The 70,979-nt window shown below is 32.6% G+C and overlaps 8 protein-coding genes across 14 annotated transcripts in view; 3 read left to right on the plus strand and 5 right to left on the minus strand.

Annotated features, from left to right (window-relative positions):
• Window positions 1–1,036: 1,036 nt before the first annotated feature.
• On the minus strand, window positions 1,037–4,502 carry LOC11432873 (receptor-like protein 7). Its single transcript, XM_003616951.3, has one exon. The coding sequence runs from the start codon at window positions 4,138–4,140 to the stop codon at window positions 1,114–1,116; it is 3,027 nt and encodes a 1,008-aa protein (XP_003616999.1). The 5' UTR covers window positions 4,141–4,502; the 3' UTR covers window positions 1,037–1,113.
• Window positions 4,503–6,512: 2,010 nt separating this feature from the next.
• On the minus strand, window positions 6,513–7,019 carry LOC11431792 (receptor-like protein 9DC3). The gene has a single exon (XM_003616953.2). It carries the CDS (start codon window positions 7,017–7,019, stop codon window positions 6,531–6,533), a length of 489 nt encoding a protein of 162 aa, XP_003617001.1. The 3' UTR covers window positions 6,513–6,530.
• Window positions 6,938–8,893, plus strand: LOC11431793 (chitin elicitor receptor kinase 1). The gene is made up of 3 exons (XM_039834247.1): window positions 6,938–7,489; window positions 7,796–7,829; window positions 7,933–8,893. The coding sequence occupies exons 1-3, from the start codon at window positions 7,408–7,410 to the stop codon at window positions 8,042–8,044; spliced, it is 228 nt and encodes a 75-aa protein (XP_039690181.1). The 5' UTR covers window positions 6,938–7,407; the 3' UTR covers window positions 8,045–8,893.
• A 675-nt stretch (window positions 8,894–9,568) lies between these two features.
• LOC11431794 (uncharacterized) lies at window positions 9,569–12,355 on the minus strand. The gene is made up of 4 exons (XM_003616955.4): window positions 12,023–12,355; window positions 11,082–11,118; window positions 10,148–10,231; window positions 9,569–9,750 (listed from the first exon to the last, which is right to left on the minus strand). Exons 1-4 carry the CDS (start codon window positions 12,323–12,325, stop codon window positions 9,698–9,700), a joined length of 477 nt encoding a protein of 158 aa, XP_003617003.1. The 5' UTR covers window positions 12,326–12,355; the 3' UTR covers window positions 9,569–9,697.
• Window positions 12,356–16,634: 4,279 nt separating this feature from the next.
• Window positions 16,635–21,914, plus strand: LOC11424526 (disease resistance-like protein DSC1). Its single transcript, XM_003616957.4, has 6 exons — window positions 16,635–17,203; window positions 17,415–18,459; window positions 18,546–18,854; window positions 18,945–20,421; window positions 20,534–20,667; window positions 20,840–21,914. Exons 1-6 carry the CDS (start codon window positions 16,698–16,700, stop codon window positions 21,842–21,844), a joined length of 4,476 nt encoding a protein of 1,491 aa, XP_003617005.1. The 5' UTR covers window positions 16,635–16,697; the 3' UTR covers window positions 21,845–21,914.
• Window positions 21,915–23,809: 1,895 nt separating this feature from the next.
• LOC11432874 (ubiquitin carboxyl-terminal hydrolase 13) lies at window positions 23,810–46,227 on the minus strand. The gene is made up of 32 exons (XM_003616958.4): window positions 46,060–46,227; window positions 45,621–45,711; window positions 43,569–43,713; window positions 43,278–43,435; window positions 42,289–42,554; window positions 41,972–42,190; window positions 41,778–41,886; window positions 41,517–41,632; window positions 38,686–38,784; window positions 37,866–37,975; window positions 37,211–37,285; window positions 35,882–35,960; window positions 35,639–35,785; window positions 34,680–34,760; window positions 34,408–34,527; window positions 33,684–33,806; window positions 33,088–33,165; window positions 32,908–32,996; window positions 32,715–32,823; window positions 32,326–32,394; window positions 32,135–32,245; window positions 31,847–31,902; window positions 31,573–31,750; window positions 31,394–31,495; window positions 26,185–26,256; window positions 25,845–25,910; window positions 25,579–25,644; window positions 25,301–25,387; window positions 25,083–25,199; window positions 24,856–24,930; window positions 24,649–24,735; window positions 23,810–24,495 (listed from the first exon to the last, which is right to left on the minus strand). The coding sequence occupies exons 1-32, from the start codon at window positions 46,087–46,089 to the stop codon at window positions 24,454–24,456; spliced, it is 3,372 nt and encodes a 1,123-aa protein (XP_003617006.1). The 5' UTR covers window positions 46,090–46,227; the 3' UTR covers window positions 23,810–24,453.
• A 7,987-nt stretch (window positions 46,228–54,214) lies between these two features.
• Window positions 54,215–60,345, plus strand: LOC112422218 (zinc finger CCHC domain-containing protein 7). 3 transcript variants are annotated; one of them, XM_024785154.2, is made up of 12 exons: window positions 54,218–54,526; window positions 55,351–55,468; window positions 55,553–55,644; window positions 56,605–56,722; window positions 56,807–56,898; window positions 57,249–57,383; window positions 57,480–57,644; window positions 58,012–58,179; window positions 58,346–58,462; window positions 58,694–58,801; window positions 59,405–59,512; window positions 59,687–60,345. In XM_024785154.2, exons 1-12 carry the CDS (start codon window positions 54,284–54,286, stop codon window positions 60,137–60,139), a joined length of 1,917 nt encoding a protein of 638 aa, XP_024640922.1. In that variant the 5' UTR covers window positions 54,218–54,283; the 3' UTR covers window positions 60,140–60,345. The 3 variants fall into 3 exon arrangements, with proteins under 3 accessions (XP_024640924.1, XP_024640922.1, XP_024640923.1); XM_024785155.2 differs by having other exon boundaries at window positions 55,553–55,638; XM_024785156.2 differs by lacking the exon at window positions 59,405–59,512 and having other exon boundaries at window positions 54,215–54,526.
• Window positions 60,346–68,505: 8,160 nt separating this feature from the next.
• The window catches only part of LOC11435170 (uncharacterized), a 3,597-nt gene continuing 1,123 nt past the window's right edge, over window positions 68,506–70,979 (minus strand). For 2 of the 5 annotated variants that reach the window (XR_005646459.1, XM_039834857.1), the window contains 4 exons: window positions 70,713–70,979; window positions 69,916–70,629; window positions 69,517–69,833; window positions 68,506–69,411 (listed from right to left, as the gene is read on the minus strand). The exon at window positions 70,713–70,979 is cut by the window's right edge. Coding sequence is in view for 4 of the 5 variants with exons in the window: in XM_039834857.1 (XP_039690791.1) it covers window positions 68,815–69,411; window positions 69,517–69,558 (639 nt within the window). In the remaining variant the exon portion in view is untranslated. The remainder of the gene's footprint in view (window positions 69,412–69,516; window positions 69,834–69,915; window positions 70,630–70,712) is intronic. The other 3 variants (XM_039834858.1, XM_024783931.2, XM_039834859.1) reach the window with 3 other exon arrangements.

Below are 70,979 nucleotides of genomic sequence, written 5' to 3' on the forward strand. Positions count from 1 at the left end.
TTCTTAATCTGCTATGTTCACAACTTATATAAATTAAATCATGGTTATTCTATTATATATAATTTTATATAAGTTTCATGGTTGATTTGATTTTGGAATGGGGAAAGTTGAAGAATTAAGTGCTAAGATTACCCTGAAAACCACCGTGCACAAGGAAAGAGATGAAGTGCAGAATACCTTGTCGGTGGTAAAGAAAAAATGGGTTGAATCTTTCTTTTTTTTAATAATTATTTTAACCCTAATTTCTCAATGTTAGATTTGGTTACAGAAGGAGGAGCTGTAGAAGAGGATCCACATCCTATATTATCATATCATGTGTGCACCAAACACATAATAGAGATGGAGAAAAAAGGTGTTGAATGGTTGTTAGAAAATTTAGGTTTCCAAATTATATCATTGTTTTTCTTGAGCTTATATTGAAATAGAAGGCATCACTGTCCAAAGGTAAAAAAAAAACAAGCATTGAGTCTTTGGCATTTGTACACTTTGCTCGCTATCTATCTCTACAAATCACAATAGTCCTGGTTACGCACTTCAATATGGGATCTTTGGCATTTGAAACTTAAATACTATGTTTTGGTAGTTAATTTTCTTTCACATGTGCTTAGATAGTATGATAAAGTATTTGAGACAAGATTTTTAACATGTAGTTGGTTGGTAGAGCTGATGCTTCTTAATGTGAATTAGAGCATCCTTAATTAAATCTCACTTCAAATAGACCTAGGTTTTGGCACATTTTAATACAAGCATTTAGGAACAAAACTACGTTTTCATTCAGCTTGCATAGAGACCAAGCGCAACATATGCTAGTCATTATCCATTTGAAGTACCAACGCCTATCGAATGAATCCATAAAAACTAGTAGACAATTGGATAAAAATGTTCAAAAACGAAACAATAAAGTCTTGAGCACATTTTAGAAAGTATATGTGAGTCTTTTATGAAAATAACATGAAAGCAATTTGATCACTAATTTTCTTATTTGTATAACAACTATTTTTTTGACAAACTATTTGTATAACAACCTTAAATAGGCGACATAATAATTTGAGAAGATATAATACTACATTACTCAAACAGATAGGCACAAATTACAAACAACCTGAAATAGACTCAATTGTTTGTTCTTTTCATTCTTATGTTAAACGTATGCTCAACAAGTCTAAGAAGCCATTGGGGTTTTCCAGTGAAGAAGAATACATTATATCCCAACAGCAACCCAAATATTGCCCCACATCCATATCCGATCACTACCGTTTTCCAGCCAAATCCTGATTCTTCTTCGTCTTCAGATGTTGAATGTGGTGGCAGATCTTTCTCGTTTTTGCATGATTTAGACAATGGGAATCCACATAACATTGTATTTCCTTCATAGGAATCATTTTCAAATGTAGCAAATTGTTGACCCGTAGGTATGACTCCCTCAAGGTGGTTGTTTGAAAGGTTCAAGAATGATAGGAAATTCAAATTTGTCAAAGCCACAGGAATTTCACCCGTCAACTGGTTTTTTGAGAGGTCTAACCACTCCAAATGTCTCAATTTACTCAAAGATTGTGGAATGGTACCTGTGATTCTATTGTTTGAAAGGTTAAGACCTTTGAGAGAATTTAATTCTCCAATGACTAGAGGAATTTTTCCTTCAAACAAGTTATTTGATAAATCAATAGTTGTGAAAGTAGTCAATATCTTTGTTAGCTCCATAGAAAAACCTTTCATTGTGACCACCACAGAATCATTATAGTAATTGTTCTTACCCATGTATTGCAAACCAATCTGGCTATCATTCACATTCATCATTCCTTGAAAGTTCTTGATACATGATGTTGGCAAGGATCCACTAAAATTGTTACCGAAGATGTCAAAAATTCTTAACTTAGAAAAAGGATGGTTGGTGTTAGAACAGGTGATTGAACCATTAAGTTTATTTGATCTTAAACTGAGTACCTGTAACTCTTGTAGAGTTTCTAGCCAATTGGGAAATGTATCCTCTATGTTGTTGTATCCAAGGTCCAAAATTTTGAGTTCTGTACAGTGAGCCAAAGATTGAGGTAATGGTCCTTCTAATTGGTTGCCATTCAACTTTATAGTCTCGAAGGCATTTCCTCTGGAAAAAGTTTTAGGCATGCTTCCATTAAGGTTGTTCATTTGCATATCCAAAACGGAAAGAAAAGGAAATGTTCCCAGGCATTTTGGAATTATGCCTGTCAATTTGTTGTGGGCCAAATTGAGCACGTTCATGGAGCTTGCTTGGCACAATTTTGAAGAAATGTCTCCTGCGAAGTTGTTGTTTGAGAGCAAAAAGTATTCAATGCCATCGGATGGAATTGGAATGTCTCCTTGCAATTTGTTGAAACTGAGGTCAATGTAACTAATTTCATGGGCAATATCATTCAATGTGTTTAAGAGCTTCTTATGAAACCATTTGGGAATTTTCCCATGAATGTTGTTATTGGAGAGATCTAATGTTTGAAGTTTTTGTGCGTGGAATTTAGGAAAACTATTAATATTAGCAGAAGATAAATCTAACATCTCAAGGTTGGGTAAGATGGAGTCAGCACTGCTATTAGTGTTGATAGAAAGAAAACTATTGTGCGAAAGATTGAGGAGAATTAGATTTTTAAGTTTTGAAAATTGGTGAAAATCCACAACACCACTCAAGTTTGTTGATGACAAATCTAATTCAGTAAGATTTTGGAGTTGAAATATTGAATTTGAAAAATGACCTTCTAGGTTGTTATTTGAGAGAGTCAAAGATTGAAAAGAATATGTTGAAAACTCACCAATGAACCCTGTGAGATGGTTGTAATGGAGGTACAACTCTAACAATGAAGGCAAATAATAACACCACTGTGGAATTGTTCCATTTAACATGTTATATTCTAGACCCACATAGCTCAATTTTAAACGTTTTGTAATTTCAATTGGAATTGGGCCAACTAGTTTGTTAAATGATAAATCTAAATGAGAAAGGTGGGGTAGATGAAAAAGTGATGATGGAACTTGGCCTGTTAGGCTGTTGGAGGAAAGTGATAAATATTCCAATTTGGTTAAATTTTGATAAACATTTGGAATGCTACCGCTAAAGTTATTATATCCAAGGTCACAATAAATGAGGTGTGAGGGGTTTGAAAGTAATGGTGAAATCTCACTGTTAAGTTTATTTCTTGAAAGGTCCAAATATGTTAGTTGAGTGAGGTTCCACAAAGATAGAGGAACCATCCCATCAAAATTGCAACCTAAAAGGTCTAATTGAGTAAGAGACTTCAATTGACCTATGGAATAAGGAATTTCACCTGAGAAAGCAGATAAACGGAGGTTCAAGTACCTTAGAGGAGTGCTCCAGTTGGACTTTGGAAGTTGACCACTAAGGTTTTGATTAAATGACAAATCCAATCTTTGAAGATTAGGTAAAGAGAGGATGTCACTTGACAAATTTCCTTGCAACTGAGTGGATGCTAGACTAAGAGAAACCAAAGAAGATGACAAATTCGTTAACAACGACAAAGAGCTCTCTCCAATTGAAGACATTTTCACTCCATTCAGATGAAGCTCCCTTAAATTAGTAGCATTATGAATGAGTTTCTTCCATGCGAATGGATTGAGTTCCAAAGAATCATAATTGTTAAGATCAAGGGATACTAATTTTGACAAATGAGAGATTTTGGAAGGAATATTACCACTGAGGTCACAGTATGATAGGTTTAGATGTGTGAGTTTCACTAAATCACTAATACCAATAGGTATTGAAGACTCAGAAAAATGATTAAAAGCCAAGTTGAGTTGTTGAAGGTGTTTAAGCTGAAAGATGGTGCTATTGGGATGTAATTCACCTTTCAGATTGTTGCAACTGAGGTCCAGACCAATCACGTGATCTGACATGGTGTCGCACGTGACACCATCCCACTCACAACAATCTGTACTGTTTTCCCAAGATTCTGTCTTGAAAGAAAAAGAGAAACAACCAAAGTACGGATTGGGTTGAGATGAAGTGTTGAGAAGAAAAGAGTTTTTGAATTGTAATAAGGCAGAGGTGTCATGATGGTTGCATAATGAGAAAGTGTGGGTAGTAAAGTGAGTAAGCAACAACAACGAGAACAAGTGAAGGGCAAAACAAGGCAAAAGAATAAAAAAGGACCCCATTTAGAGCAACTTACACCGATTCTCTTTTTTTACTTTGATGATTTAGGATATACCAAATGATTAGCCTCTATTTATATAGGAAACATAACTTGAAACTAAGGGGCAAGGACCAAAAAGTCTGACTTATTAGATTGTTTACAAATTCAGTCTAGCTATTCCCTTGTTTTAATGTGGGGTGCTTTTCATAACCGTATAGTGATATGACAATTGGCAACAATATTAATTCAATAACAATCATAGAAAAGTTTGGTGTTCATTAAACTAAATAACATATTGGAAGACCAAGACTTTTCGAACGTAATTAGCAAGTTGGAATCTTATTGCAAGTTGTGATAATAAGATAACAAATTCATTTAAGTAGCAATCAGAATGAGTAATTTGCTTAAAAATACACCTGAAATGAAGAAAATAATAACAACATTAATAATTGTCTTTAGAAGCGGAGACTTCTTCAACTGTATAGACTTTAGCGCTCAAGGTGGATTACTCTTGGCAAGGATACTTTATTTTATGTGTTTTTTTTTTCTATGGTTCTTAACTAAACTACAAAAATTTCTTTAAATTTATAATTTCCTCAAAGCTTATTATAGCACATAAGAAAATGCACTGAGCATATAAAAAGAAAAAGTATTAAGTGTCATATGATATCGATACTCTACTATTGAGTTCTACTGTAAACCACCTTTATAAGCGGTTCATCATGGATCACTAATTAAAATTATTAAATAATTCAATGATGGATGACGTTACTATTCAAAAATAAAAACTCATGATGTTTCCTATATTTGCGACTAAGACGGTGACTTGATTGGTGTATGTTCAGTGCGAGCTAATAATAATTTTACATTCTCCCACATGAGATTTAACATTGTTACATTCCCAGAGTTGGATTCAAACTCACGACATCTGATTAGGCTGGAAGAGGTCACTTTCATCTTACCCAACTAATCTTGGGTTATTTTATGTTGTTTTAATTAAAATAATATGTCCTCCTTCCCAAATCATAAGTTGCTTTACAATACTAATAAGATATGTTAGGCTTAGGTGAGATTGTATTCAAAAGATAAACATATTCATATGTACTACCATCATCCATTTTCTTTGATGGCGGCCGAGATTTGAACATCGAACCTTGTATATTTTTATGCATTGTCTATACCAATTGAACTAAGCTCACGAGGACCTACCAACATCCATTTGAAGAAACAACACATATCCAATCAATTACAGCTAGGAGATAATTGGATAAAAATGTCCAAAAATGAAGCAATAAAGTCTTGAGCATAATTTAGAAAGTATATGCATTATTGCATGTTGTATATGTCTTCAAATTTGTGAAGTTGAGAATGTTGGAATCGTGACATGATTTTGGCATCGTGGTACGATTTTCAAGGCAGTGAGCATGGTTTTCAGAGTGTCCAATCGTGACATGATTTTGGGAAAACGTGACACGATTTTTGGCTTGTTGGGCAAGATTTTCAGGATAAGGTTTGTCGTACCTTGGGTCGTACGCATCAATCGTGACACGATTGGAAAAAAAAACGTGACACAATTTTGATGTTGAAGACTGCTATATAAGTGTTCTTTGCAGATTTTGAAGGAGAGCTTGAAGAGAGAGAAACTTGGAAAATCAAATGAGGTAACTTTAGGGTTGAGGGTCTCTTGGGTTGGGAAACATTGTAAACACTTTGGTGAGTGAAAATCATTGAGTGTCTTATTCATTGGTGAGATTGGGAAGGAAAAATAAAAGGTAGAAATTAGGGTTGTTCTTTGTGAACTTGTCAAAGTTAATTTCTTGTAACTCTTTTGTATCTCTTTGTAAGAACTCATTGATAGTGGATTGGAGAGATCAATCTCTCCTCCAGAGTAGGTCAAGTTTGGACCGAACTGGGTGAACAATCTTTGGTGTGTTTGTTTCTCTCTTCTCTCCCTTTATCTTATGCTTGTGGTTTTGTGCTTTTCATTTTGATTACTAGATTAGACCTAGGTGTTGTTATTATTGTTGTTGCTTGTGTTTACTTTGAAATTGGTTACTACTTCTTTTGCTCCACACATCATAGTTTTTTGTATTGGTGTGATTTTGTCCGGAATTCACAACATTGCATAACAAAGCCATGAAAATAACATGAAAGCAATTGTTCACTAATTTTCTTATTTTGTATAACAACTATTTTTTTGACAAATTATTTGTATAACTTGAAATAGGAAAAATAATAATTTTAAAAGATATAAGACTACATTACTCAAACAGAGAAGTTCAAATTACAAACAACCGTATCTATATTTTTTAAAGACTTGCATCAAATTAATTCATTCTATGTGATTTGCAAGGGATCAATTGTTTGTTCTTTTCAGTCTTATGTTAAATGTATGCCAACAAGTCTAAGAAGTCATTCAGGTTTTCCAGTGAAGAAGAATAGATTATATCCCAATAGCAACCCGAATATTGCCCCACATCCATATCCGATCACCACAGCTTTCCAGCCAAATCCTGATTCCTCTTGATCATCAGTTGTTGAATATGGTGGAAGATCTTCCTCATTTTTGCATGGCTTAGACAATGGATATCCACATAACATTGTATTCCCTTCATAGGAATCATTTCCAAATGTACCAAACTGTTGACCTGCAGGTATGATTCCCTCATGGTGGTTTTGTGAAAGGTTTAAGACAGAGAGGAAATTCAAATTTGTCAAAGTCACGGGAATTTCACCGGTCAATTGGTTTCTTGAGAGGTCCGACCACTCTAAATTTCTCAATTTACTCAAAGATTGTGGAATGGTACTTTTGATTCCATTTTTTAAGAGGTTAAGGCCTTTAAGAGAATGTCGATGTTCGACAATATGCACTCTAACCAATCTTAAATATAGACCACACATTTCTATAATGCTAATGATTTAATGTTGTTGTCATTTGTCATATCACTGATACTCAACTAAGCCTAGATATGCTCTGTGTTTATTTAAGAGTGAATGTTCCATTCCCTTGTGATTGCATCAATGATGAGTTTCTTGGTCACACGTTTCTGTACGAGCTTCAGCCAAGAGATACATATGCTTCCATTGCTGAGTTGACTTTTAGCAATTTGACAAATAAAGGGTGGATGGAGAAGGTCAATAAGCTCTATTCCTGATTCTGTGATGGTTAATGTTACTGTTAACTGTTCCTGTGGAGAAAGACTGGTTTCCAAGGATTATGGTTTGTTCGTAACATATCCTCTTAGTTCTGAGGACACTTAGTTTGGAGTCCATTGCAAAGGATACCAAGATGGATGCTGAGTTGCTGCAGAGGTACAACCCAGGTGTGAATTTCAGCCAAGGAAGTGGTCTGGTTTTTATTCCAGGGAAAGGTAACATATTTTATTTTGCTTTTATTTGAGTTTCGGTATTTTGAATTTCAAAATTTGTCAAAAAAGTATTTCAGACCTGCTTGAATTGACTTATCTGCGTTTATCTGCTTGTGAGACTGTAGAGAGCTTATGAAAAGAACTTACAATAAGTTATTATTATGCCTTTATTTTTTTCTTTTACTATAGAAATTACTTATGTGGTAAGCGCTTCATTGAGTTGTTTATCCAAACAAAGCGTTAATGTTTGACTATATTATCCAATTTAATATTCATTCTGTTATTGATTTTTTCCTTTTAACTTTGCAGATAAAAATGGAGTTTATGTTCCCTTGCCCCACGAGTAAGTTTTAATCGGTTACCCTTCATGCTCAGTGCTCACAACAATGAACATTCATATGTTTTGTTCGATAATCATTATTTCTATTTCCTTTTCTCTCTTGCAGAAAAGCAGGTTTGGCCTTCAAACATATCAGAGAATCAGCCATATTGATTCCTATTTGTTTTTGGCATGTCTCTCTGAGCTTAAATTTCTATCTATATAAGCAGGTCATTTAGCTAGGAGTTTAGCTACTGTTATCGGAGGAATATGCATGGTTCTGTTATTAGCAATTTGTATATATACTAGATACTTTCGAAAAAGAATGCAGAGGAATCTAAATTGCCAAAAATATATCGATACTTTCGAAAGAAGAAAAAGAGGAAAAATTATGCCCCCAAAGTTGAGAAATATCGGGTTTCGATGAAGTGTTGACTGAAAGAGTTTTTGAATTGTAACAAGGCAGAGGTGTCATGTTTGTTTCACAGTGAGAAAGTATAGGAAGTAAAATGAGTAAGCAGCAACAAGAAGAACATGTGAAAGGTAAAATAAGGCAATAAAATAAAAAAGGACCCATTTAGAGATACTTACACTTTCTTCTCAATATTCTTTCTTTTTTACTTGAGGATTATGTATGTACCAATCCATTAAACTGTAGTTATTTATATGGGAAACACAGCCGAACAAGTCTTGGCATGCTCTTGTTTTGTAGTAAGGGACGCTTTTCTTCAACCGTATGAGGCACTCCATTAAGAAGAATTTTTGTGGTTGCAATTTTAGACTTTTAGTGATATGATAATTGATAAAAACATTAATTTATTAGCATCCATAGACATATTTGGTGTAGGTTTAAGAGGGTAACGACTGAAGAAAATGAAAACATGAACTAAATTAAATAACATTTTCTACAAGGGAAGACCAAGACTTTTGAACCATATGTAATACTTAAGTTGCAATCCTAATTTGCAGGTTTTTTTTTTTGAAGAAGCCCTAATTTGCAGGTTTAATAATATGACAATTGACAACAACATTAATTAATTAGCATCCGTTGAAATGTATGGTGTATGTACTATATTTAAGATTTAAGATAGCACTCAAGTTGGAATCTTATTGCAAGGTGTAACTTAATTTATGTGATAACAAATATTTAAATAGAAATCACAATGAGTAGTCTGGTTAAAGAATGACATAGGAAATGAAGAAAATAACAGCATTAATTGTATAGAGAAGCAAAGACTTAGACTTCTTCATCTTTATAGAGCGCTCAAGGTGGATTACTCTTCCGAATGGATACTTATTTACCAAAAATTGGTTAATGTTATGATTTATTCAATGGATGATTGCTCACATTTTCAGAAAAAATGTCCATTGGGATTACGATCCAATCCATTGAGCAATTTGAAGGGCTTATTGAACAATTACCTTATGAGAATTGTTCTTCTCATCTGTTTTTGCTCATTCCCGTCCTACATGAGTTAACTCACGCTGAAAAATACACCTACGTGAGTTAACTCATGTTGAAAATACATCTGCATGAGTTAACTCACGCTCGGCTATTTGACGGGAATGAGCAAAAACAGATGGAAGAAGAGCAATTACCTTACCTTATTCTATGATACTTAGGCCCACTAATGATCGATGATATGAATGATGCATCAAACAACGGTGCTACTACTTCATATGTTCACCGACACAAAAATTTAACACAACATTAAACTTTGATTCATTTTATGCTTATGCATATAGCAATTATCAAGGACACATCAAAGGGAAACAAAGTTATATGATTAAAAATATTCTTAAAAAGATAAAAACTATGAACAATAAGATAGTTACAAGATCTTGCAGATGTCAGGGGAAGAAGATTTAAGCTATAAGGCTGAATTCAAAGCTCATAACCTTCGGGAATAGCCAGAACCTGCACATTTCTTGCAGAGTACCAATCCTACAAAATGTGAATTAGACACGGGTATTAGTAGATTATACCATGAAAATATCTTGTTGGTTTTCACCAGAATCGCAGATCACAGAAAATAACACTTTGTTCAAATTTTGCTAAGCTACAATGCTACAGTGACACTAGAGCCACTATTTAACAAAACTATATCGAATAACGTATCGCAAAACAATAACGATTTATTCAAATTCCAGTATGGCGTACACTATAGCTGCTATTTTACAACACTGGTTTCCTACCAAAAGTAAAAACATTCTACTAAAGACAGTACAGAGAAGCACAACCCAAATTATTCATATTAAATCAAGAATGCAAAATAAATGCAATTTTGCTAGATGTCCAATAACAATTTTTGTATATAAGTGATAATGACATAAAGAGATACCTGAACCCTTGCATACTTTGCAGTCAACCAACCCCATCTCTTTTTTCATCTTGCCGTTGTTGCAAAAAACACATTTTGTTCCACCTGCTTATCAATAATGGCATTTAAAATTGTAGCTTTTATCAACACTCATTAATACGAATACAAGTTGCCCATTTACTTTATATACAAAGCAGGACTCCTCTTGATTAAGGAACAAACAGGTTCACTAGAACAGTTAAAACATTGGGAGTGCAATGGCAATAGAAAATACAATTGTGAATCATAAATATCACTAAAGCATGTATATCACCTTCTTTCCTCATTCCAGTAACCTATGTAGACATGTCCAACTCGGTGTCCAACACTAATGTGTGTAGTTCGATTCAATTACTTTTATTTTCTCAAATTTTTATGCTATGTCAGTGTCAGTTTTGTATTAGGTGTTTGTGTCTCTGTAAGTACTTCATAACGGACGACACATAGCCATGCAATGTATCTCCATCTACAGAGGGATACTTCATTGAAAGGATGAAGCAGATATAGAAAGGGAGGGGTAAGGAAAATAAAAACATTGTAACTAGTGGAATACTATGAAGCACCGTCTACGCGAGGGCATATGGAAGAGCTTACTAAATGAGATAAGCGCTTTTTAGTGTTCAAATACACACATATTGATAGTAAGCTTTCCAAAAATAGCTTATAATTTTGGTTCAAAATTGGTTTCACTCACTCTACCCTCTCTTTTGCACCATCGCTCACTCAATCCTCCTTTTAACAACAGTTACCCTAGCTAAGTCAATGTTTTTAAACAAGTAATTTGTCAAACCCTCACTGCTAATATTAAAAATGTTCCTCACACTCTCAGACCAAAATATAAAGCATTAATAATTTCCATTGAAAAACAACAAAAAAGCACAACAATCTTGAAGTCCAAATGCAGAAAGATAATTACCGTTGCCACCACATCGCTCACAGGACACCGGATCACCCTGCAAAATCCCATCACTCGTTACCAAAAGTCCAAAACAAAGTATCAACATTGACCCACAAGTTTATTGTTACCAAACGAAATAACATATTCTGGAAGTTAAACTGATTGCAGTCATGTATGCAATGCATCTGAATCCTATAATAGATATCTGAAGTTCCATTCAAACCACAAACCCCCACCCCGAAAAAGGTTTTTTGATCAAAACCGACAGAAACTCAGAATTGAATACAAACTTATTATCAATAACTGGTTTAATAAAGTTTCACATATCTTAAAAACCACAAAATCATGAATAAGATTGTCAGATTGATTGACTGTGTAAAAAATTTGCAAAAGACATTGTATATCAAAATCAAACTCATGAATATACAGAATTAGTCCATTTGGACCCACTAAAATAAACACATTTCTGCCTAAGGTTCTTTTTGATTACTATAAACGCCTAAGGTTCTGTTTTGGTACAAAAGTATCGGATGGCATATAAACTAACTTATAACAGATAACTAACAAATTAAATTTGAACTGTTTAATAGAATTAATGGTTGAATAATTGACAATTATAAAATGTAAAAATGACAAAAAATATATATTTTTTAATTATTATTTTTTTAAAAACTAAGATAATTAGATAGAATAAAAATGATACGCTATAAGCTCAACCACTAGAAGTAGCGTCTCAGAAAATGATATAAGATAGTGAAAAAACATTATAACTTCATGAGACAATTCTATTCTGATCATCCGAGCTAGTGGTTTCGAAAAACTCTAACTATATAACACAAGTGTTGCCATTGCATAACTTACATTTAACAAATACTAATTAGCAAGAACAACAAATACATTATTATGGAAACAAAAACAGAAGACAAATAATAGAAGAAATATATATAGTTTGTAGTTACCCTGAAGCCAAGGAAGAGAGAAAGAGCAATGGCAGCCAAAACACTAACAGTAGCAAGAAGTGTTTGCGTATCAATATAGAAAGCACTGCTACCAAAGCCATTAAACATCAAAATGGGGTCCATGATCATCAAGAATCTGGATTTTGTTGGTTTCCGTCTGCATTTGGAGGATTGGAAGTAGAACTTGGATGAAAAAGAAGATTGAGGAAGAGTGGGAGAAGATGTAGAAGAACATGGAGAAAGATGAACCAAGGTTGAAGATGAAGATAGAGGGTGGAGAGTGCAGTAAGAAAGCGTAGCCATTGATAAAAAGAAAAAGAAATATTGTTTTTATTTTTATTTGTATGTGGAGCTAAGTTAAGGTCTCTTCTTTTTTTACGTCATATGTCATAATGCATCCCCTTTTTTCTGTTTCTTTTTTTCTTTTTTTAAATAAAGTTTAAATATGTTTTTTTTATGTAAATATATCAACTTTTTGTTTTAGTACCTTTAAAATTTTCCTTCGACTTTTAATCTCTATAAAATTTTCAATAACTACTTTTTGTCCATATTTTTAAGTAATTTTTTTGTATTTTTTGTATAGATTATTGTAAAAATTACTCCAAAAAAAATTAGAATTTTTTAACAAAACATAAATCAAATATGAATTTTTTATGGCCAAAAATATAAAAATTTATATTTAATTCATGTTTAGGTAAAAAATTATATTTGTTGTTTTGAAGAGATCCTTATAATATTATATATTTTTCTGTAAAAATTTATTCAAAAATATAAATTCTTCATATGAGTTTACTTTAAAGGAGGGATCAAAGGTGAAGATTAAAAAATCTTGGAGGACTAAAAGTTGAAGAAATGCTTTAGAGAAATTAAAACAAAAAGTTGAAATATTTATAGAGATCAAAAACATATTTAACCCTTAAATAAACCGGTAATATTCTCGTGCTTTTGTACGGGTCGAATAGCATTGGTATAGTTATAAAAAATAAAAAATAAAAATAGAGTTAAATACGTTTTTGTTCCTATATTAGCCCCAACTCAATTCAAATATGTTTAATTTATGTTTTAACTCTTAAGTTTTTGGACAGCGCATAATATATGTAAGGTACAGAGTTCAAACCCTGACCACGACAACAACAAAAAAACTCTTAAGTTTTTGAACAATTTTTTACAGACATGTTAAGAACGTTACTAAAAGTTCCTTCGCAAAGTTTTATTGCAAAATTTGATTTCTGCATACAGATTACTTTTATCTTTAACTTTTGTCGTTTTAAAAAATTTATATTTAATTCGTTTCACATTAAAAAAATTCTAAATTTTAGTAAGTGAACCATTTATATGGTTCTAAACTTGTTTTAAAAAATCTTTCAACAATTTAAGAGTTCAAGGATAATTAAACAAACTTTGCTTTAATAGGGACTAAAATTATAATTAAATTTCTTTTAAAAAGACTAAAAAAAACTATTAAAATTAAGTAAGGACTAAACTTAAAAGTTCACAATTTTAAAAGGGTCAAAAACATATTTAACCCTAAAGAATAATTGCATTGTTAATATTGTAAAGTATTTAAAAATATTAAATAAAAATTATCAGTATTAACGTAACGTTTCTATTAAATTTTTTTTTTTTGGTACATATATATTTTTCTTATATATAGAAAAATATGTTAAATATTTGAGTCTCGCTTGTGTATTTTATTTTCTTATATATATGCGTAAACAAATTTTTATGTACATGTATGAAAAAGTCTATAAGATAAAATTTTAAAAATTCATGATTATTTTTTAAATATCAAAATTAATTTAGTGTTTTTATTAAATAATTTTTTTCATATACACGACATTGTTCAATGTTTGCACCGCACCTATTGCAGAGATTTTATGTCATTATATCTACATAAACAAATTTTTATGTAAGGGAAATGCTAACAACTGCTCTCAGGGCATTGTTTAAGTATCTAAAAGTAGTAATATTTAATTGAAAATTATGCAGTTATGAATTTTATATGTGTTTGACTTATATTTTCAAGACAAAGTTTCTTTTTGTAGGTTCCTTAAACAATGTTCTTAGGGCACTTGTTAGCAAGACCCTTTATTTAAATATATGAAAAAGTTGATACGATAAAATTGTGGAAATTCATGACTATTGTCAAGCTATAAACATTAATATAGTGCTTTTATTGAATAAGTTTTTATTTTATATGCAAAACATTGATAGAATTTTGGAAACTCGTCAATATTTTTAAAATAACAACATCAATTTTTTTGAAAGGAAAATATCAACATCAATGTAGTGCTTCTATTCTTCAAAAAAAAATATGTAGCGCTTCTATTAAATAACTTTTTATTTTATATTTAAAACAAATTTAAATATTTGCACCGCATTCGTTGAAGATTTATATGTTTACATGTGCAGAAGAAATCTTTTATGTGACGATATATTATAGTCAATATGATAAAATTTTGAACACTCATGACCATTTTCAAAATATCAACATTAATGTAGTGTTTCTCCAAAATACCATTAAATAACTACACTCCACTCGTTGCAGATTTTATGTGCTTATATCGCCAAAATCAAATTTTATGTATACCGATATAAGAATATTGATATACTTAAATTTGAAAACTAATGATTATTTTAAAAATGTCAACATTAGAAGTCTAACCGATGATATTTTGTGCAATTTAAAAAATAAAATAGAGTGCAAGGTAACAGCTCAGTTTGGGAGAAACCGTGCGATGTGGATGTCGTGTTCCATGACCATAACCATCTTACATCGTTTATATGTTGTGTTAGAGACTCTCGTGGACAATGTATTCGGACTCAAACAAAATGGCAGCGTGCAAACATGACAGTGTTGAAAGGGGAGGCGGTAGCCTTACTCGATGTCATTCACTTTGCTGATGTGAACAGATGGAACCGGGTTGTCTTCGAGTTCAATTCAACTACTCTAGTGCCAAATTTTATTACTCTTATAATTCATTATAATGTTATAAATGAATTATATGAACCAATAATATATGTAGGGTCAAATTGCTTAAATATTAAAATGTTAATTAAAAAATATGATAGGCAAGTGGGGTCAAGTGACCCCATTGCGTCCACCCTCAGTCGGTGGATGAATGGGATGGGTTGGACCGGCATAAAACCGACAGAATTCGAATCGAATTCACTAATATGTTGTCGAATTTTAAGTTTACGTAAGTCTTTCGAAATATGTTAATCATTCTAGTTAACATCTCTAATTGTGGATGCCCTACATACGATTATCATGAATCTCCGGTGGTCGGCCCCCCCGCCGAAAGTTGTTGATCAAGAGCAGGATTTTCCATCTCTCAAAAAGGTAGATGGACACTATCTTATAACTAGTTATCATTAAGCCTCTCAAAAACACTAGTAGTAGTTATCATTATTGTGTTTGTTTGTTAGGTTAAACTTTTTTTTTTTTTTTTTTTGAAAGATTTGTTAGGTTAAACTGTATTCCCCGAATTCATTAAAACAATATTGATACATCTCGCTCACTTTAATTTAGTTGCTAAATTATAAAATTGACGGATTTTTAAAGTATATAAAATACTTTAATATAATATCTGGTTGGTGATTAAATTGAGGGATTTTTATATACTTTAAAAAATGAATTGACAAATTTCATATAGCTAAAATACAATCAGTTATGTTTATATAATTTAGAGATAAAATTGAACCCTTAAAAAAAATGAAAAGAGTGTAATAATTTATGAACTAAATTGATGGTCTAACTCATTTGGATTGCTCATGTGGTTTTGTCTTGGATCTTAGAATGTGCTTTTCTAAAGGTTTGAGGTTTTGATTGGTTTGTTTGACTTCTTAAAAAAAAACTAAATTGATGGTTTATTAAATAAATATTATACCCATTCTGTATATTTTAAAGTATTATTGAAAAATAGTTTTTCTTTTCTTTTCAAACTAACAAAGTCATAAAAGGTCTGTATTATTTGTTTTTAAAGAGGATAACATATGAGTGATGTTACACCGCGTGAGAAAAAAACTCACGAGAACATCATGAATCAAAATTGATTGAATTTAAAGAAGCAAGTGTGATTATAATATGCGACATGTAACGTGAATCAATTTGCTTGTTATTCCTTCGTTTCAAATAGCATTTTTCATAACATATACCCAATTCGCAATTACACCCAAAAAAAAAATTGTAATTACATTAACTAATTGCAATAATTTCGACATTTATAATAAAAAAAAATTAATATTTATTTTGGTCCGTGACAAAAATTCAAATAGTATTTTTAGTCATTTACAAGTATGTATGTATATTTCCTTCAAAAAAAGTATGTATATATATATTATTATTTTCCCATTAGTTAAGATGGTAAAAGGCTTAATTCCTCATTTCTCAACATTGTTTGTTTAATATGAAGATTCCAACAAAGTGAGGTCAACAAAAACATTTGCATAATTTAAGGATTAACTTTCCACGAATCGCGCGCGGCTGCTGGTCCCCCACTGCAAGTTAGTTTTGTTTTCTCTGGACTTCTTTAAAAAAACATATGCATTGTTTTTGTAAATATTTTTTTCTTTTCTTTTTCTTCTTCTTCTTCTTGAAGTGTGTTGGCCCTTAAGCTGCACAGTATATATGTTTTCTAACTAACTAACTATAACATTTGTCATTAAAAAAAAAATGTCGTGTTGGCCGGAATTGAATTCGAACGGTACTTCTCACAGAAAGTACGATGTGTTCATCAGCTTTAGAGGCGAGGACACTAGATTCGGTATCACAGACCATCTTTATGATGCTCTGATTCATAAATCAATAAAAACATACATAGATTACCAGCTCAATAGAGGAGAAGATGTTTGGCCAGCACTTTCCAAAGCAATTGAGGACTCATACATCTCCATCATTGTTTTCTCTGAAAATTTTGCTACATCAAAATGGTGTTTGGAAGAACTCGTCAAAGTGCTCGAATGTAGAAAAGATCATGGTCAAATTGTTATACCTGTTTTTTATAAAGCAGATCCTTCTCACATAAGAAACCAGAAAGCCAGTTATGAGACTGCATTCGCGAAACATGAGCGTGAGCTCGGGACCAAAGACAGCATATCCAACAAATCTAAAGTGCTTAAATGGAAAGCTGCCCTTACTGAAGCAGCCAATATATCTGGATGGGACAGTCACACCTATGAGTAAGCAGTTTTTTATGAATTTGAATCTGCATTTCATTGCATTATGTCTCCGTTTTCTCATTTGACATTGCCTATGAGCCATACTCAACAGTTTTATATGTGTTTTAACTATTACTAGAATTAAGAAATACATCAAAATTAACATATTTATGATAAATTTAATTAATATTTACTTTTTGTGTCATTTGTTCTTTTATTTTTATGATGTTAGGAAAGAATCTATCCTCATTCTCAAAATTGTGAATGATGTATTGGAAAAGCTACAACTGAGGTACCCTAATGAACTAGAAGGCGTGGTGAGAAACGAAAAAAACAGTGAATGCGTAGAATCATTACTGAAAAAATTTCGAATACTTGGAATTTGGAGTATGGGCGGAATGGGAAAGACAACCATTGCCAAAGTCTTTTTTGCCAAACACTTTGCCCAATATGACCATGTTTGCTTTGCTAATGCAAAAGAATATTCACTTAGCAGGCTTCTCTCTGAGCTACTAAAGGAAGAAATTTCTGCATCCGATGTTGTAAAATCTACAATTCATATGAGGAGGCTGAGAAGTAGAAAAGTTTTGATTGTACTTGATAATGTGGAAAGTTCAGATCAATTTGATTATTTATGCAGAGACTACCATGACCTAACTCAGGATAGTAGACTCATTATAACAACAAAAGACAAACAATTGCTGAGAGGAAGAGTTGATTGGATATATGAGGTCAAGCACTGGGAAGATCCAAAATCTCTAGAGCTTTTTTGTCTAGAAGCTTTCGAGCCAAGTAATCCTCGCGAGAAGTATGAGCATCTCTTGCAAAAGGCAATCACTTATGCAGGGGGCGTTCCACTTGCCCTTAAACTTTTGGCTTTACATCTTCGTTCAAGAGAGATTGAATTTTGGGTAAGTTCTTTCAAGAAACTCGATAAGTATCCTGATGGCAGATTGCACAAAGTTTTAAGAGTGAGCTATGATGAATTAGATGCACTGCAGAAGAAGATATTTCTTGACATTGCATTCTTCTTCATAGGAGAAAAGAAAGAGCGTGTGACAAAGATACTAGATGCTTGTGGTTTTGAACCAAACAGTGGAATAGTTGTCCTCAAAGACAAGGCTTTGATAACTGTCTCAAATAACCATACAATACAAATGCATGACTTGCTGCAGAAAATGGGTTCGGACATAATATGTAATGATTGTGGTGAAGACCCTGCAACACATACACGACTGAGTGGAACAGCAGCTTTTGAAGTAATTGAAGAAAACAAGGTAAAATTTACTGTTAAATTTGTACTATCTAATAAATGTACTAGCTAATTAATTAATTGGATTCGTTTCACTTATTGCCTTGCCAGGGGAGTAGCTCAATTGAAGGGATAATGTTGGATTTGTCTCAAAACAATGTTTTACCTTTAACTTCCGATACATTCACCAAGATGAAAGCCTTGAGAATTCTTAAATTCCATGCACCCTCTAGCCTGCAGAAATGTACTATCACGTACCCCTACCTTCCAAAATTTCTTAAGCTATTTTCAAAAAAACTTAGGTATTTTGAGTGGTATGGATACCCTTTTGAGTCTCTTCCGCAGCCTTTTCATGCTAAGTTTCTTGTTGAGATCCGCATGCCGCACAGCAATGTTAAACAACTGTGGCAGGGGATGAAGGTAATATATTATATACACACACTTAATAACATATTTTTTCTCTTCTTCAGAATTTGCATTTTGATCATATCTCCTTTTGAATTGTTATAGGAACTAGGTAAATTAGAAGGAATTGACCTGAGTGAATGCAAGCACTTAATAAAGCTTCCGGATTTTTCTAAGGCGTCAAGTCTTAAATGGGTTAATCTCTCTGGTTGTGAGAGTCTAGTTGATCTTCCTCCATCTGTTTTATGTGCAGATATGCTTGTTACTTTGATACTGCATAGGTGTACAAAGATTACGAGTGTTAGAGGTGAAAAACATTTAAATTGTTTGGAGAAGATCAGTGTGGATGGGTGCAAGAGTCTGAAAATTTTTGCAGTGTCCTCGAATTTAATTGAAAACTTGGATTTAAGCAGTACAGGAATCCAAACACTGGACCTATCAATTGGGAGCCTTGAAAAACTCAAACGACTTAATCTAGATAGTTTAAAACTCAACTGTCTTCCAGAGGGGTTATCTAGTGTGACATCTATTAGTGAGTTGAAAATTTCTGGCAGTGCACTAATAGTTGAGAAACAATTGTTAGAGGAGCTCTTCGATGGATTACAATCCCTACAAATACTACATATGAAGGATTTCATAAACCAGTTTGAACTCCCCAACAACATCCACGTTCTATCAAAGTTAAAGGAATTAAACCTTGATGGGAGCAACATGAAAAGGTTGCCTGAAAGCATTAAGAAACTTGAAGAACTGGAAATTCTTTCTTTGGTGAATTGCAGGGAGCTTGAGTGCATACCAGAGCTTCCACCTCTCGTCACACTGTTAAATGCAGTGAACTGCACATCCCTGGTTTCAGTGTCAAATCTAAAAGGATTAGCAACAATGATGATGGGAAAAACCAAACACATTTCATTCAGTAACAGCTTGAATTTGGATGGACATTCACTCAGCCTTATAATGGAAAATCTCAATTTAACAATGATGAGTGCTGTGTTTCAAAATGTGTCTGTAAGAAGACTCCGTGTGAAAGTTCACAGCTACAACTATAACAGTGTTGATGCTTGTCGACCAGGAACAAGTATCCCGAGGCTGTTCAAATGTCAAACAGCTGCTGACTCCTCCATTACCATTACGTTGCTTCCTGAACGTTCCAACTTGCTTGGATTTATATACTCAGTGGTTCTTTCTCCAGCAGGTGGAAATGGAATGAAGAAGGGTGAAGCTCGAATAAAGTGTCAATGCAGCTTGGGAAAAGAAGGTATAAAGGCTTCCTGGCTAAATACTCATGTCACAGAACTAAACTCAGATCATACTTATGTGTGGTATGATCCATTCCATTGTGACAGCATTCTCAAATTTTATCAACCTAAAATTTGTTTTGAGTTCTATGTTACAAACGATACTACTGGGGAAGTTGATAGTTCAATTCATATTAAAGAGTGTGGGGTACGACAAGTAAGTGTTGCAGAATTGGAGACTGTTTTGCCGGAATTGGAATTGGATTCGCAAAAGAAAAAAGATTTGAAGAAGGCAGTGGAATTAGAATCAGGACGTAGGATAACCTTGAAGCCAATTGTACAAGGTTTGCAACTTCTTAATTACTCCCTTTCCCTGGTATCATCATATTAACAATTCATATTCTCTTTTGCTGAACTTATGTTTCTCCTACTTGTAATTTTTCTTTGTTAAACTAGAATCAATTGAAGAGAATAATGAGAATAAAAGCCACTTCTTTAATGTGGAAGAGAGAATCGAATCTTCCAACAAGGAAATCAATACCAATGCTGGAACCAGTCATGAAGAGAATGTTACAAACACTGCAAAAGTTGTAAGTCACTACAATCATGGAGGAAAGAAAAGTATATAGCAAATGAGAAACTAATTAATCCAGCCAACTAGTATGACTAATGTTGTATCAAATAAAACATAATACGGTTGTAATTGAATTTCTAGAAGACACTCGCTCCACTTGCCTTGACCAATTCTTTTTCATTGTGTAGTTAGAAAGCAAAGGAATTGAAGGAAGACCAACAGAATCTGAAGCTGGATTGCATCTTCCGGTAATGTCAGCGGTCGAAGAAAATGCATCTGATAACAAGTTAAGTGAAAACAATTATGATTGGCAAGACAATATTGATGATGAGACCAAGCAATCAAAAGGAAAAGCAAATATACAAGGAGGACAAGTTATTGTTCCTGACACCAATGGTTCAATAAGCAAAGAAAAGGCACCGGTGGATCTTAGCAAATCCGAAGATGGATCTGACGAGGACATTTTTTCTGAAGTTGAGAGGATCCTGAAGGGAAGTCCAGAGTCCTCGCCAAAAGCAACTTGTTCCACAAGCGATGATGTTGCTGTAAGAGAAGCTTTGCATAACCTTGAATGTCTATTGGAAAAATCACTTGAGTCCATTCTCTGTGATGTAGAGCTACAAAAACAGTTACGCACGTCTTTGGAATGCATAAAACAAGCAACCCATGAAAAAGTTTCTCCAAATGTTGTGAAGCTTGTCCAGAAAATGGCATCCTCTATTCATAACCTTTTCGATGACTTTGTCATGACTAAAAATGCTGTTGAGGATCACATTAATGCTTTGCAAAAAAGAGAAAAGCTTGTGCAACTAATAAGAGATGGTAAGAAACAGAAGAAATCAATGAAGAAAGAAAAGAGTCGGTTTGAGGATGAAGACAAGAGGCTCGCGGAAGAAGGTGAAAAGTTGGACGAAAAGATTAGAATTCTTGTTGAGCAAAAGAAAAGTAATGAGCTGAAAAGAACCAAGTTGAAGGAAAAGATGGAAAGATGTGAAGGTGAAAAGAACAAAGTTGAAGATGAGGCTAAGAATATGCTAGCTGAAAGCAAAGAGCTTATGTCGAGTATTAAGAATTCTAAATCTTCGTATGATACTGCTCTGTCAAGGCAGAATAAATTGGAAGACAAATGGGAAGGCTTTAGGATAGCTTTTGCAGCCAACCTGATTAACAATTCTAATTTTGTTTTTGAATAACAACATTTTGTAACTATATGAACCATGAGTTCATATAAATGTTTTGTTATTTAATCGAATTTACCCTTTATCTCTATTGATTTAGAATATATCTTGCTTAGTATGAGCTTGATCCTTTGCCTCATTATTTATTTTATCTCTTTCTCTCTTGCTTTTCACCCAAAAATCATATAAATATCTGTTACCCTTTTATTTTTATTTTTTTAAAAAGTGCCATTGATTTTAATAAGAGGAATACTTGTAACACTCATTTTTTAACACTCTCTCTAGCACACACTCATTTATTCGATAAAATCAATGTATGTTCCACCATTTTGTGGGGGTTCAATTTTCAAAGTGTAGACTCACAATAATTAAACCAATAAGAGAGTGAGTATTAGAGAGGGAGGGTGTTCAAAAGAGAGTGTTGCTAGCATTACTCTTTATTTTTTTATGTATTTGTAGAAAATAATTGGGGATCAGCGTAACCTAGTTTGGGCAAGTGACCCAACTTAAGGCAAGTCATTCACGTTCGGACATTGTCACTTGCGCTACTTGCCTCCCTCCTCATGGCTCTATCACACAGCTAAAGCTTCCAATGTCTGCAGCCGCAACATATAGTTTTTTAGGCTCTTCTCTACCTACATTACGATCATAATAACATAAGTAAATACTCTTATAATGAAGATTGGCTCTGTTCATAAGTAGTTGGTGCATACCTCACAAGGGTGTGAATTCAACTCCTGCATAACTTCTTTGTGGGTGATCCGTAAGTACATATGTTGTCATTCGTTGAACTTTATAGACTCTGATGAGTCCCAGAACTCTACTGACCTAAACTTTTTAATATTGAAAAAATAATAATATGAATTTGTGACCAAAATAGTGCGACATAGATAGTAGAAATTGAATCGTATGTATAGTTTAGAGAAAGTCTTGTATGGTCACAACCCTAAATAGAAAAGATATGGGCATAAATAAAAATTCAATGATATTAATTGATGTAATTAAATTATTTTTGTTTTAATTTTAACATTGTGAGTGTGCCTAAATCTTTTTTATTTGAAGTTGTGACCGTAGTAGAGTTTCTCGTATAATTTCATCTTTTTGCGGAACCTAGGATAGGTTGGAACTCACTGAGACATCTTGTCTCACCCCAAATCCCCTTTATTTTTTTCAGATATTCAGGTTACTGGATGACATAATTGTTCGTGATGAAGCAGAAGTCACTGGACCATACAAAGTTCACGTCAGTGGACAGAGGTATATGAAGAGAATTTTCTATATCTTACTCAGAGGAAATTTTTATTATTATTATTATTATAATTTTAATGTATCCAATGCCAAGTTTAACTCATGCTAGATATCCCAAGAAATGTCTTGTTGGGGTGTTACAATTTGGTTTCTTGGATAATTACTTTCCAATACCATACCGCAAAAAATGCAGTTCAAGAACTAATATTCAAACGTTTGTTTTAATTTAGCCACATCTAGAGTCTAATTAAACATGAAGAAAAATGCACAAAAGAGAAGTTCACAACAAGAAAAACATTTATGTTCCCCAGAAAGTAGCATACGTCGAACGGCAAAAGTTATGGTGCATGAGCCATTTCCTTATGCACCGTACATAAACACATCACAACCATCAGATTTCTTTCATTTTGAACAAAAATAGTTTTGGCTCACTTTGGGGGTGTAGGAAGCAATTATGTTGGGATTTATGCATGGTGCATAAGGATTTCCTTATGCACCATAACCACTCCCACGTCGAACTATGGCAAAGAAAACTATGGTATATCTAAGTGGCTGATACGATACTTATATATCCATTATTATTAGTTATTTAGGATCAACGCACCCAAAAATTTATTTTAATTGTGATTAAGAAACTTTAAGGTGGTGCTTAAGTTATTTTCTTCGATTGTGATTCTCTTTGCATTGGTTAGTAAAACTTGATATCTTTTTATACTGACCTCAACAAGGGTATGCACAAGAAATGCCTTTCTTTTTCAGATTTAAGAAACAGTCTCGTTGACTGATATTCCTTCCAAGACAATAAAAAGGAAATAGTAAAACAGCCACAAGAGGTGAACCAAATGGTGCTGCAGAATATTTTATGCTAACGAGTATATGGTGGCTGCAAAGTCTCCTTTACAAAACACTACATGAACTTTGTTACACCATTTTGCAGCCCTCACTAGAATTAACACTGCTAAGTGCTAACTGAACAAAATCTGAAAGCGACCAAGAGGACAAAAAGAGCCAACCAACTATACTCTGTATATACTTGCTAATCCAACAAAAAATCTTATGTACTGATACAGCGCAGTGACGATGATCAAGGACCTGGACATGAAGAACAACTTCCATAGACCAACGGAAGTAGCAAAAAGCTCAAGTGGTCGGCAGCAGATACACAAGGTAAGAGAGCAATATCAGTCCATCAAAAAAAGGAATTACATGTCATAATTCTAATATAAAACCTGCACACACCACCTTGGTCACTGATCTCAAAAGTTGGCCTATGCATAATTAGTCTTTCGCTGCTTTCCCTGTTTTTACAATCCCATAGACATAGAAGAACACTGAATTCATCCCATGCAAAATGATAGCTCATCCATGCTGATTTCCTAATTATAAATCTTTACTGGCTTCTCAAATGTGTGACGATTCTGAAAACATAAATGTAGTTTGAAAAGGTGTAACAAACCAAGGTTTGTCAACAACAAACAAAAACCCAGTACTGGTAACAGTGGATAACCACCAAACAATCAAAGACCAAAACCTATGTATAAAATAAAGTTCTTGCCAGCAAAGTTACTAACCTGATTAGCAGCATATGATCTTTTTGGAGCATTATCAGTATGCTCCAAGCCAAGATACTGCTCCCAAGCACCATATACGTCTCTTCTCTGTCAAAGGATATAATAACAGGACAATTTAAGCATAAGTCCAAATATATGAAATTGATATTAAATGTATATTAGTAATATTTTTTAAAGAAAGAAAAAGTTGAAGTGTAAATGAATCACCTGAAAACGATTTGATACAACTTCAGAGTCCTCAAGGTACTCAGGACGCCCTAATGAGAAAAAAGCAAACTTCCACTGGCCAAAAAAAAAAACGTAATTAAAAGAATTAGGTAAACTAAGTATACAAGCCAATCTTTACTCCATGAAGCAGTGATCACTAAAACCAAAATAACTTGTAACAGAAGAAGCCTAATATACCCATAGAACTTGCAAAGATGGAGAAATACCTTGCCAAACTCATCGTCTGGAACTTGAAGCTTCTTCTGTATTCGCAATCTAATTTCAGCCAAAGTCTCACATTCGTGTATGACCAAGAAAAAAGGTTCCCCAAAGTTCTGAATTTGCTGTACATAAAATGCAAAACCAAGTTACAAAAATTTATGCATACAATTAATGTATCACAGCCACCAGTATAAAGCAAACTGAATCAATTAAAACGATATACCATTTGGTTCTGAGTAGTGTCTTTAGTAAAATGATACACGTGGATTAGACGATCATGGGGACCAAGATTTTTCTCTTCTTCTGGTATCTGTAAAAGTAGTATACAAAGAGAAACATTAATTTTTCTACAGAAACCGGAAAATATGTATTCGACATAACATATTCACAAAAGGCCACTGCTGCTGTCATTTGAATAAATAAAAGCAAAAACACTATGAAATGAAAGCTATCCTCCTCCTTTCCCAGCCCCACTCAAAGAAGAAAGAAAGAGATTTCTACCTCCTCGGCTCGTAGTGTCCAGTATTGGTCATTTATGTTTTCAATCTTTTCATTGGGAGGGAAAACCTGCACAGCATAAACAAGACATAGCGAACATATTTTAATTAGAGAAATGACCAAATGTGCAATTGTTAATTGCATTGTCAGTAACATATGTAATTGGAGTGTCCTCATACAACTAATGTTTGTTCCCTCATAAGCTGATCAGAAAATAATCAAGAACGCTAATAAACCTAGGTGCAGATAATTGGAATGTAATGCCACACCTTGTATATCTTGTGATAAAAGACTTCAAGCAACCTAAGTTCAGCATCAGGACGAGACAATTCAACCTGTAAAACCAAGCCAAAATTGAGCGAGCATCAGATATATAATTAGGTAAATGTGAAAAATTATAAATTTAGCAAAGTTATCAACTTCATATCATAGAACTGCTACACATACAATACAACAGTCACAACTGCACAAGGCTGGCAAAAAATGGCTTCTCTTTTTTCTTCTTAGCTCAAGCCATGAAGGCCAGAAGGGTGCAGTTATATTACAATATCCCATAAGTAACATTAAAATACGGGCAAGTTAATGAAGTACAGCAAAAATCAGAGTCACCTTCTTTTTAAGATCCTCAAGGACATCTCCTACAGTGCTTTGCTTTGGGAGTCTGATGGTGTGGATAACCACCTGAATCAACCATTATGAAAAATTCAAAAATAATAATAATAATAATAATAATAATAATAATAATAATAATAATAATAATAATAAATAATAATAATAATAATAATAATAATAATAATCTATATACTCTTAAAATTGATGCCATATGAAATTCCCATTTTGTCCCTGGAATGGGCATTTAAGTAATTTTCTAATTGGTGGGTTTGGTTTGTTGCCACCTCACCTTTTTTATGCCAAATTTCCCATTTTGCCCCTCACCAATTTTTTAAATTATTTTCTAATTTTTAATAACTTTTAACTATTTTCCAATTTTTATGATTTTAACTATTTTTCAATTTTTTCTCCCAAATTCAGTTGCTTCTACATTGCCGTTGTGGGAGATTAAGATATCGTTTGACCCGGCTTTTTTCCAAATTCTCTAAATTTTTAAGGAGAAGTTAGGTCAAACACAATATCAATTATTTTAATTTCAATATTGTTTAATCATCACAACCTCACAGATATTTTTATTCACGTTGTCATTTAATGATATCAAATATTTTTATTTCCTTTCTTCAACCTCGCGAATATACACACACATTAATGTTTAGAGTAATATTTTATGTCCGTTTGTCTATTTTTTTTGTTACGATAATGCATATAATTTTTTTTTGGTGTTGTTTGGTTGGATGCTACCTCACCGATTTTTTTTATTTTTTAGTTTTAACTATTTTCCAATTTTTTCTCCCAAATTCAGTGGCTTCTACCTTACCGTTGTGGGAGATTAAGGTATCGCTTGACCCGAGTTTTTTCCAACTTCTCTAAATTTTTAAGGAGAAGTTGGGTCAAACACAATATTAATTATTTTAATTTCAATATTGTTTAATCATCACAACCTCACAAATATTTTTATTCACGCTGTCATTTAATGATACCAAATATTTTTATTTTCTTTCTTCAACCTCGCGAATATATACACACACATTAACGTTTAGAGTAATATTTTATGTCCGTCTGTCTGTTTTTTTGTTACGCTGATGCATATATTTTTTTTAGTGTTGTTTGGTTAGGTGCTACCTCACCGATTTTTTTTAACTATTTTTCAATTTTTTTATTTTTAACTATTTTCCAATTTTTTTCTCCCAAATTCAGTTGTTTCTACACTGCCGTTGTGGGAAATTAAGATACCGTTTGACTCGGTTTTTTTTTCAACTTCCCTATATTTTTAAGGAGAAGTTAGGTCAAATACAATATCAATTAAGTACTTACTAAAAAATGTACCTTTTTTAATGCATAAAATTGAATGCAATGAACTTTGACCAAAAGTTGTTGAATGCTTCTTCAAAAAACTACTTCTCGACAATTTATTTCACAAGCATCTCTCTTCAATTCACGTTGGGAACCTTTTCTTTTATTTTTTAATATTATACTTCAATATATTTTTTTCTTCCATTTAATTTGAAGCGTTCAATTTAATTTTTTTTAAGGAGGTTTCATTTAATTTTATTACCTTTTTTCAAAGGAATTTTATTATCTTTTTATCACTTATAATTTCAATATCGTTTAATCATCACAACTTCACAAATATTTTTATTCACGATGTCATTTAATGATATCAAATATTTGTATTTTCTTTCTTCAACCTCGCAAATATCTACGCACATACACATTAGCGTTTAGAGTAATTCTTTATGTGTGTCTGTTTTTTTGTTACGCTAATGTGTATAATTTTTTTAGCGTTGCATAATGCGTATGATTATTTTTATAAAATTTAAATTTTAATTAAAAGTAAAATTGTAGATGTCTTTTCTTCAAAAAAAGGTATAGATGCCTAAAAAGGTATATATATATCGTAACAAACTATGCATATCATTTTCATGTTCAAAAAAATTAAACATATCTGTTTCCATGACACCAACAATGTAACAAATATAATATCATATAATATAAATTCTTATCTTTTTGAAAGACACAAAAAATATGGTATTCTTATAACGAAATTTGTTATAGAGTATAATTGAAATAGAAAAAATCAAATATTTTGATATTATTTATATTATTATTCCAGACTCCTTAAATTGTTTCTCCTATTCAAATATTTAGCAAGTTATTTATATAATGATACTAATTTGTATTCATGTTACACAAAATAAACGTTATTGAGTAAATATCGTATTTGTAAAAAAAATATCTTTTATTTTTTTAACATTTTTAGCCTTCATAAATTATTCTAAACATTTTATTTATTTATTATGTTAATTAATAATAAATTCAAAGTTTTGTCCTCATGAGTTTAGCTCAGTTGATAGGAACAATGCATAAATACATGTCAAGTCCGGAGTTCGAACCCCAGACACCATATAAAAAATAATAAATTCAAAGTTTGTACAATATTTTGCCAAACAACATTAAACTTAAATAGCTTTAAAACTAACAAAACAAAAAAACCAAATAACTTTAGTTTCTTTCTTAAAGGCCTTTATTTTTACTTTGTTTTGAAGTAACTTTTAGACTGTAAAAAACCTTGACCAAACGGTATCTAAGTTCAGTCGGGAACACTGTTTCACTTTCTTCTTCATAAGAGGTCATTTTCTTCGTCCTCGTGAGCTTAGCTTAGTTGGTAGGACAATGCATAAAATATGCAAGGTCCGGAGTTCAAACCCCGGCCACCACAAAAAAAAAGAAGGTCATTTTCTATCTTTTTTCATGGTTCTGAGACCATGCATGACTTGAGTTGACTGATTTTTATGGCTTAAGGGCTTCATTTTTCGACACCGTTTTAGTTTTTGCTTCATCGTAGATGGTTTTCTTCCTTTTTTCATGATTATGCATTTTAAGGGTTTTTCTTTTTCTTTTTTCCAATTGTTATTGGATTATGTACCAAAATTTGTTATGTTGCATGGCTGTAGAAAAATCGTCTTTTGTTATATGGAGTATAGTAGAGGTCATGATGACTGAATTTTAACTGATGGTAAGGTTTTGACACAATTGTTATTTTAGTTTCTGGTACAGGAGTTGAAAATAATTGATGCATTTCAATTATTTTAGTTTTTGTGAGTAATCCTAAAGCTGTAACAGTTTTCATATTTTATTTATTCTTTCGTATATCATTGAGCCGTGCAAAAAGTTGATTGGTGTAAATTTGTTTTGATCATATCATTGGGGTCCAGAAAGTTGATGATAGAAATTTGTACATTTAAGATCAGGTTAATTTGATGATACAAAAATTGATCACATAGAAATATGTTAGCTTCTTTCGATATCAGAATGAACAAAGGGAATAAAATTAAATGATGTATTATTGTATTTCTATATATGAATTTCAATGTCAGGGGATTATGACTACATTAAGTATCTCAAAAATGATTTAGACGTTTGGAAAATAGGATTTGGAGTACTGGATTCTTGAATTGTGACTGGTAGTAATGAGAATCAACATATGAAGCTCATTATTTGTGATGCAAAGGTTAGATAAGTTAGTTAAGATTTGTAGTAATTTCTTTTATGATTTATCAATGTTACTTATTAGTATACATTTTGATTTATTTATATTTTTTTATTTCTTTCTCGAATTTAGGGTGATCGAGTTCATGTAATAACTCGATATAGAGATTTAGAGCATTGGGAATATAGTTGATGTAACATTATGGGTAAAATACTTTGTAGCTTTATCATTTACCATTTATTTATCTTGAATTCTTTGCTTCTATTTTGTAGTCAATGACAACGCAAATAGATGTAACAATTGGTCAGGTTCGAGGCTGCTCATCAACCTACATCATCCGGTTGTTGAAAAGTTTAAGACTTAGTAAGTTTGCATTATGATTTCACAATACAGTGTTAGAGTAACTTATTATTTCACAATCTGATTTGATTGTTTATTGACCATGTTTCTTGAATTGTTCTCATGAACTTAACACTTCTCAAGCTCAGATAGATTAAAAAGTAAAGTTTAAAAAGTACTTCGTAGAACGATTTTTCCAATCTGTCTCAAGTTAGGCCAATTGATGAATCTATAAACTTAGTCAAGGTCTGCTTTTTTTTTTTTATGCACAAACATGCTTTGAGTTTTTTTACGCACAAATTAAAAATGCATATTGCACTATTCTTTATTTCACGTGCATAATTTGTGTTAGGATACATACTCCATCACTATTTGGAAAAACAACTAAATTCAATCCTAACCAGTTTGGATGGTATTATGAGAGTTGCACCAAATGTTCGAAGACATCAATGTCAAATGGTGCTAGCTATAGATGCACATGCGGGAGTGATGCTTAATTTTCATTTGTTTCAAAAATGTTAATTGGTCAATGGGGTACATATAATGCACATGCATGCATTTCTCTAGACTTTATAGGAAGATAATAGGAAGATAAATTAGAAGTCATGGTACATTTTCTTTAGCTTAAAATCAGTTATGTTACCTTCATTTCATAAGTTATATATAACTATATTCGCATACATCTTATCCATGTTAATATGCATTAGATTAATATTACAGTTATTTCCCTGTTTAGCATTTCCCAAACTAGGTGTCAAGAACAATTCTGAAAGGAAAGCGCAAAATAATCACTCTCATTGATGAACAAACATAGAAAAAGTATAAGTGTCGCCTCTATGCAATTAGAATCCATTGATTATAGGTATTTAATATGCTTTTTTTTTTTTTTGTTTGCTTGATCACTATAGCCAAATATGATTTCATTTTTGACGATGCTGTTTATTTGTTTATAGTGTTTCTTCAATAATTATTGTGAATTTTGCGGTTTTAAAACTCAGAGTCATAACTTCAAGCCTGATAAAAAAATTATAGAGAAACTCAATGAAGTCCAATATTTTTTTTGGCCTAAATTGTAACAAAAATAAGTTTAAACAAATTGTTAATTCTTTAATAAATTTATTTCTATACCCTTTACTCTTTTTAATTCTTTTATCAATCATCACAAATATTAATGTGTATTAAAGACTTGATAAAGTTTTCATAAATATTTTGATAAAGATTTATAATTTTTGTGCAATATTCATTAATTTGCTCATTTTTCTTTTAATTTTTTTTTATATAAAATACATTATGAAACCCGTGCAACGCACGGGTTTGTAACTAGTAATATTAAAAAAATAGATGAAAACCAAAAGAAAATTAGGTCACTATACTCACTTCATCCTTGGTAGCATGATGAAACGCAACTTTCAGAGTTTTCAAACCTTGTAATTCTGGCAGAGGGATGTCAAGTACTTCATAGTACAATATGTCGGATGTCTAACATGCAAGAAACGAATAAGATATTTTGTTTTTAAGAGACACTAAGAAGGATTGAACGATAAATCAATAGCTACCTGATTGTAGTGAACCAGCATATCAGATAAATGTTCCACCCCTCGGTACTTGATAGGCTGGGGTTTTGGTTGTTGAGAATAGCAGTTGTGTGGGGTGAGCCTGATTTTGGATGGGTCGTCCAAACCAAGTTGTTCAGCTACTCTCTCCACAACATCATCATATGTGAAAAGCCTTGACCTAGATATCAATAACACAAGAGTACCTGTTATCCTAAGCACCATACACGTGTGTGGGGGCACATATACAATGATTAATAAAATCTAATGAGCTTACATCTCCAGGCAGAAGTCATCTTCCTTTGGTTTATCTAGGGACCGAAAGTGAACAACCTACAATACATCAATCAGTGATAAAAAAAAAAAAGTAAGTACATAGCTTACAATACCCAGTGAAACTTGCAAGGCTTGCTGGTTACATACACAAATACATGCATGCATTAGCACAAACGAGGAGGAAATTAGAATAATTCAAACAAAACATGAGAATAAATTCGTAGATTTAATTTTTGGATCACATCAAACGAAACAAATTGCCTTTAATTAATCCTCAAAAGGAAAATACCTGGCGATTGTGCACGTATTCCAAGTAAGAAGGCACATCAGGATAGCGGATATGTTCCTCATTATCCGTAGCAGGAGCCTTCTGAAAGCATATAATATCTCCATCTTCAAGCTGCATTCACGGAAGAACAAATCAATAAGAAAGCAAATCATACAGTAAGCTAACGTGCATTAACTAGGTAGATACCATACCTGGCTTGCTCGAAATGTTAATTTCTTGTCAATAGGCTCACACATCACATTTGGTTCAAACTTAATTTCCTACACAAATATAGGCACAGTTAATTCGCTAACCTCCAATCATTTAAGTCACTCGTAGGGATCAAAACCTGAGGATGGCATTATAAAAAGGCCATTTTCCTTCTGGTAAGTCATGCAAGAAAGATAAATTTTCATAGAACATGATGCACTTTATTTGCCATTAATCAGATAGTTACTAAACAACTGAAACCATGACTAGTGCGTGATCCTAAGTTATGAATCATATGGCTTCTGGCTTCAGAATATGCAAGGATGCACTACGGTTTTAAATTTCTAAGTAGTACAACAGATAAACAATAAAACAGACAACAGAAACCAACCTCATAAAGTCCAATCTCTTCTTCAGGATCATAACCAGCCATTTTATTTAACCTTGCTAAGATTTCTGATGGTTTACCAGTGTTATTCACAAAGAGTCTGCCAACAAAACTGCCATCAAAGGGAAAAACATTTGATGTCAACTCAGGTCCATCTTCTACCCCAATATATGTTAAAAATCAAGACATTAAGTACCGTAGCTCCTCTTTCTCAGGATCATATAACTTGAAAAAAAGTAATATATCATCCTTTGTCTTCTCAGGTGGTGCAATGGGACATAAATCCTAAACAATAACGTAGTTTGTCAACAGGGCTGTGTTCGGATAATGTTTCATTATATAAAAATAGTATACAGCTTCATAATATAAAGATTACCGGTCCACGCTCCACTTCCAAAAACAATTTTAATTCTGCATTGTGAACCTTGTTCGATATCTCTCTCAATTGTCCAACCTGCAATATAAATCAGAATGAGAAAGAAAAAAAATAATAACTTCAGATCAAATAGAAATTGGTGTCACACAGACATGAATCACAAGATTGAACACCCTCGCATAGGATCTTAAACAATCAAATAAGATAACCACTTGCATGGGCTGCATTGTTATTCATTTTAAAATATAAAGAAAAAAAAATAAAAATAAAAAAAAGCTAGTCAAAAAAATGACCAAAAACAAAATAAAATAACGAAGCTAACAGACATAGAAGTAACTGATGGCCTAACATAAAAATGAAATCAAATGAAGCCAGCCATGGCAACCATTACATAAGCAGGTTGATATAAAATGCCATGAAGAATTGAACAAATTCAACTTAAAACATATGAGGGGGGAAAGAAGCTCAAAGTATTTTAATTCAAAACCAACATTTGCCTAAAAGCCAACAGACATGAAAAGGTCGCAAAATAAGAAGCTTGAAAGTATATGAGAAAAATGATATCGATAAACTTTAAGCAAGATCATGGAACTTACAGATTGTGCTTCCTCAATTTGTGTCAATGGACGATTAGGACGATATGTATGGTTTTGACGCTTTGCCCATAGCCAAAAGCGCTGGAATTGAACAGGTATGCCGAACTCTTTAGCAACCTCTTCCTACATATCACAGATTAGCAATCAAACAGAAATACCAAACTCGGAAAAAATAACACAGCTATTGAATAATCACCATGAACTTCGCAAATTATATTATAAATAATTACAAAATCAAAAGCATAAAGACCATAAAGATTCATAAGACCTGTTTTTTCTTCTTCCAAATAAATCTTCATGAATTTTATATTTTAGTACTGTTTTTAAAAATAATAGTTTTCTATGAGAGGATGCAACAAAAATAATAGCTTGCTCCTTAGCAGTTCACAAACTAAACTTTCCCGACTTACATAACTCTTACCCTATGAAGCTACTGTGGTAATAATTCTGCCATTAGCATTGCACGCAGCCAAATGCAACATGATAGAACCAAGTTGGAGATAGACTGACACTTCCTCAAGGAAAAACTAGATAATCAGCTGACAACTACACGTCCCTTTTGGAATTCAATTGGCAAATGTATTCACTAAGGGACTTCTCGTTTTCCTTTATTATAATTTATTAGGCTTAGTGATCACATTAGTGCTCGTACAACAACCTCTAAATAACAAAATTCAGTTTTTCTTTTCATCTACACTGCAAGAGGGGTAACTAATGATGATACCTTGAAAACGTTAAATGGTGTCTGCTTTTGTACACGGAAACTCCGCACTTTGTCATGTTCTACAAGATCAAAATATATATCCTTTCCAATCTGTTCTCCAAGATCTTCATCCCGTGCCACCTAAGTATCATATGTTATCAGTTACATATAAATATTTGTGTGTCAATATATGTGTGTGTCTATATATGCGGGCACAATCTGATAGAGAAATTCACAGCATCTTTATAAAGACACAAACAATACTCAATTCTAGGAAAGGAAGCTAAGAACACCTTTATAATAGTGTAGAGGTGAGCCTCTGCCTTTTCCTTCTTTTTGTGCTCTTTTTCTTCCTGTTCTTTCTTTAACCTCTCCTGCATAATCCCATTGTAGAAATCAGTGTCATTAAATATCGTCCGTGATATAGCACAGTGGAATGTGAAAAAATAAATATTGTTCCACAATACAATATTTGATACAACTGATGCCAGATAGCAGCTATGACAGCACTATAGCATTGTTGCATAGCAGAATTTGAACATACATTATTTTCTGCGATCCGCGATTGATGACATTGGTACTAATTCAATGCAGATTTTCCAGAACAACCAACACTTATAGTACAAAAGAAGATCAAAGGTATGGGTAAACTTTGGTTAGATTTTAGCTTGAAATACTCGTAACAAAATTCTAATGAGAAACAAAAAAAAAATGTTGGTTCATGCAGAGTTCAAATTTGCGACAAAGCGGAGCTTCCCGCGAGAACAATCATACTTGCAGTAGCAGAATATACATACATACATATACACACACACATACATATATGGGATTTGCTAAAACACACCCACTAGTTTTTATGTGGGAGTGTTTTAGCAAGCTACACCTTAGGGTGCATTTAACCACTTTTTAGTGTTATCACTTGCTAAAATACTCCTAAAAAGGGTGTATTCTAGCAAATTCCTATAGGATTTGCTAACATACACCCACTTATTTTTTTAGAAGGTGTGTTATAGAAACATACAACTCAAGGTGTATTTATCAACTTTTTAGTTATAACTTGCTAAAACACTCCCACATAAAAACTAGTGGGTGTGTTTTAGCATATCCCTATATAGATATGGATATAGATATAGATACAAAATAAATTAGTCATCTGAATTTGTTTGGAAGTTACAGTTGCAAGCAGAATACAAATAGGTTCTGATCTGGCTTGACTAATTTTGGGCTCTAAAATATGAGAAAATCTACTAACCCTTAAATGCTCAGCAATATCTTTCTCGTCCACATTGCATATTACTTTTTCCTTGTCAGCTTCACGTATATACACCAGCATATAAGCATTTGAATATTTGGTGAATTTAAAAGGAGTGTTATTGAATCCGGGATTTGTCTGCGGTAACTGTTAAAATACAATATACAAGTGTTTGAATCAGTAACAAGTACTCAGATGCTCATAGGGATCAAATGCCGCAACCATTATAAATAAAATAACTACCTCTTCCTCTCCACCATATTGCTCCTCCATTGCCCGTTTAGGGTCTTCTTTTGTCACCCTCTCATCATCAAATTTGTACCTGAGCAATTCATATATTCAATCAAACCATGCAGTTAAGAGTTCAGTAGTCGGCAATAAAAGCAATACAAAATAACAAATAAAGTTCAATGGCCTTTCAAGACTTGAGTAATTTTCCCGCAATACCAAATTTAATTTACAAATGTTATTGGAATTGCAGAACCCAACTATAACACAGGTACAAAAGGAACATATTTAGTCTTTCAATTGTTAACCAATAGAACAGCCTCATTTCAAAGTATCAGCTATAACACAAATTTTAAATGCCGACATGTGTCGAACATTCGGTCACACCTTCAACATGTAGTGCCAGTGCTACATGGCACTCAGTAGCCACTATGACAAAGCACATGTAAGTTAATAAGTAAGAAAATACACACACACACACACACATATTAAGGATATTCATGTTTGATTTGTCCCACTTAGAAACGAAGCATCCAAGCATAGTACCCAAGCATTCTGCTTGTATTAAATGAGGTGAGGAAGGAAGTGAAGATACCACCATTAGAAAAACACTCCACTTCACCTTATCTTATAAAAATAAGCCTACCAATGTTTGATCTAAACAATTTGTTTTCTTACAAACTTCTGTAGTTTAAAAATTGTTTGATTTTTATAGAGGGGCCAAACACGCGCGCGCACTGGGAAGGGAAGGGGTGGAAACCTGGGATCGAACTCAGCTACCCACTTAAAACATCCTCACAGCCAACCAACCACTAGGTTGTAACAATGGGGACATAATAAGTAAAAGAATAAACTAGAAAACAAAATTTTTATTCTAATAAGTCGGAAAAATGATATGATAACTTAACTTATCAGGCCTGCAGATGATATTCAAAATACTTTGGCATTTTGAACCATAAGCGAATAAAAAAAATGATGAAATTTTTAATTGTTAATTTATTTACAAACAGCTGAATTATACTACTTCCATGATAACCTACCGAACAAGATTTGCAATTGTTGAAATTGATCGTACAGAACAAAATAAACATGATTTACTTCTCACTCCTATCAGCACCTCTTGGCCCTACCTCTCTAACAAATAGATACTTGTAAAATAAATTTGAGATTTGGGCTTTGAAAGCAATGAGACAATGTATATTCCTCAGTATATGATGAATAGTTAGTCATGCATGTTACAATAACATTCGACGAATGCAGTACATGACTCCTGGTTCTCGTCAAATATGTTGACAATAGCATGTAGCTCACAAGCATGTGAACAGTTTAGACATGAGAACATACCACTGATCAGAGAGAGTTGGCCTGATAAAAGCATAGTAATGTCCACCATGCACACCACCACTGTGAACCAGAACGCTGGGAGGGGAAATCAAATCCGTCAAATATAGATCATCATAAATTAAGATATATGCATGCATAAATAATTGCACATCAATCAATAATATCAGCATGGAGAAATAGAAATTACAAGTTGATGAACTTCATTGATTTAAAATTCTAGATAAACAACAGCTTTCAACACATCATTCCAAGGTGTTCCAAAAAGATTAAAAAATACATCTCCGACTTAATTTGGATAAGGCTAGGAGATGGCTTTCCAAAAAATAAGTTGTTATCTACGTTTCTTTTCCATTATCACTTAATTTAATCCTTATTTGACTTGTCCCCTTTATTCTATCTGTTGGTTGTAATAGACATTAAGTATATGGGTTAAAAAAAGTCTGCTATATATACCAAAAACAACTTCAAGAGAAGAAAAAATCGAAGACAAAGTTTGGGCATGAAGCACCAAAATAAAAACCAGCAGACAAAATACCAGAGAGCAAAGCCCAGCTACTAAAGAAATCATGAAACAGATCAGAAAGGTTACTAGTCCCAATGCCAAAACAAACTGTGCAATCGGCAATATAAACCGCTGAAACAAACAATATATTACCTATGAAGTGTGTAAAGATTGCGGACATTCCTATCAGCATCAGGTGATAGATATTTTCCATTGTCACGATCAAGATCAAGTTGCAATGGAAACTCATAACGATCATTAATCTGCAGCAAAAAAGGTAGAAAATTAAATTTCCATGTATAGATAGGATAATTCAATCCCTCCATCAAAAGTAAAGAAATCTGTGACAGATAAGTAGAACTAATGATAATAACAAATGCCCGTGCTTCTAGCAGACCATGTTCTTCATTGTATGTGACTTTTTCAAATGAAGTACGTGAATTTATGTGTCTGTATGTGTGTGTGCCAATGTCAAATATACCTCCTTTGTTAAAAGTATAAAGCAATTTTCAAAGCAGTAAAGGAAAAAGCATTTGTTGAACAAAAAATTTCTTTGAAAAATAAATATTAAGAAAACCCAGAAATCTTTTGTTTTTCAATATCACAAGACGCTATTGTCCCCAAACACTATCATGTCAAATCACTTTCTTGCATTATGTAAAGTACCGTGAATTAATGCATGCTACACAACAAAAATAAGAATATTACTGTACAATTTACATAATCAAGCATAAACAACTAGTCAATTTAAAATAATCTTCAATAACATTTTATAGCAAAGCTGGAATGTTCTGTCTGCATCTTACTCTTGCCAATAGCCAATAAAACTACAGGACCAGATGGTACTTAACTCAGGTGCAAGTAGCCATGGAAGTTCCAAGAAGAAGAAATACTAAATTTCTAACATGCAAGCAAATAAAGCACCAAGAGAATGAAACGTGTTGCGAAGCAGTGTCTCTATTTGACTACTGACCTTTACCATAGTATCCCGCATAAAGTCATATTCAAATCTTTTCAGCTGAAGCTGCAAGACTGGAGGAAAATCGATGAACAGGACACCTTTCTTAGCATCCTGAAAATATGAAAAATTATTAGTTGCACATGAAACTAGACTTCAAAGTTGGTTAGATGATTGCCCTCTGAGAGTGAATATAAGAAACTCAAGGAAATGTCATGAAGTTGTTCCAAGCAAATTACAAAACAAAATAGTAACATGGAATAAAATAAAATAATATATCAACATTTGAGTGCAGAAGGTAGGTAAATTAAATCATTCTGTTGAAAGAGAGCTAAGAGAAGACTGGTGGTGAAGGTACAGAAAGTAATAAATACAAATAATCTTTTACTTCTGAAGTAACTAACTGATATACATATCTAAAACATTGAATGTTAACATCGCTTCTACTACTATAAATCGTATGATTTATTTCTATTTCAATAACTATACTAACAGCAACAAAGTAAAGGTTTAGCTTTTCTAATAATAATAAAGTTTAGATGCTCCATTAAGCATTATATATTTTTGCAGAAGTTCTCTGATACTCAAAAAAAGCTAAGTTTTTTAATAAAGGGACAGGAACTCAAGAAAAAGAAACTATGTCCAACATCGACACGACACATATGATTATATCGAATTATGTCATTTTCTCGAATTATTATCAGTGTCCATGTCTGAGTTTGTGCTTCATAGTGCCTCACTCAAATTTTTATCGTGCCACTACCAAATAAAGTTTCAAATAAAGACATAACAAAAAGAAAAAATGTTGGATATACCACTCCCAAGTAGTCAACTATCACTGTTGCCTCTTGTCAAAAAGAAGTGTCCTATTCCCGTTAAAAAAAAAAAAAAAAAAAAAGAACTACCGAATACCCCATTCGTACAAAAATATATATATATATATAACATGATTTGCGCCTAAATAGCCCAATACCCTCTCTTAAGACAAAAACAACCTGGTTATCCTGGTTCTTTTTTTACCCATCAGCTGCCTACCTCAATCAACAGCAGCACTTCACAGTAGAGAGGTCATGATGGGGACGGAGCAGCAGCAAAAAGATCGAGAGAGGGAAAATAGAGCAGCAGATGAGACAGAGCAAGAGAAGACAAACAGATCAAGAGAGATAGACACTTGGGTGGTCTCGCCTTTTTTGCTCTATTGTGACTTCTCTGCAATCTCAGCAGAATTGTGATCTGGATCACCAGGCATGTGTAAAATCATGAAATCACATGACCTTGATATTTAGATCACAATTTTAACAACATTGCTTAATCAAGAGATCCTTCTTAAATGCAAAATACCTAGAAGTGGATCTAATATCAATAAGGGAATCTGCTGAATCAAACATCTGATTATCCAATAACTCGCGAATGACATCTGTCGTCATAGGTAAGACCTTTTATTGGAACCCCTTACTATATGTTAGATATCTTCTTAGTAATATATTATATTAAGCTGCAGTTGTTCTGTTATTAGGCGATAGCCAGCAGTTATTGCTTTAGGCAGCAGTTATGTTATTAGACTGGCAGTTATTTTACTAGACATGTTTTGAATAAATAGGAAAACTGAAGGAAAAATAAGTAGGCATTATAATTTGGGACTGGATATTGATTGGGAGAGACAGAGCTCTCGAATTCTTGGAAGGGAGAGACCAAGCTCTCGAATTCTTGGACGGAGAGACCCAGGACTCTCGAAGTTCTGGGGAACCCATTGTAATTAAAATGCATTTTCGTTTTTATCATTCTCTGGTTAGTTTACCATATTGTTTTTGGTGTAATCCTACTCTATTATCAATAAAAATCAGTTATTAATATTAATTTGTATTTTGGTACCAGTTTCTAAGACTATGTTTTGGGATATGAATTACCGTGCCAAATGATGACAAAAATATCATTTTGCCTAAGTGATGCGTGATGATTGCTACTTTGTAATGCTAAAGTTGTCATATGAATCAAAAAGAATAGCAATAGAATACTGAGTGGTCATTCTAGATTAATGTCATACCAAACTGTTTTGAACCACAATGCTACATCGGCTAAATCAAATCCTACAGTATTTCTTGATGACATAGATTTGCAAAGAGTTGAAGACAACAAACTATTTCAAAATACTCCGCCTAAGCAGCAAATCCAAGAAGTTATTCCATATAGACTTCTTTAGAGATATCAGCATATACAAAAGAATTCTTGAACACCGATTGAGAAAGGAGCAAATGGAAAATAATATAATATTCATAGAGGTATGCAATCAAGGCCAGACACTTATGCATAACCACTAACCTCCAGAAAAACCTCTGCACAATCAACAAGACCTTCAAGGCCAACCTTAACTATAAAAATCAAATAGAAACCTACAATAGACTTCCATGGAGGAAAAGGGAAAAGGTCTCGAGTTTAATATGGCTATGAAGTACACATATTTCATTGACCACAGCTGTCATCAAACAATATAGGAATAAGGCATTGCCAGCTATCTAGGCATGAGAAAAAAGAAATAAATAAAAACATATTTTTTATATATTTTTGGTTGTCACAATTTGAAAGTCTGTAATCATCACACTGAGACATCCTAGACTTAATTTGGCAAACATCATTTGTTAGTTGTTACTAGATCTAAGGACTACCTCGGTACTCCTTATCTTAAGTTACATGCTGTGACTATCAGGTGTAACAGACAAAGGAAACAAGGGCAAAGGGCACCGAGAGAAAACATGGCCAAGAACTTAAGACATTCAACTTAAAGACAAAGGTTGACTTGACTAAATGATATTTTTACAAATCGACTCAATTCAACAATTGCAACTAACCTGCAAACCATATTGTTCAGCATGGTATTTGTTGTCCCCCTCAAGACGTTCAACTTCAACATACTTGTCAAAGGAAGCATAAACATCAGGACAACCTTTGACATCAAGTTGAAGATCTGCCATACATAAGTTATAAAGACTAAATTAGAATCAACTGGCATGGCACAAGCTTATCAAAAAAAATAAAAATAAAAAGTGGCATGGTACAACTGAAAAAAAAAAAAAAAAAAACAATTAATTTCAGAATGCATATGGAAGTACCATAAAATGACTCCTTTCGTGTTGATTTATAGTCCACATTGATGCACTCGATGTAGTTCATATGGTGCCCTTCAAACAATTTCTGTATAGTTCCCTCAACAACAGTTGCCTGAACACAATGGTTAATTATGCATTTAAGACGGTACTTCACCAGAATGAAATTGTGCAAAAACATCTGATGGTCTTTCTGTTACCTTCATTTTGTCTTCAAGTTTTTCACAAAGGACTCTATTTAGTTCTTGAACATCATGCTGCAAGAAAGAATCATATGTATCCCATCCAAAAGATTTTGTCAGCTCTTTTGTTGCAACACTGGTGTCACTATACTGGAGCTTGTAGAACAAACTTTGCAGAGCCAGGGGGATGCTTCCAGAGGGCATATCATTCTCTGTTGTAGGCATGTGGTATACAGCCTGAAATGCAATATCCAGGACCAAACATCATCGTTACCATCCAGTTAAACAAGTGGGCTAAAGACAAGAAGAACAAAATATGAGAAACAAAGCCTGACCTTTCGGAAATAAGGAATATGATACAGAGTTTGAAGCAGAGAATTCATATAACATGTAGCTCCCTGGTTCTTAAGCCCAACATATCCAGTCTCCTTTTTTGAATCATATGTCCAGTAATCAACAATCCTACGGACAAGGACCTCAGCTTCAATTATAAGAGTATCATTCATAAGATACCCTCTACTAGGATCATACAATTCACCAAGAGGCATGAAGGATGTGAAACCCCAGTCACTTTCCCGTGCATTGAACTGATGCTGCGTATCTACACAGTGCAAAACAAAAAGTTATGAAAATAACACATTGCTATATACCCAAAAATTATGTGCACTTTCACTTTTTCTCCTCTTCCATTTTGTCTAATGGTAAATGCTAAGGGTTTCCCTCAAGACTCGTGGAAAGAGCTCAAGAAAGAGAAGAAAAACATTGCAAGTTCCCAATGCATTATACTTGCATTCAATGCTTGCTGTTTATTATACCTTAACAGGTTCCCGAAGGATACTCATTAGCAAAACCCATGTTTTGTTCGACAAGTCAATACTAACAAGTCCAAGCTTGGAAAAAAAATTGCAACTTATAAGGGAAAGTGTGTGTGTGTGTGTGTGTGTGTGTGTAAGTGAAGTAAATTTTGAAACAGATGCAGACAGCTGATGGAAAGAAACCAATTTGGTTAGGCTCTGAATTTTTTATCAACAAGCAACAACAAAGGCTAGGTGCATAAAATAATGGCTAATCAGAAATGGCATGTGAAAGGAGTATGAAATACATAGAAGCATCATTCTCAGGATTTGACAAAAACAATCAACCAAAATCATGCCGGCTTTTCAGAAAAAATGGCAGCATAACATAGATTTTTCAGTTATAAAGTCCTCTTCTACTAATGGCATCAAACAACACTCCTTGATTTTAAACCCAGAAATGTCTTTTCATAAATCATGCATGGCAGTTCATCTCATAACAATTGTAAAGAACAAACATAATACGTTACCTTTTCTCACGGTGTACTTATTATGGATCTGATTAACAACAGCCAAGCTAAACTGTGCATATCTACTCCAACCGTAGGGCAGACTAGTTGAATCTGCAACATCCAAATACATGGACAAATAGTCCACGTTGTTCCCTTTTGGAAAAATAAGTACACGCCTGTTCAGAGTGGAAAATTAAAATCAGGAGAGGTTGCTGAAGATGAAGACACGTGGGAAAAATATAGAGCATGTCTACTGAAATAGAAAAATGAACGTTGTGAACTTATTTGGAAAATGAGTAAGAATAATACCATTTGTAACTCCCAACAACAAATACATCTGAATAGAGCTTTTTCAAATTCACCCTAGAAAAGTTGTCAATTCTCCATGTGAATCTTGATGGTGAAGGATCCTCGACAGGCTCCACAGTGTTGGCAGTTTCAGGTTGAGCAACCACTAATGTTCATGAATATAAATGAAAAGAGCAATTAAGAATGTGCCTTAAATTAGCTAAAACTAGGAGGCGTAAAAAAAAAAAGTTGTCATAACTGAACTAACTAGAAAAGGAATCGTCATAAGACGAGTAAAACAATTGGAGGGAGAAAAATAAAAACAAAGAAATTGAAAACACATATACTACCAAAATACATAAAACCAATAAAAGGCCCGCTTGATTTGAAGGAGAAAATAAAACTTTCTTTATCTTCTAGTTTCACTTTTACCATAAAATGCCACTTTGTTTACTGCTTTCAAATATCTACAGTTTTTATCTTATTTTTTCACAATTCTATGAAAACTAGAACAAAACGAACAATAAGTAGCATTTGCAACTAAAAAAGAAACCAGGAAATGTTTTCTCAAACCAATCAACCCCTATATAGCACCGACACTTCACACACATTGCAGATATGTCCGGTGTCCGATACCGACCCGTGTGGTTGCATTCAATTAAACATCATCTCAAATTACCACCCATTTCCACGTATCATTGACATGTCTTGGGTGGCATGTCTGGTGTCAGTGCTTCGTGGATCAAAAGAGTTACTTTTTCTCTTGAAAAGGAAAAAAGGACAAACTTAGCAACACCAACACTAGCTTAAATCACTTAGATCATTAAGTCTAACATCAATGCATGAAGTGGTTTCCTTAACTCTAACATCAAATAAATTAAATCATCTATAACAAAGAAAATAGATTAACAAAAACAACATTTTCTCAAATTAGCACCTATTTCCTTATACTATTTCCACGTGTCAGTGTCATGTCAAATAGATTAAAATGGTTCCTTATACCATTTTCTCAAATACCAACACCAGTTTATATCACTTAGTTCTCTAACTCTAACATCAATGCATGAAGTGTTTTCCTTAACTCTAACAAAAAAATAAAGAAACTGAAAACACGCAGACATTACCAAAATGCAAAACACGCATACATTACCATTTGATTAGAAGGGGAAAAAAACTTTTTTTTTTTCTGGTTTCACTTTCAACTATAAAAGTCCCACTTTGTTTACTACTTTCAAATACTTCACATGGTTTTTCTCTATTGTTTTCCACGAATCATTGAGAAATGAAAACAGAGTGAATACTAAGTAGGCAGTAGCATTTTGTCATTAAAAAAGAAACTGGGAAATGTGTTCTCAAAAATGTGTTCTCAAACCAATCAAGCCCTATGTAGCACCGACACTCCACATTGAAGGTGTGTCCAGTGTCCAACACCATCACATGTACTAGTTACATTCAATTATACCTTTTTCTCATATTACTCACACATGTCCATGTGTCAGTGCTTTGTAGATAAAAAGTGTACTTTTTCTCTCGAAAAAGAAAAAACGACAAACTTAGTAAGACCAACACTAGTTTATACCACTTAGTTCCTTGACTCTAACATCAATGCATGAAGCATTTTCCTTAACTCTAACATCAATTTACTTAAATCAGAGAAACTGTGAAATGTGTTCTCAAACCAATCAAGCCCTATGTAGCACCGACACTCCACATTGAAGGTGTGTCCAGTGTCCAACACCATCACATGTACTAGTTACATTCAATTATACCTTTTTCTCATATTACTCACCCATGCCCACGTGTCAGTGCTTTGTAGATAAAAAGTGTTACTTTTTCTCTCGAAAAGGAAAAAACGACAAACTTAGTAACACCAACACTAGTTTATACCACCTAGTTCCTTGACTCTAACATCAATGCATGAAGCATTTTCCTTAACTCTAACATCAATTTACTTAAATCATCTAACTTAACTCTAACATCAATTTCCTTAAATCATCTAAAAAACAATAAATAAAGTAAAAAAAAGAACACTTGATGAACAGATCAAAAAAGTGAAGAAACAATAGACAATACCATCCATTGGTTGATGATTATTGTTCTCAGCCAAATCCGCATGCGGAACCGCGTGCGGCACAAGCATCTCTTCATCTTCCTGCTGTTGTTGCTACAAAACCAGAAAGAAAGAAAAAAATTACCAAAACATAAACAAAATCACCATCACACTACTTCTGATCGACTAAAAACACAATCCCTAACAAAATCCCCAAAATCAAAAACAGAATGCAACAAAATTGAACGAAAATTCAACTAAACAAAATCAAAACCACAATCCCTAACCGAAAACCCCATCACTTCCAGTTCTAACCAGACAACACTCAATTTCAACATCAAACACAATATTTACGCAAAAAATGAAAAAGGAATTAAACAAAAATCATGCAATAACAAGAAATTGAGAAAATTAAAAGCAAAATTGGAAAAAACGAGAGTAGCGAAAGAAGAGTGAGGTTACGTCAATGGGAGCAGGAGTCATGATGGTCATGACGGTTATGGAAATTGACCTCGCGGTGCGGTTGTTGAAGGAAAACAATGGAGGAGAGAGAAAGTGCACTGTGAAAAAAAAAAAAAAAAAAACGAGATCACACCAGAAGAAGGTGTTGCTCGAGACGAGAATGGTGAAATGAGTTTGTGAGTCTTTTTATTTATTTGGGGATTTGGGTGGAGGGTACTCTTGGTATTTCACTGATATTTCTTTTTTTCTTTCATCATTAATTTTGTATATGGATAAAATGAAAATGTATGATCATATGTTATCCTTCAAAAAAAAAAAAAATCATGTTAAGAAATGAACTTCACCTTTTTTATTGTGAGGGAAATGAATTTCACCTTACAACTAAATACAAAACATCCTCCTCAAAAAAAAACTAAATACATGTTAATTAAAAGTAATCATATTTATAATTCTCTAAAAAAAAAAAAAAATTATCGTATTTATACAAACATTTTTTGTTAACAAAGAAAATTTACATTGTTAATTAATTATAACAATACTTTAATTTAACCATACTTCACAACTTAATAAGTACTTTGGCTTTTCTATGTTGTCTGGTAGAGTTAAAAATTTGATTTTCATTATATCCTAGACTGGATAAATGGTAGGTTGGCAGGTTGAAAAAGAAATTTACTAAGTAGATCAAGTCGGGTCGCTTTAGTCAAAGGTGTTGTTACTGCCTGCCTGTTTATATTATGTAAAACTTTTGACTTCCGTCTGCTATTTGTGATAATATTGATGTCATGGTGCATTCCCTTGTTTAGGGAAGAAACTCTTCTCATTAGATGAATTGGAAGAATTAGACTAAGCTCAAATCTCAAGGTGGTTTATGCATTCGTACGGTCAGAAACTCGGGTAGCACTTGAGTGCAATAGTTTTTTGGTGTCATTGGTGCAATAAGTAATTTTGTGTCTATCTCTCTTAACAACTCATTCTCTCTCATCTAAGTAATTTATTTTAATCATTTTCTTTCATCTAAAATGAACTTATGTCACCAATGACACCAAAAAACTATAGCACCCAAGTATTTCCCCAGAAACTCAAACATTTATCTACTTGGCTGACACATAAGGGCCATTTTACACCAACCACATAAGCTCTGGTTCATATGTTGAAGAACAAATTCATGTTGATACATATTTTTCATTTTTCTTTTAAGTCTGGCAATTCTCGCATGCAGCATGCTATTGTGAAGGCAATGGAAATATTAGGGCCAGGTTTTATATGTACAGTCGGAAACTAGTAGGATAAATAGATAGATAATGTCTACCTTTCAATGTTGTGTCATATATTGACATTAGTGACACTAACCTTCGTCTTTGTGATTTGTTTGAAAATGTGGTTTGGAACTTCAACAAACTTTACACTTACATCCTTCATTTTACCAAGATTGTATTTGTAGCATTACCATTGACAATAATGTTGATGATAAACTCATTTGGAGTGGCTCCCCCAATGGTATATATTCAACCAATCATGGTTATAGATGATTGGATCAAAATTTAAATCAACAAGTGGTGCCCAATACTACCTGAAGTTGGATTTGGCCGCTACTAATTACTGAAAATATGTGGCAGTTTTGTTGGTTAGTGATGCACGATAGTCTTTCATTTAGAGTCTCATGTCACCTCACCTCCAATACTTCTTTTCATAGATGTGGTGTTGTTGTTGAGAGTGATTTGCATACTCCGCATGATTGCTATAGCAATGTTTATTTGGATGTATGTTTATCGTAGCAACTTTTATATGTAGGATTGTCATATTTATTTCAAACATCATGCTACAATGGAGACAAGTACTAAGTTCATACTAACTTGTTATGAAATTTGGAGAAATAGAAATGAACAGATTTTCCAAAATATGCAGACAGATACTTGAATTATGTCAACATCATAATCTTTTATCATGCATCTGTGGTTTCCGCTCTTTGTACCACTAGTAACCATCATGTGGCCCGTCAGGTTAGTTGGAATCTCCCTCCTGAATGCTATATTAAGATCAATGTAGACGATTCATCTTGTGGAAATCCCGATAATGCAGGTTTTGGAAGTCTTATGAGAAACGATATGGGAATTTGGATTCAAGGATTTTCTGGTTCTTGTAGTATAGCTTCTAATTTACTAGTTGAACTTTCAACTATTTGGAAATGACTTCAACCCGCATGGGACCTTGGGCATCGATCTATCATCATGAAATTCGACACTCAGACAGTTTTGGATCTTATTGCAGATACTAATCGATGACTTTCATCCTCATGCAAACTTATTTTTTCTCATTATGAAACTCTCTTATCTTTCTTGGATGGTCATCCTTTATAAACTTATTTTCTCTCATTAGGAAACACTTTTGAAATTAACTTTGTTAGGAAATAATTGAATTCATGTTAATTAAGGTGGTTTTGCGACAGAGCATGTCATTATAAACAAGAAACAAATGTAATACTAGCACTTTTGGTATTTTCTTGAATTGTCTTAATGAATTTGATGTGATAGCAGTTTTAGTGGTTAACATGTTTCAAATTTGATGTTAACTATGTTCAATGGATAATTAATGGGTATGACAAAGTGTCGCAACTCATTAATCATTCATTATATACAATTAAGGATAGTTTTGATTATAACACCTATACAATTTTAGATAGATGATAGTTTTTGTTTTTATTTGGTATGGTAACACTAGATGGTATTATATGGATCTAATGTTTTATGCTAAATTATATAGAGACATGTTTATTTGACATTTTAATTATGGGTTAACTTAGTGCAAATGGATTTAACCTGTATAAAGTTTTTTTAAACTTTTAAGTGCAAGATTAATTATCATAAACCATTTATCCGTATCACAAATTTTCCCAAGTAGATTATAACCTCTAATGGATGAGGATCTCCAACCAACAATATCTAAAGTTCTTATAGTGAAAAACTAACTAAAAATATATGCATTGAGAAAATAAAATATAATACGTAGGTAGATGTAGGAAATATGAAGGATATTACCACAAGTTACATTTGCATATACAAACTGACTTTCAAAACTGCATAATGCATACATATACAATTCAAAAGAGTTTCCTTTCAACGATACAAAAAATATTTAAAGGAAACAAACTCTTTGTAAGAAAGTAAATGAAAATGAAATAAACAACAAACGGAATAACTTTCATCAAAGTCTTTAACCATGTGCATAAGCAAGAGATGTGTTCACCCAACGACTCAGTAAGGAAAAGATGTTGACATAGTTTTATTAATTAATTAATGAGCATTAATTTTCTAGAGAAAAGAAATGAGAGAAACAACTGATTAACACATAATAAATGTAAAAACTTAATGATGAAACAAAAGCGTGTAGAAAGAAAACAAGAAAAGCATGATCACTACACTAAACAAAAACTTTGTCGAAAAAACTTTTTAACAAATTGTTCGGACTCAAACATCCATTATTTCGCTACAAAAACAAGAAATGAAATTTACATTGTTGCAATAACATTCGTGACTGGTTTTTTTGCTGATTTTTACATTGTTTGTCGCTTTTTGTTCGAAGTAGCACTAGTATGTAATTTGTTTGTTTGCTTAGTGAGTTTCTTGAGGATGGAGGGGGCTTCCTCTGTTTATCAGTTAGAGTCTTAGATTAGGCTATGATTACGTGTAGATCTTAATGATATTATGGATTTATTATGTGATAGAGATTTAGTCAGATTTTGGAGATTTTATCTATGGATGTATGCTGTTCTTATAACATGTATATTTTTGAGATGTATGACTTATATCCGCTGCGACTGTTGATGAATTTTATATATGCATGTTGTTTGAATTTTGATGTGAAGACGTAGCGTTTATTTATTGAATATTTATATTATTCGCGTGTATTATCGCTTGAATAGAAATAAGGTGTTACATTCATCCTTTATGTTTTTAGCGATGTTGAATGATGTAATCTATCGATTTGAATGAATATCATTTTGTTTTTGTAAAAAAAAAAAAAGATAATTAATGAATACAAGAAATTCAATAGAAAATTATATGATGAATTCAAAATTACATATGTGTAGTATATATATTTTTTACATGAATTATTTTCAAACCTCACCCAAATTACAATAGTTAGCGAATATATTAACACTTTCATTAATCATAATTTTTGTGTATTATATACAATCCTCCTAAAAAAAAACATTCAAACTATGCTAAAGTATACATTTATTATGTTTAAATATACATGATATTCATTAACTATAATTTTTATTCAAATTTACACCTTGTGATAATGGTTACTAGTTCTTTTGTAAAAAAGCAATTGTTATCGATGTTTAAAATTACGGTTAATGGGTATTTAATTAGTGACCAGTGAGTTGAAGAGCATTGTGTTAAGACCAAGCCAAGTATAAACAATAGAAACTCACATTAAATACTCCTAATAAGAAATTATAGTCCTTAATATTTAATTAGATCGTTAGTATAGTTGACAAATTGCTTTACTTGTATTTTTTTTGATCTTCTATTAAATGTGTAGTTTACAACATATTTAAATTGTGTCGACCATTCAAATCAATGTTAAATTTCAATGTCGAGATAACATTGTTCATTTATTTATACAAACTTAACTACTTTTTGCTCACATTTGTTTTTATTTGTGTTTTGTTATATTTAGGTTTCAACCCCACTTCTTTTACTTTTATTGATTATTCCCGGCCAATCCTATATAATTAATCATATAATTTTTAACATCGGTAGTGATTCTCTCAAAAAAAAAAAACATGGGTGGTGATTAATCTAAATCGCCTTTGGTTTGTTCATTATGGAAATCTTTGCAAAAATGTCAAATGTTAATAATGCTACTTCAAACCTTCGTTTGATTTGATTGTTACAATAATTTTACGAATAAAAAAATACAAGTAGCAACACCATCAAATCCGATCACGACACAAATCTCAAATAGATGGCTACTTTAAACCCTCTTTTGATTTAGTCATCACGATATTTTAATAATTACAAGCAGTGATAGCATCAAATTTCACGTTTTGTTTGTTCACAATGCATATCTCAAAGTCGGTGACTACACTAAATCCTCTTATTGTTTGATTATTGTAAATCTCAAAGTCGACAGATGCACAATTTGGTTGTTGCAGAAATGTCAAAGTCGACAAAAGCATCGATCATCTTTTGATTTGATTAATTATCACATAATTCTTAAAGTTGACGATTATGTTGTATCCTTTTTTAATTTGGTCATCACAAAAGTTTTCAAATAAAATATATATATAAATCATAAATATAAATTAGGACCACATCAAAACCACATTTGACTTGGTTACTACGCAAATCGCAAAGTCGATGACCACTCTTAATCCTTTTATGTTTCGTCATTGCAAACTTCAATTAAACAAATTTATCACGATCAACTCACTTGGGTGCATCCGAGTTTTGCGACTTTGATGACTCTATCCCTATCTCTTTCATAACTAATAATTTTCTTTCATCAAAATAATTTATTTTAATCATTCATCTACAAACAAAATATACTAAAGTCACCAAAGTAAAAAAAAAAAAACTCAAAGTTACCCAATTATTTTTCCAATTTCACACACCCTACGTCAATTTTTATCAAATTAGCGATTTTTTTTATTATTTTAATCTTTTTGTCAAACTAATTGCGACACAAAAAACATTTCTTTGAAATCAACCAACACACAAACACTTTATACACACTAACTATGTAGCTTTGAACTCTCCATCACACCAGGAGATACGTAGAATAAGAAGACCACATTTTTTTTGAATGGCAAAAGACCATTCTTGTCAAACTCGATAGTAATAAAACACTTTTTTTCTCCTTTAAAACACAACATTTAAACCAAATCTTGCACAATTAATTAGATATAACCGTTTTCAAACGAATATCTTCTAGTGTTGATATATACATTTCCTATACGTAATCGTCTCACGAAATTAAATAAAAAAATGATTTCAAATATCATTTTTTTCGTTTCCAAAAGTTTCTTTTTCAACGTTTTCTTTATTTTTATAAATTTTGGTGGCAATTTCATCATTTTTTAGCAACCCTCAAATTTTTGAAGGTGCAACATCTATAAATATGATCTAGATTTAAATTAAAAAACACAACAATATTTTTAGTACAAAATAAAATTTCATTGAACCACTGCAACAAGTTTATTTCGTCAAATCCCAATCAAATAATTTATTATTTTTTAATTATTAACTATTGCAATAAATAGAAAAGTAAGACATGCCCTAATTTGTTGGATTCAACGAACGATGCTTCAACCATATAACAAAACCCAACTAAATTATTGAGAGTAAACTTATCCAATAAAAGGTTTGACTATTTATTTTTAAAATAAATAAATAATGATTTACATAAGTTAATTATTTGTTTGATTGAAATATAAGTTTTTTTTTCTTCTTAAATAAAAATATAGGATGTGAGGATGATGATTTACTCCAAACCAAACACCTTACAAAAATTCGTTAAAAGTGAATCGCTAATCACTTTATAGCATCTATCAATGATTTTATAATTTATATCAGCACATTTCAATATTAAAAATTGTGGGTTTTACAAAGAGGGAGATGACTTAGTATTGATAGATATCATTTTATGATGAATATTGCAAAGTAGGATTACGATATGAAACATCTATTCTGCAAGTCAATCTTATTTATGGCGAATCTTGATTCGCCATAAATAAGATTGACTTGCAGAATAGATGTTTCATATCGTAATTCTACTTTCCAATTGGAAAGTAGAATTACGGTATGAAACGATCAATTGATAAGTCAAGCAAGCTTATTAACCTTAATTACATATAAATAGAAGACAAACATACAACAGATTGCACCACTATGTTTTTTAAACGAAAAAACCAATCTTTTAATTAAAATTATCTTCTCCACAATTACATTATTTTCCCTACCCAATGATCATATCTAATCTAATCTAACAAGTACTCATTATTTTTTTTTTTAAGGAAGTACTCATTCTTATAGGGTAAGAACCCGCCATCAAAGATTATCTTAATTTTTTTTTTTTGTTGAGCTTATGTTCTTAAAACATTTATATATTAATCACATCACATCTTTTATATATTTTATACACTTTTTTATATTATTTTTAAAAATATATATTTTTTGCTGTAAATCAAAGCTTTTGGTGTAGTTATATATATATATATATTGGTTACAAGGGATAAAAGAAAACAGAAAAAAAGAAGTAAAAGAAGCAAAAAAAGACTAGCCACGAGGGAAAAAAGTTCCCCAAGAATCATCCCTAAGGAGAGGCAAAAGATCCTCAGGAGGGGTGGCATGGTTAGACAAAGCCGAGTTTATGGAAGCTCTCAACTTAGCAAGGAAATCGGCGCATTTATTACCCTCGCGAAGAGTATGCAAGATAGGAGTGTTCCGAAGCTGAACCAGATCTTTAATGTCTTGAATTAGAGTGGCATAAACATGATACTCCATGACTGGGCCGTTGATGAGGCTGACACAATGAAGGGAGTCTGAGTAGCACATAAAAACAACAATGTTCAAGTTGCTAACCATCTGCAAACCCGTGCAAATGGCATGTAATTCAGCAAGAAGAATGTCATATGAATGGGCAATATGACCTGAAAAACCAGAGATGAATAAGGCAACATTGTTTCTAAGAAGTCCTCAAAAACCGACGCGTTGAGGAGTACCAAGGCAACTCTTGTCCACATTAAGAATGTAGCAAGAATGGTTGAGGCAATTCCACTTGACAACTCGGTCCACCGCAGCAGAAGCAGGGGAGAGCTTGAGAGATGTCTCGATAACATAAACTGAATCATGAATGTTGAAAGAAATGCGATGAAGAGACCAAACCTTATTACTGAAACATTGCGGTGTCTCCAAACCCACCAAAGGTCACAACAAAGAGGAGAGAGTCGGTACTCACGAGACCATCTTTTAGCCAGACACATAAGAAGCAGATTCCACGAAGAAGTCACCAAAGGTGAAGCCAATGTGGATATTTGTAATAAAAAAAAAAAAAAAAGGCCTATGTAGGATACATAATTTAATTTAACTACTGAAAAACAATTTTAATTGTTAATTTTAAACAAAAATAATTGTTAATTAATTACGAGAAAGGAAACAACCGAAAAAAGCGATATTATAATTCGGGTTAGGGTTTGCTCAAATTGAACTTCAAGATGGGAACCAAAAAGAAATCAGCGAAGAAGATAGAGCTCGAAGAAGACGAGCTCAATGCTTCAAATTCTTCAGTCACAGCAATCAGTGATGACGATGAAGAAGCAAACAAGGATCTCAGCCTCGAGATTATTCAAAAAGCGCTTCTCAACCGTGCAATTAATCCCCAAAACGGCGCCGTATTGGATACACAGACAGTAAAGAAGAAGAGGAAGAAGAAAAAGACGAAGATTGAAGTTGTAGATGTTAGTTTCTGTTTAGTTCGTTAATTGAATGTTTACTGTGCAAAAATTTGATTTTTTTTCCCCAATTTTCCAATGGAAATTTGGGGTATTTTTAGTCTGCAATAAAAAGATGATTTTTTTTTTTTCAATGGAATTTTTGGGTTGATTTTTTCGAACTTACTTACTATTAGCATAATCACTTGGGAATTGTTTTAGAGCGGTTTGCATTGGTTTACTTGAGCTTAACTAGTGGCATAAGAACTTGTGAGAGTGATTGGGGAACTTATGACATGTTCATTAGCTGTTTTTACTTTTTAGCTTATTTTCATAAGTTCTCGAGGACAACTTATTAAAGAGCTTATAGCTTATCTGAAAACAATTCGAATTTTTTTTTATTTTTTATTTTTATTTTTTATGGAAGTAGCTTATATTAAGCGCTTAGGCTATAAGCTGCATTACAAATCAAGTTGTTTATCCAAACAAGGCTCTATTGAGCTTACAAAAACATCTTATGGCATTCTATAAGATGTTTTCAGCTTATTTACCCTAGCTTTCAATGGTAGCTTATATGAAAACAACTTGATTTTGTTTAACTTTTGTCATACAGATAATCTATCCACAAACAGTATTATGACAAGTACTTAATTAAGTTGTTTATTCTAACAAGGTCTATTAGGGCATATGATTGATACACACCTAAATTGGTTAGTCAGATTAACATTAAATGTTTCTAAGACAATCATTAGAGTTGCAATGGTATATTATGTATTCAAATATAATTAGTTTAAGAGCATTTGGGATTTTGTTTCGTGTTTTTTGAAACTAAATTGGCTTTGCTTGTGTAGGCTGTTATAGTTGAAGAAAAAGAAAAGGAAGTTGTAGAGACAATCAAAGCACCAGAAAAAGTGGAGCATGCCGAAGTGGAAACAGGCATGGTTGATACGAGTGACAATGTTGTTCTGGGTAAGCCGCTTGCGGGTTGTAATATTTGTTCAGAAATTTAATGTTGAAAATGTCGTGCTAACACTGTATTGGATGCATTGACAGGAAACACCGCTTCCGAATCACATAGTGAGGAGATTAAGACTCGGAAAAAGAAGAAAAAGAAAAAACATGAATCTGAGATTCAAACTGTAAATGTCCGTCTCTATTTGACTTGTTCAATTGAAAATTTATTGTGTAAAAGTTGATTTCCCCTCCTTATATTTTCAATAGAAAATTGGGGATTCTTAGTCTGCAACAAAAGAGTATTTCTATGGAAAACTGTTCTTACTCTCTTAACACCACAAGGGTGCGGTTGAAAGACACCCAAATTGCTCTAATGATTAATTAGTTTCTGTTTAGTTGGATTGGTTTTTTTTGAGCTTATCCAGTGGTATAAGAACTTGTGAGATTGTTTGGCGAACTTATGAAAACAACTTATGACATGTTGATAAGCTGTTTTTACTTTTTAGCTTATTTTCATAAGCACTGTTTTTACTTTTTAGCTTATTTTCACAAGCTCTCCAGGATAACCTGTAAAAACAGTTTATAGCTTATGTCAAAACAATTTAAATTTATCATATCTTTTGTCATGGAAATAGCTTATAATATGCGTTTATGCTATAATCTGCAACAATTAAGTTGTATATCCGAACAGGGCCACATTGAGTTTATGGAATCATCTAATGACATGTCTATAAGCTATATTCAGGTTATTTTCATAAGCTTTCAATGACAGCTTAGATGAAAACAACTTGATTTTGTTTAACTTTTGTTGTAGAGATAACTTATTCATAAACAGTTATATGATAAACACTTAAGCTGTTTATTCAAACAAGGCTTAGTAGGATATATGATTAAAACACACCTAAACTGGGAGATAACTTATTCATAAACAGTTATATGATAAACACTTAATTAAATTGTTCATTCAAACAAGGCCTAGTAGGGTATATGACTGAAACACGCCTAAATTGGTTAGTCAGATTTAACATTAAATGGTATTAAGACAATTATTAGAGTTGCAATTGTGTATTGTTTATCCAAAAGTAGTTTAAGAACATTTTGAGCTGTGTTTTGTGTTCTTTGATATACTTAATTAAGCTTTGCTTATGTAGGCTGTTATAGTTGATGAAAAAGAAAAGGAAGTTGTAAAGACAATCAAAGCACCAGAAAAAGGGGAGAATGCCGTGGTGGAAACAGGCATGGTTGATATGAGCGACAGTGTTGTTCTGGGTAAGCTGCTTGTGAGTTGTAATATTTGTTGAGAAATGTATTGTTGAAAATGCTATGCTAACACTGGATTGGATGCCTTGATAGGAAACACCGCTTCCGAATTGCATAGTGAGGAGATTAAGACTAAGAAAAGGAAGAAAAAGAAAAAGCATGAATCTGAGATACAAACTGTAAATGTAAGTCTCTACTAGACTTGTTCAATTGAATATTTGTTGTGTTAAAGTTGCTTCCCCCCCACCCCTACCCATATTTTCAATGAAAAATTGGCCATTCTTGGTCAACCAAGAAAGTTTTTCTATGTTTGCATTTTTTATGGAAAACTATGCCTACCCTCTTCTTTGAAGAAAACTGTGCCTACTCTCTAGCACTACAAAGCTGTGGTTGAAAGACACCCAGAATGCTCCAATAATTTGAAGACAACTAAAGTTCAAATAACGAATTCTTTCTTATCCAAAATTAGTTTAAGAATTTCGGTTGTGTTTTTTCACTTTTTGGTATTTTTGAAACAATGGATTGTCTTATATAGGCTGTTACAGTTGAAGAAGAAGAAAAAAAGGAAGCTGTAGAGACGATTGAAGACCCAGAGAAAGTGGTACCTGGTGAAGCAGCAGAACCAAGGGTGGTTAATACGAGCAACAACACTGTTCTCCGTAAGCTGCTTGTGAGTTGAAATTTTTGTCCCGAAATGTGATGTTGAAAATAGTATTGTACTGTCTCCAAGGCTTACTTTGGGTACATGTTTATGTTCTATCATCAGCGTGGTCCCAGGTATTTTGATCCTCCATCAGATAATGTTTGGGGAACATGCTATAACTGCGGTGAAGAAGGCCATGCTTCTTTCAACTGTACAGCTGCTAAGCGCAAGAAACCTTGTTTTGTGTGTGGCAGTTTGAGTCATAATAATGGCAAAAAATGCATTATGGTATGTTTGGTTTGCTTCTCCTATTCTTTTTTCTGTTTAAAGGAGCTATGTATACTATAGTTACCGATTATGTATAATAAGTTTGATCGATTTGCGTGGTCGCTTATTTTTATTGATCGGCGGGCTGAGTCTATGGTACAAGGTCTGTTTGACTGCGTTGGTGGCTAGGTGATACTGCTCCTGTTGCAGTGCATGCACCATTAGGCTGAATTGAATGCAACTGTCCATAAAATGAAACTTACCAATTTCAGTGGAATGAATTTCAACCATATAATAGACTGTCATATTGGTTTGTCAGCGCTTAAAAATGTTTATATCATGGTTTATTGTTTATCTAGAATTATAGATTTCCTTTTATTTTCTGTAGGGACGGTATTGCTCTACCTGCAAGCTAGCTGGTCACCGAAGTAGCGACTGTCCAAAGAAGCATACAGGTGGCTCTAATTCTAAAAGCTTAACAGTATGCTTGAGATGCGGGAATTCTGGGCATGATATGTTTTTGTGCAAAAATGATTATTCGCAGGATGATCTCAAGGTAGTTCTTATCCATCTTTTTCGCTTCATTTTCCTCCTTTTCTTTTATGGGAAACTATGCTAAAGGGTTTTGGTTGAGTTCACTTATTTATTAATGGGTAAATCAGATATGGATTATGAAGCGTTCAGTTCATGATTGTTTACTTGATTTCCTTTTGTTTAACTAGGAAATACAATGCTATGTCTGCAAGAAATTTGGCCACTTATGCTGTGTCAATACAACTGAAGCTATACCAAAAGAATTTTCTTGCTACAAATGTGGTCAGATGGGTCATATTGGTTGGGTAAGTCTTTTAAGTTTATTGACCTGTGATTTATTTTTAATCTTGACGTCACGTTATGCATTGCTTTTTCTTTCCAAAAGTAGTTAGGTTTGCTTTTCCATTAATTTCATTTTTTTGCCTACTGGGAGTAAAGCACCTCAATCTGTTTTTAAAAACTATGATTTGACACGTAAATACCTTAGTATTAAAATAAAATTGAGTATGCATGTTTATGAAGATCAATTGGTGCAGGCATGTTCAAGGTTGAAAAATGAGGCCACTGCTGCCACCACACCTAGTTCATGCTATAAATGCGGTGAACAAGGACATTTTGCCCGAGAATGCTCAAGTTCTGTTAAGGTAATTTTCAAAATATATCTATAAGGTTGTTTAATCTTTATATTCTATTTATCTTTTCTGTTATGGGGTTATCCTCGATCTAGACCATCATTTCTGAACGACTCTCTCTTTCCAAGGGTAATTTGATTTGATTTGATTTGCTTTTACTTTAAATTCTCATCTTTTCTCATATTAAGATTAACTTCCAAGGTATACATACACCAAACTATTTTTAAAAATATTGACTTAACACAACAAACAAAATTCTAAATTAATTAATAGGAGATGAATTTAGGGGAGAGTTTGCCGAGGGACCTTTTTTCTTGTCTCAAATTTGGTTTCAGATGGGCGTGGAATAGAATCAAGATAATCCCATTGTTTTTGTATTAATTAGAAGGGGTGCTCTGTTTGTAGTGCCCCGTAGCTGTTTTTCTCTGGTCCCTGTTAAAGGGTGTTTTGGTTACGGCCCTGGGTACCTTTTGGTAACAGGTTTTGGGTGTGAGCCTTTAGAGGTTATTGTAACGTGGTTTGAGTGTTCCTGTTCATTTTGTGCAAGGTGCTTGTGTTTAATAAATATATGCTGATTTAAATAATAAATAAATTAACGAGGATCAATCAATGCAGGCAAGCTCGAGGTGGCAACCTGAGAACACCGATCCAGCTACACCTAGTTCATGTTATAGGTGTGGTGAAGAAGGACATTTTTCCCGAGAATGCTCAAGTTCTGTTAAGGTGCATTTTATGATATTTCTTAAAGTTACTGAAATAATTTTAGCCGTTTGCCATTATTATCTATCTATTATTAGTTTTTATGCTTTCTTACCTCATAATATCTATCTCTTCGCTCAGTTTCTTTTAAAAATAAATGAATAAGTTGTTTTTTGTTTGCTGCGTTCACCTCCTCAGGTAGGCAACAAGAAACATAATTTATCAAGTACAGAAACACCAAGATCCCAGAAAGAGAATGGTCACATGGGATATAGATCTGCACCTTATGATAATGGTAACAATAGTAAAATGACAAGGTCTCATACAGAAGAAAGCATCATTAAAACACTAAAGAAATCAAAACATAGAGGTGATTGGACGGCAGAGCATTCTGGTGATTTCTCTCCCTTCAATTCCAAAAGGGATAATTGGAGGTCTCCAATAACACCATGTACTAATAATAGTGCTAAAAACCATTTTTACAATAGTGGTAGTCACAATTTCAGTTCTAAATCTTTTACGCGGAATGTTCATGATGGAACTCCTAATTCAGAAGGATCAACGAGGACTTTTCATCATGGGTACTCAGCTTCTAGGTTTGGCAACTCGAGTAGTAATGGATTTGAGAGAAGTTACAACAACGGGTGGTAGCTTCTCCAGAAATCTAGTCTAGAATAGATTATATTCTTTTTTGACAACTCATTTGCAAGTTTTGAACTCATTCATGCACCCTTCTCATTTATTCTTTGTATCATTATGTTGTAATAATAAATTTATTTCATTGAACTTGGGGGGTCACCCAAAAACTTCATTTATAGAAATGTTTGTCTCATCTTCCAAATGTGACTTTGACTTGAGCTTCTAGACCTACATTTTGATCAAGGTTTTTTTTATTCAAATGATGATCTACTATTGACTTTGAATTGGAACGGCTTCATAATTACACTTGATATCATGTTTACGATCGAAAATTTGGATGTTATCATGTTTACGTGAAAGATAAAGCAAAAATGCAGATGTTAATGGATTTTTTCATCCATTTTTTTTTTTTAAAGGGAAAGTGTTAAATCACAACTTGTACAAGGTCAAAAGTCTAATTGGCACAAATTATACCAACTCATTGTTATTTTTGGCTAAAATATGTTTTTTTTTTTGTCTCTTATCAAAATTATTATAATACCTTTTTCGTTTTGCAAAAGTAATTCTTCTCATAATTTGTTAAGGGTGATGGCAGTATGTTACAGTTATACATACGAGTAGGCTATGAGGACCAAAGTTAATATGTTATTATGAACGATGATGGACTAAAGTGATACCAAATTATTATGGTTCGAAAGTTACTATATTCTCGGGGTTAAAAATATATTAGAACCTTATTTTTATAATACTTTTTACTGAAATGATTATCCATCTCTTAACATGTTTCACCTAAAAACAAAATTTGATTGAACTTCAGAATTTGTTTAACACACGAGAAACGATGTGCCATTAGCACACTTGAGTTAACCCATCAACACTTAACCATCAGATGATGAAGATCATTTAACGATCCGTCGATCACAACATGAATATGTTACCCTTTAAATGTCAACAAATTATTTTCTTTCTTACAACAATCCTTGAACGGTACTATATATGTGATGTTTCTCCGATCAACTGGAAATTTTTTCTACTCAAATGAAGAAAACCTTCATACAAATAATTTTTTAGTAAAAGATATGTAGTCCTTTTTTATTCATAGCACCGATTCTTTCTCTCAAAATTGTTACTTATTTTACAGGTTTTGTTCAAACATTATAGGAACATTTTAGAGTAGTTAGTTAACATATTCAAAGTTTTGCATATCTATTTGTAACATATCCCATCTGTTTACCTATTTTTCTTAAATCATGATCGTTGATTTCATATTGTGTTACGGGACATATTTGATCCCACCTAAAACAAGAAAGTATCTTGGCACCCCAAAAGGCGCAAATAAAATTATTCATTTTCAAGTTCCACACCAATCTATTTCATTGCAATCATATTTCCTTTAAAATAGTTGCAGTAGAAAGTTTAATCATATTTCTTTGTCTTAATTTATTGGAGCAAATGTGATAGCATTCCTTTGAATTTCATATATACATTTAAATATCATCATCTTACTCACCAGTACCACCATCATGTATTACAAATACAATGTGGAGCTAGGAGGAACTGATTTTTAAAATGTAAACCACATGCATGAATTTAACTTGTGTCAAGCATTTGATCATTTGATAACCACCAATTAGTTGTACTATTATTATTCTGTCTTTAGAATACTTAGAGGCAAGCTATTAATGGCTCATGAGGCAGGTTAAGTTACAAGAAAAAAAGTTTAAGGTTTAGATTCATAAATCATTTGTTAAAAGAGTTTAAGAACCCATTTGGGGACCTAGTGGTTGGCTTGAGATCTTGGAGTTTGCTCCTCCAGAGGTCTCAGGTTCGATTCCCTCTGGTGCCAATTTTGGTGGGCTAAGTCCATACAGAGCTTGCTCTGGCTTTAAACGCCCCCCCCCCGCCCGCAAGTGGGCGGTGGGATTGGTCCCCTCGGATTAGTCGATTCTTGGATCGGATACCGAGTTTTCAAAAAAAAAAAAAAAAGTTTAAGGTTTAGATTCATAAATGATTTGTTTAATTTTATTTGTTGTCAAAATTTTCTAAAAAAACGAGATTATCAGTTTGAAGTTTTTACATCTATCTATCTTTTGTATTTGGATGATTTCATTCCATGTACTAAACCAACAAAAATGTTATTTCTTTCATTAAAACTTTAACTTATACACTTAAAAACTAAACTATTGCCTACAAAAATTCCATGCCAGGTTCTATGGAGGTCTCATGCTCAAGATATTGGAAGTCTCATGCTCAAGACATTATAGCTTTGTCATTCCCTGCTGCAATGAAATGCCTAAGAATAACAATCATTGTTTCTTTAGATCAACATACTCTTATGTTTCAAAATACATTTTGTAATTTTATAATATGCACTATTCTCATATCTTACTTTGATCATATTTTTTAACTAATATATAAATACAAATATTATATCGGTGGTTGATAGTTTTTTTAATAGTGGTTGATAGTTTTTAATAGTGGTTGATAGTTTTTTAACTAATATATAACTAATATATAAATACAAATAATATATAAATACATGTTTCTTTAGATGAAAATTATTTTTGGATAGTGGTTGATAGTTTTTTTAATGAAAAAGATATGTATTTTTTTGCAAGATATATCGGTGATTCGTGCATGTAGTTGATAATTTTGTTTGTGATCGAAATACATAACTCTAAAAATCATATTTAATATATAAAAAATGAAGAAGATATGTATTTTTTACAAGATATATTGGTTTCATACATAGTTGATGATATTTTTTATGATTGAAATATATGACTTCAATAATCATATTTAATCCATTTTTTCCGACAAAATCATGTTTAATCCATATGAATGAGAAAAAATCAATTGACTATGTTTGATCTCATATTCAAAAATGATTTTTTCATATAAAAGTTTACGATATATTAATTGTGTTTTTATCTTTTTAAAAAATTATTACTTTTTAAAAAAGAAAATAAAAGTACCCTAAAAAAAAAGTAGAAAAGATTGCATCATAGAAGCTGTTTTAGTAGTTCCGATAAATAAACACAAAATAATTAATGGTTTTTAAAAAAAATTAAATTAAATCACTAAATTATTAAGTATCAAAATCATTTTTTTTAATAACCTGTAACAAGTAAAGACGTATTCTCCTCTCCACAGCACTTTTTTTAGTGGTAGATAGATTTCTTTTCTTATTAACTTTTAAGCTCACAACATCAAGTTTTATTGAAAAAAGGGCAACCACATTAATTATTAACTGATCTGTACGGTAATGACGTATGGAGGCAACGACGACGGTGCTCCGACATGGTGGTGATACGGTCTTCACGGTGGAACGGAATGTTTCTGAAGGCACATTAACACTCCAAGTCAGTGTAAAAAATGAGATTGAGTGTGTAAAAGTTTGTTAGAAATGAAGCGTACCTTGAAGGTGACACTTCATCACCCTTATATAAACGTGTTGGAGATTAACCGCTTTCGTGAAATGTGGTGCCTCATCAGGGAATCATTGGAGGCCACATGTACGGTGCAGGAAGCGCGGGGCGTCTTCCAGTGAGGTAACATGCACCAAAATTAGCGTCTTAGCACATAGCGTTATGTCTTGATCCGGAGGGTTTTGTTCACGTGTCAGCATTGGATTGGAGAACTAGCCGTACCATAACATTAAGTTTTATTTAGGCCTTGTTTGATAAACAAGAGCAGATAGTTAATAAGCCAGAATTTGTTTAATTATGCTTATGTTTTAAACTTTTGAATGATTTTTTTACAAAATTGTTTAGAACATTATAAAAGTTTCTACAAGAAATATCAGGTCCAAATTTTCATTATTTTTATCTTAAAATTTTGGTCTTTTAAAAAATTTATATTTAATTCATCACACGTTAATTTTTTTTTTTTTTTAAACTTAAATAGTTAAATCGTCCCTTTAAGTTCACTTGTTTTTTGTTTTGTTTTCGTCCCTATATCTTTTTCTGTTGTAAAAAAAAACCATGTAAGATGCAAACATTTTACTTTTGATCCCTACCGTCAGTATCTGCTACAAAAACACATGTGGTAAGCAGAGGTTGATGTGACAGTGACTGACGTGGAAGACACCGCTGATTTGGCAAACTTGATGATGAATCACATATTGAGAGGGATTAAAACCAAAAAAAAAAATTCGTAGAGTCATCAGAACCAAAAAACGAAGACAAAAAAATTAAAGTAAAAAACCTTAGTTCTTCCTCCATTTTCATCTTAGTTGCACACTTTCACCATTTCTTCTATCCATATCATCCATTTATGCTAAATTTCACCGATAGATCATAAAGCCGTAAAATTTCCATGATCTTTTGTAAAAAGTATGGTTCTTTTGCACGAAGTGGTATGAAATAACAAACCATAGATATAGCATCCGCCTATGTCTTCCACTTGTCTCGATTTGATATTAGTTTCGAGGTGAAATATTCTAGAGGCACTAATTATTTTTGCTTGGATGCTTAATTGATTGAAATAGCACAAACTGAAACTAACATGAGTAATGAATAGTAGAGAATTTCATTTCACCTTCAACTATAAATAGTACAAGGACTTGAGAATGTATAATTAATTATAAAGAATTTCATTTCACCTTCAAATATAAATAGTACAAAAACTTGAAAATGAATACAAAAAGAATGAAATAATCAAGCAAAATTTATCTTCAAATGTATATCTAGAAATCTTGACTATAAAATTAAGAACAGAAAGTAATATTGGTGTATTAATACAAATCTCTTTGAAGTAGTAAATCTTATCCGCATTAAAGAATGAAAGAATAATAATGACAATTTTCCTACCAACAAAGAATACTTGCTTACTCCTACCCTTTTGTTGTTGTCTCCAGTATCATTCAACTCTTGCTTCAATTCCCCCAAGCCTATGATTTGAACATGACTTGGAGGATTATGTTGAGAAATATGGCATCCATGAAAATGGAGAGAAAAAACTTAGAAGATTATTGTATTGATGATAGTTGAAATGATATAAAAGTAAAAGAAGGGGTACAAATGAGTCAACTTGTGACTTATATATTGTAGTACTTACTTTATGTCGAAGTCGATAATGTGAACCCTTTCTTTCCCTTCAAAAGTCGTCAACAACATCTCATTCGATGTGAAATGAAGAAACTTGGAAATTGGGGTAACCTGGTTTAAAAGCCTCAATGCAGTGACAATTTCATCATCGTCCACAACCTTGTCAAAATCGATGTGCAAAAGAAGCATGTTTTTGTGAAAATCATGGGAATTTTACAGTTTTATGATCTATTTGTGAATTTTTAGCATAAATGGAGGACATAGCTAGAAGAAATGGTGAAAGTAAGATGAAAATAGAGGAAGAAAGACGATGGAAGAACCAAAGTTTTTAAATTTGAATTTTTTGTCTTCTCATTTTTTGGTTTTGGTCCCTCTTAAAATTTCCTTTTTTGGTTTCGGTCCCTCTCACATTGTGACTCATCATCCAATTTGCCAAATCAGCGGCGCCAACCACTGCCACATCATCCTCTGTTCGTCACATATTCGTTTTTGTAACAGATGATGACAGTAGGGACCAAAAGCAAAACGTGTGCATCTTACAAGGTTTGTTTTGCAATAAAAAAAGATACATGGACGAAAACCAAAAACACGCGAACTTATAGGGCAATTTAACTATTTAAGTTTTATTTTTTATTAACGAATTTCTTGTTCTTAATATGTCTGTAAAAAATCGTTAAAACATTTAGAATTTTAAGAACAACTAAAGTAAAACCACGTGTTGAATTTTTTTATAAGGACTAAAACATGTCACTTTTTTTCGTGAGAACTAGAAACAAAATTCGGTATATTTATAAGGACTAAAAATTTATTTAACCCTAATAAAGATATATTAAGTGATTTTTTTTCTTTCAATTAAAGTTACAAGAGTACTCTTGATAGATTTACCTTTTTCGATGAAGAATTACAACGACAATGCATACAGTTTTCTTATGCAAAAGAAACAATCCTTATAATCCCACTATAGCTGGAGTCAATGGCGGAGCCAGAAAATACAAATAGTGGGGGCACCACTATATATATATATATATATATATATATATATATATATACATACATATACATCACACTAGAGGAAAGAACTCGTAAGAAAATATAATTGCAGATTTTGATACTTCAGTTATAGAGGATGCAACACACTGAATCGAAGCGAAACAACACCGATGCGCAATATTTTTTTATCAATAGAGTTTGGTTATTAGACATGCCGAACGAAGTGAGCATCTTAAGTATCACCATTAACACAAATTTAAGCTTAACTAATTAATAAAATATGTTCTGTCTCATTACATTAATAAATAAATTATAAATCATAAGATTTGGAAATATAAAATTAAAATTTACCATAGGGGTTTAAACTTTAAAAGATCAACAATGGAATAAAATTAAAATATGTAGGGTGTGTTTCTTTTAATGAAATTTTATTATATGTAGTGTTTGTGTTTCTTTTAATGAAATTTTATTATGTATGAGAAACAACTACAGGTGAGACAAAAATAAATGTGATTGAAATTGTGAAATTGTGTCCCGTGTTCTATGTGAGTGGAATATAGAAGCTTCTAATTTTATTTATTTATTTTTGGGTAGAAAAGCTTTTAACATTTTAATTGGATGATATATGAATGTAGACTGCTGGGTCAAAATTTCAACATATAAACATATAGTACCAATAATTTTACAAAATTTAGTGCAGGCATGTGCACCCACTATGCTATACATGCCTCCACCACTGGCTGGAGTTATTGTTCTTGTCTAGAAGAAAACTTCAAGGTTGGTCATTAATATAATCAATCTTATCTTTTGAACCAAATAAAATTCCTAAACCCAACCGATGGACAAAATCCTTAATATGGTTTCTAAGTTTGTTTAAGTTGCATTGCATGATGCTGTCTAAATTTTGAGGTATACTTTCATGGATAGGTTTGTTTAAATTAAATTGTTCTATATGTTGTTGTCTAAGTGTGCTCATATCGACCTCTTATCAATTGTACTAAGTCATTGTTGGTACTTGGTAGAGTGTGTCGGTAACAATGCTTAAATATAAATCCATTTGAGTTGGTTTAGTGGTTTTGGATAAAGAGTTTAGAGTGTGCTTCTCATGTTCAATTTTTTCTAATGTCAATTTAAGTAAATTAGTTTAACTTTAAAAAAAAAACAATGATCAACTATAACAAAAGAAAAAAAAAATCAATATATAACAAATTAAAAATCTCATTTATACAAGTACACTTCTTAGGCTTTGTTTGCGAGTTTTAAGGGGAAGGAAAGGAAAGGCTAAGGAGGGGAAGGGAAGGAAAGGGAAGGAAGGGAGAAAGGAGGAAAACCTTCCCCTTGTTTGGGAGTTAAGACACCAACAAGGAAAGGAGATGAAGGGCTTATGTTATAATTTGACAATTTTACCCTTTTTTCTCTTAAAATTAATACATTATGTTATACTTTGTAATTTATCTTCTAATTTATTCAAAAGAGCTTATCTCATAAAAAACAAATTATATATAGAATAAAAAAAAACTTATTACAATCACTTTATAAAAAACAACTTATTTATACAAAACAACTTATTACGGTCTCATTTTAAAAAATAGCTTATCTCATGAAAAACAAATTATTACGATCTTTTTTTTTTTATAAAAAAAAAAACAACTTATTCAAAACAGCTTATTAATGCAAAACAACTTATTACGATCTCTTTTTTCAAAAACAGCTTCTTTATGCAAAACAACTTATTACGACATCTTTTTCAAAAACCGCTTATTCAAAACAACTTATTTATACAAAACAGCTTATTACGACATCATTTTCAAAAACAACTTATTATAAACAGCTTATTTCTGCAAAATAGCTTATTACGACCTCATTTTCAAAAACAGCTTATTTATGCAAAACATCTTATTACAACCTCTTTTTTTAAAAAAATAGCTTATTCAAAACAACTTATTTATGCAAAACAGATTATTACGACATCTTTTCAAAAAACAGCTTATTCAAAACAGCTTATTTATGCAAAACAGCTTATTACAACCTCTTTTAAAAAAACAGCTTATTTATGCAAAACAGCTTATTACAACCTCTTTTAAAAAATACAGCTTATTCAAAACAGCTTATTTATGCAAAACAGATTATTACGACATCATTTCAAAAAACAGCTTATTCAAAACAGCTTATTTATGCAAAACAACTTATTACAACCTCTTTTAAAAAAACAGCTTATTCAAAACAGATTATTACGACATCTTTTTCAAAAACCGCTTATTCAAAACAACTTATTTATTTTCAAATAAATTAGAGAAAGTTTTTGACAAATATCTTACTTGTAAATAAGACATTTAAAAATGAAAATGCAACATATCCTGTTATATCAATACATGACATAAAAATGACAAATGTGTCAAATATGCTAGTAACTAAATCCCAATACAAGATTACAAAATTCTATACTAATGTCATAATCTAGGACTTCAAGATCCTCATTAGAGACCAAAACAATATGTAGAGATGAAACAACCATCAGTAGCATGATGATAGGTGGGTTCTAATATGTGATAGACAAACACTATCAATAAAATAAACAAGCTGCAATCTTCAACCTACTCATACACCAATGCCAAGATATAACCTTGACTTGATGAGAAAATGGGTAAATTACCTTGACGAGTAACCTTGACCAACCATCGATTCTAATAGAAAACTCTTCCGCAAGTGTTTTGGAAGTCCAAGTAAAGCTCTAACCTTCTCAGGAAACTCTAGAAGATAAGAATATGCCCGAATGATCATATGACTATCCACTTGCAATTCCTCAAGAAGTTTAAAAACTTCTTCTTCTGAAATTGGAAGTTTTAAATTAGCTTTCTCATAAGCTGCAATGCTGTCTTTAAAATACTTATCATGAGATGCAGTACTCTCTCTAAAAGCATCAGCAACGTTCAAAAGGGCAGCTTTTATCCCTTCAACTTCATCTTCATCTCGGGACTTTCTAGATCTTTTGGCTCTAGGTTCTGGGGGAATTTGGACCTCAGGAGAAGTGACATCCTGCTCATTGCCGCCCTCTTGCAAACTCTCTAGTGTCACCTGGTCACTAGTACCAATGGATTCTGACTCACGATTGAGGGGATGATTTTGGCGAATATCTTCATCATTCATAACCTTTCCTCCAGTGGCCCTTTCATCTCCACAAGCAATAACCAATTTGTCATAATTGGCAAAAGGTTTGTTCATCCATTGTGCAGCTTCAGGTTTTGCCTATCAAAAAAAATTCAAATAAGTGCACATGCTGACATAGGTTCAGGCCATATATATAAGCAAGCAAACCCAACAACTCAATTAATGTAAGTTATAAGTATGTACCTCGATTAATGTTTTCCAAACTTCAGGTAAAGCATCCCACATATGTGTCTGATTTCCAAGCAAAACCGCTCATGCCATTGAAAATGTCATGACATTTAGTAAAATTTCTTTTCACCAATTTCCATCTATCTTTCACCTTTTCCTTGTCAAAAGGTCTTTGAAACTTTTCGGACATCTCCTTTGTTATATTGGTGTATGCTATTGATGTAAAGGTCCCACCTTGTTTGTTTCCCGCACTTACTTGATGAACAAAGGCATCAATAAGAGCATTGTTCATCTCTGTTGTCCACGTCTCTCTTTTAGAGGTAGACATGATTCTGTTATATTAGAAGAAAAGATATCATATTATAAAATCATCATATAAATTTATAGATAAATTTGAGATGAACTCATGTATACCTTTCTTTGGTGACTCTTGGAATAACAGTTGCAACAAATAGTATGTTTATTCAATATATCAGGAACATCAATATCCAAGTTACTCAAACAAGTTTCCAATATTTAGAAACAATAACAACACACATTCTTCCACTTAAAGCTACAAATTATAGAATATTTTGAACAAACAAGTTTCCAATATTTTTGGCAATAGCTATTTGGAAACATACACACTGAATAATAGCTAAGTAAATCATTATCATCTACTATGATATGATAGGTAATTGGTCCACATGGCACCAAGTATAGAATTTCTAAAATTTTGACCTAAATCTGAATTTTCTTCATCCTCATCTACTTCTATATGGCCATGACCAGTTTGAGATGCACTTTGATTGGCGATTTCTTCGTCTACCTCAGCAATCAAGTCTTCATCAGGATCTACCCCCATCAAGAAATTATGCAAAATGCAACATGCAAGGATAATATAATTTTGAGTATTGATTCCATAAGTTGCTTCAGCGCCACTTGAAATGATAGGAAATCTTTTCTTCACAATCCCAAAAGCCCTTTCAACAACATTACGCAACGATGAATGTCGAAGGTTGAATAACTCTTGAGCTGTTCTAGGGGGATTTCTGGCTGAGAATTCTTTCAAATGATAACGTGTTGATCTAAACGGTGTAATTAACCCCTTTCTCAACATGAATCCAGCATCAAGAATATAAAACTTACCTAAAAACAAATAATTATTACCAACATACATAAGAAAAAGAAGCGGAAAAAAAGGGAAAATGATAACAATAAGTTTTAACTACCTCTAGGTATTTTGAGACCATTTCTTCTCTGTAGTGCATGTTTTAATATCCTAGAATCAGAAGCAGTACCCTCCCATCCAGGCAAAACATAAGTGAACTTAAGATCAAAAGAACATGCGACCAACACATTTTGTGTAGGAAAACTTTTCCTACCACGATACCTTGAAGCTTCAGCCAATGGTACTTTTACACGAACATGTGTACAATCAATTGCTCCAACGCAGTCTTTAAAGTAGGGGTAAAATCGATGATTTCCAAGAATTTCTA

The sequence above is a fragment of the Medicago truncatula genome, chromosome 5 (genome assembly GCF_003473485.1).
Source record: "Medicago truncatula cultivar Jemalong A17 chromosome 5, MtrunA17r5.0-ANR, whole genome shotgun sequence".
Lineage (NCBI taxonomy): Eukaryota > Viridiplantae > Streptophyta > Magnoliopsida > Fabales > Fabaceae > Medicago > Medicago truncatula.

Excerpts from the sequence above, each read along its gene's own strand:
- LOC11432873 (XM_003616951.3), bottom strand. The coding sequence starts at position 4,140 with ATGGGGTCCTTTTTTATTCTTTTGCCTTGTTTTGCCCTTCACTTGTTC.
- LOC11431792 (XM_003616953.2), bottom strand. The coding sequence starts at position 7,019 with ATGTGTGGTCTATATTTAAGATTGGTTAGAGTGCATATTGTCGAACAT.
- LOC11431793 (XM_039834247.1), top strand. The coding sequence starts at position 7,408 with ATGGATGCTGAGTTGCTGCAGAGGTACAACCCAGGTGTGAATTTCAGC. Across the intron at positions 7,490-7,795 it reads GGTTTTTATTCCAGGGAAAG|ATAAAAATGGAGTTTATGTT; the intron begins GTAACATATTTT and ends TTAACTTTGCAG. Across the intron at positions 7,830-7,932 it reads TATGTTCCCTTGCCCCACGA|AAAAGCAGGTTTGGCCTTCA; the intron begins GTAAGTTTTAAT and ends TCTCTCTTGCAG.
- LOC11431794 (XM_003616955.4), bottom strand. The coding sequence starts at position 12,325 with ATGGCTACGCTTTCTTACTGCACTCTCCACCCTCTATCTTCATCTTCA. Across the intron at positions 11,119-12,022 it reads CTCTCTTCCTTGGCTTCAGG|GGTGATCCGGTGTCCTGTGA; the intron begins GTAACTACAAAC and ends GGGATTTTGCAG. Across the intron at positions 10,232-11,081 it reads TGAGCGATGTGGTGGCAACG|GTGGAACAAAATGTGTTTTT; the intron begins GTAATTATCTTT and ends ATTGATAAGCAG.
- LOC11424526 (XM_003616957.4), top strand. The coding sequence starts at position 16,698 with ATGTCGTGTTGGCCGGAATTGAATTCGAACGGTACTTCTCACAGAAAG. Across the intron at positions 18,855-18,944 it reads AACTGTGGCAGGGGATGAAG|GAACTAGGTAAATTAGAAGG; the intron begins GTAATATATTAT and ends GAATTGTTATAG. Across the intron at positions 20,668-20,839 it reads TTACAAACACTGCAAAAGTT|TTAGAAAGCAAAGGAATTGA; the intron begins GTAAGTCACTAC and ends TTCATTGTGTAG.
- LOC11432874 (XM_003616958.4), bottom strand. The coding sequence starts at position 46,089 with ATGACCATCATGACTCCTGCTCCCATTGAC. Across the intron at positions 34,761-35,638 it reads ATATTGCTGAGCATTTAAGG|GAGAGGTTAAAGAAAGAACA; the intron begins GTTAGTAGATTT and ends GGGATTATGCAG. Across the intron at positions 34,528-34,679 it reads ACCTCTACACTATTATAAAG|GTGGCACGGGATGAAGATCT; the intron begins GTGTTCTTAGCT and ends TATGATACTTAG.
- LOC112422218 (XM_024785154.2), top strand. The coding sequence starts at position 54,284 with ATGGGAACCAAAAAGAAATCAGCGAAGAAGATAGAGCTCGAAGAAGAC. Across the intron at positions 58,180-58,345 it reads ATTCGCAGGATGATCTCAAG|GAAATACAATGCTATGTCTG; the intron begins GTAGTTCTTATC and ends TTGTTTAACTAG. Across the intron at positions 58,802-59,404 it reads AATGCTCAAGTTCTGTTAAG|GCAAGCTCGAGGTGGCAACC; the intron begins GTAATTTTCAAA and ends CAATCAATGCAG.